Source organism: Aquarana catesbeiana, linkage group LG12 (genome assembly GCF_042186555.1).
Source record: "Aquarana catesbeiana isolate 2022-GZ linkage group LG12, ASM4218655v1, whole genome shotgun sequence".
Taxonomy (NCBI): domain Eukaryota; kingdom Metazoa; phylum Chordata; class Amphibia; order Anura; family Ranidae; genus Aquarana; species Aquarana catesbeiana.
In genome coordinates this window covers 168,183,421-168,255,509 of record NC_133335.1, presented here as the reverse complement: position 1 = coordinate 168,255,509, position 72,089 = coordinate 168,183,421, and the positions used below count along the sequence as shown (strand labels likewise).

Below are 72,089 nucleotides of genomic sequence, written 5' to 3'. Positions count from 1 at the left end.
AAATGGTGATTGAAAAATAGATTAAGCTGCTATCAATCATAAAAGTGGTCAGAAGCCATGCTCATAAGTAAAAATTATATAAAGTTAAAGCGCTCTAATTCTCAATCAATGCACATCTCACTTCATATAAAATGCAAATGGGTGTGAAAAATTGAGAAAGTCACCTGGTCTGTGACGTAACGCATGGGAGGAGCCAGTGACGATTACTGCTGTTTGATACATCTGCTTCACAGCAGCGGCTCTCTGAAAGAGTATCGTTCACAGCGGCTGACTGCAACTTCTATGCCTCTAAGCCTGTACAAACCGGGCGATTGTGAGTGTATCACTGTGCTATTAAAACCATAGTTTTTATTGAGTTAGTTCATTGCGCAATGATATCTTCTCTGCTTATTTTGCATAAATCTACCGCATGATGAGACTACACATTGAACCTAAGCGCAACTCATCATCATTATTATTCATCTGGAAAAGTGTCTTTTGAATTTCAATGACTTAAGCTATGAATAGGATGGCTAATCACCATAGTGTTTAACCCCTCATTTTTAATGACGGATGGATTGCTGGGCTGATTATTTGATTAACTTATCAACCTAATTTTTGATTGATAGTGTTTTTTTTCTTTATTCTACTTAAGGATATTGCTCATTCAAATGTTTCAAATTGATAGTAGCACCTACACATTTGTATTACCTTACCATATGGTTTATTACTGACATTTATATCAGTAATTATTATTGTTTTTTTAATTGCTATATTGGCACGATTTTTATGTTTACTTATTAGCATTATTGCATTAAGTCCACCACAGGGAATCTGTATGCACTTCAAACACTTTGTATTAAACACATTATCTATTTTCACTTTATTATATATATGGAGCAAGCCGTGTATTAACTGATTGGTGGAGTGCATTTATATTTATTGATTTAGTAGTACGTTTTTTATTCACTCTTACATACTGTATGCACTTTTATTGATTACACCATTTATTTTTCACACCCATTTGCATTTTATATGAAGTGAGATGTGCATTGATTGAGAATACATGTGACATACCACATGAAATACAGTATACATAGGTAAGTGGCAGTTCACACAAGGGCAGATAAATAGCAAACAATATATACAGTTTTACCCGTAGTGTACCACCCAAATAAAGAAAGGGAAATACAAAATACTTGTCTTACAGTCATGGCTAAAAATATTGGCACCCCTGCATTTCTGTCAGATAACGCACCACTTCACCCAGAAAATTGATGCAATTACAAATGTTTAGGCATTCTCATGTTTATTTCTTTTGTTTGTATTGGTATGAAGCAAAAAAGTAGAGAAACAAAAAGCCAAATCTGACACATTCCGCGCAAAACTCCAAAAATGGACTTGAATGAATTATTGGCACCTTCTGAAAATTGTAAGAAATAATTGCATTCCAAGTTTGTGACGATCCTGTAATTTGTAATTAAACTCACCTGTATCAATTAACAGGTGCTGACAATATAGTAATCACACTGGCTACCAGTTAAAATGGTGAAAAATGGACTCAACCTTTCTGTTGTGTGTCTCTGTGTGCCACATGGAGCATGGAGAAGAGAAAGAGCAGCAAAGAATTGTCTATGGATTTGAGAACAAAACTTGTGGAAAAGCATGGACAATCTCAAGGTTACAAGTCCATCTCCAAAGATCTTAATGTTCCTGTGTCCACTGTGCGCAACATTGTCAAGAAGTTTACAGCCCATGGCACTGTATCTAATCTCCCTGGGCGAAGACGAATGAGAAAAGATTGTAACAAAGGATTTTTCGAATGGTTGATAAAGAACCTCAATCAACTTCCAGACAAATTCAAGCTGACCTTCAGGAACAGGGTATAACTGTGTCAACTCACACTATACGTCACCATCTGAATGAAAAGGGATACAATGGTAGGAGACCCAGGAGGACCCCACTACTGACACAGAAACATAAAAAAGCCAGACTGAAGTTTGCTAAAACTTACCCGAGGAAGCCAAAATCCTTTTGGGAGAATGTGCTGCGGACAGACATAACAAAAATTACAGCTTTTTGGTAAAGCCCATAATTCTACTGTTTTCAGAAGAAGAAATGAGGCCTTTAAAGAAAAGAGCACAGTCCCTACAGTCAAACATAGTTGAGATTCACTGATGTTTTGGGGTTGCTTTGCTGTTTCAGGCACTGGAAGTCTTGACTGTGTGCATGGCATTATGAAATCTGAAGACTACCAAAGAATTCTGGGGTGCAATGTAGGGCCCAGTGTCAGAAAGTTGGGCCTTCATCAGAGGTTGTGGGTCTTACAGCAGGGCAATGACCCATAGCACATGTCAAAAAGCACCCAGAAATGGTTTAAGACAAAGCGCTGGAGAGTACTGAACTGGCCAGCAATGAGTCCAGCTCTATATTCCGTAGAGCACCTGTTTAGAGGTCTCAAAAGAGCAGTTGGGAAAAGGAGCCCTTCCAATCTGAGAGACCTGGAGCAGTTGGCGAAAGAATAGTGGTCCAAGTAGAGAGTTGTAAGAAACTTTGTTGGTTACTGGAAGTGATTGATTTTAGTTATTTTTTCCAAGGGGTGTGCTACCAAATATTAAATTGAGGGTGCCAATAATGTTGTCCAGTCCATTTTTGGAGTTTTGTGTGGATTGTGTCAGATTTGGCTTGTTGTTTCTCTACTTTTTGTGTCGTACCAATACAAACAAAAAAAATAAACATGAGAATGCTTAAGCATATGAAATTGCAACAATTTTCTGGGCGAAGTGGTGCATTATCTGACAGAAATGCAGGGGTGCCAACATTTTTGGCCATCACTGTATATCCTATCTATCTATGTACACTTAAGAAGAATAGAAAATGTTAGAATTGTTATACAAGCTGGAGTCACTGTCTCTCCTTAGCCAAGGAAGACGCAATGGGTGCAGGAACACCTGAAAGAGAAAATCGACAGCAGAGAAATACATCCTATTCCTACAATAATACAGTGCCATATATACATGAGTGACTGTGGATTAAAGGTTAATTACTCTCAGCCGAGTGCAGCAAAACAATACAAATGCACACTATAGCATATCTTACTTTACATGTATAATAACAATCACTATCTGTAAACATCTGTAGAGATGAAAATGGGCCCCACCCCCTAGAGGGTGCCACCCCTTTTCCATAACAATCCTACAAAATAAACTTACTCTAACAGTTCATATCAAATATTTACATAATGGGAACAAGAGCTCACTCAGGTTGGCACTCTCACGCTACCTGGTGGCCAATATATCCAGCGAACAGTCCTTGTATATATTATATATATATATATATATATATATATATATATATATATATTCTTATATTTTCTTTTTTCCCACTTTGCTTAGTCCATTATCAAGTTCAAGGTGAGAACTTGCCCTTTTTGCCACAGTTTACCCTACCCATCTACCTAACACCCCAGTGTCCTTGGAGCCCCAAAGTCCATCAATCTTTTACTCAGGGTGCAATCACATATCAACATTCCCAGCAGTTTTCCTTCTTCACAGTGATAACTCTGTGGACAAAAACGTGGCTGTAATTAAACAGCAATAGGCCATGTCATTGTGCAAGGGACCGTACTTCCCGAAGGCAACATCCCTCAGCAGTCCCCCTTGCATTTGAAATCTTAGTCTGTCCACACACAGCCGGGGACTGAGAATAGTTTCTTCATTAATAACAAACAGGACATGCTGAAGTCTCTAAGCTACAAATCAGCATGTCACTTTTCAGAGGGAGGCACACTGGCAATTCCAGAACACAGGCCCGGATGACTCAAGTGGGCACTCCTTGCTACTGCCAACAGAACACAGTTCAGCGGTACAGCCAAACAGGAATGTCCCCACGGCAACTTTCTCTTGAAGGTGGAGTAGCTTCCGTTAAAGCATCGTGACTCGTGACTCCACAAAACACACATTTTTAATCCACAGTGATTTCTGTAAATTTACACAGTTCAGTAGTATTCACCAATAATACCTGGGATCTGGTAACTAGGGATGAGCTTCGAATTCGAGTCAAACTCATGTTCGACTCAAACATGGGCTGTTCGCCACTTCGCCGAACAGCGAACAATTTGGGGTGTTCGCGGCAAATTCGAAAGCCGCGGAACATCCTTTAAAAGTCTATGGGAGAAATCAAAAGTGCTCATTTTAAAGGCTAATATGCATGGTATTGTCATAAAAAGTGTTTGGGGACCTGGGTCCTGTCCAGGGGCGGATCCAGAGCCTAGTCTTGGGAGGGGCACTGCCAGAAAATACGTTTTTTTTTGCGGACAATTTATCGGGGAAATGGCTGTTGTTGGTGCTTTAATCATCCCGGCACCAAGGTTGATATGGTGTCAGGATGATTGAAGCGCATTATTTCTATTAATACAGTACATTGTAATATAAAATGAAATCATTCAACTCACCATAATGCAGAATCCATGGGAACCCCGAGCGTGTCACTTGCCACCGTCGCCTGCCACATTTTGTGGATTGTCACTTGCCTGCCACCAGATGCAGATTGACACCTGCCACATGTTGCGGATTGTCACTTGCTACATCAGCTGCCACTAGATGCGGATTGTCACTTGCCACACTTTGTGGATTGTGACTTGCCACGTCACCTGCCACTGGGTGCAGATTGTCACTTGCCATGTCATATGCCACACATTGCGGATTGTCACTTGCCACGTCATCTGCCACTAGATGTGGATTGTCACTTGCCACGTCATCTGCCATTGGATGTGGACTGTCACGTGCCAGGTAAGGTGGTGTTTTGCTTGTCTCTTGTTTCCTTGTCCCAGAGACAGGCAGCAGAGAGATAATGTAATCTCCCTGCTGCCCACGCTACCTGCACAGTGAGGGCAGAAGGTAATGCAGAGATGTGGGGGCGGTGAGAGATGATGTCATCTCTCTGCTCCCCTGCCTGTCGGCTCGCTGATTGGCCAGCCACCCCCACACACACACCTAGCCTCAGTCTCACCCGCCCATCCACACACAGAGCTACCCGGCAGCCCGGCCAATCCGTTCTCTCTCCCGCCTGCCTGCCCGCCCACGGAGCTCCCCGGCACTCCCGCGGAGCCGCCCGCTATCTTATCTGCCCGCGGTGGCTCGCGGAGCCGTCGCTTTTGGAGCCGCCCGCAGAGCTCACCCGCCCGGTCTGGCTGCAACAGATTTCTCGGGGGTGGCAATTGCCCCGTTGCCCCCCCTGGATCTGCCCCTGGTCCTGCCCCAGGGGACATGTATCAATGCAAAAAGAAGTTTTAAAAACGGACGTTTTTTCGGGAGCAGTGATTTTAATAATGCTTAAAGTGAAACGATAAAAGAGTAATATTCCTTTAAATTTCCTACCTGGGGGGTGTCTATAGTATACCTGTAAAGGGGCGCATGTTTCCCGTGTTTAGAACAGTCTGACAGCAAAATGACATTTCAAAGGAAAAAAAGTCATTTAAAACTACTTGCGGCTATTAATGAATTGTCGGTCCGACAATACACATAAAAGTTAATTGATAAAAACGGCATGGGATTTCCCCACAGGGGAACCCCGAACCAAAATTTTTTTAAAAAATGACGTGGGGGTCCCCCTAAATTCCATACCAGGCCCTTCAGGTCTGGTATGGATATTAAGGGGAACCCCGCGCCAACATTTTTTTTAAAAATGGCATGATGGTCCCCCTCAAAATCTATACCAGACCTGAATTTTAAGAGGAACCCCACGCCAAAATTTAAAAAAAATGGTGTGGGGTCCCCCCCAAAAATCCATACCAGACCCTTATCCAAGCACGCAACCTGGTAGGCCGCAGGAAAAGAGGGGGGACAAGATAGCGCCCCTCCTCCTGAACTGTACCAGGCCACATGCCCTCAACATTGGGAGGGTACTTTGAGGTAGCCCCCCAAAGCACCTTGTCCCCATGTTGATGAGGACAAGGGCCTCATCCCCACAACCCTTGGCCGGTGATTGTGGGGGTCTGCGGGCGGGGGGCTTATCGGAATCTGGAAGCCCCCTTTAACAAGGGGACCCCCAGATCCCACCCCCCCGTGTGAAATGGTAATGGAGTACAAAAGTACCCCTACCATTTCACAAAAAAAGTGTCAAAAATGTTAAAAATGAAAAGAGACAGTTTTTGACAATTCTTTTATTTATTAGTCTTCTTCTTTCCATCTTCTTCGGGTCTTCTTCCTTCCTTCTTCCTTTGGTTTCTACCTCCATCTTCTTCTTCCTCTGCTTCTTCCTCCGATCCTCTGCTTCTTGCTCCGGTGTTCTCGTCTGACATCTTCCTCCGCGGCGTCTTCTTCCCCGCTTCATTCTTGGGCCACTCCGCATCCATGGGAGGCTCCCGCTGTGTGACGCTTCTCTTCTTCTGACACTTCTTATATAATGAAGGGTGGGGCCACCCGGTGACCCCGCCCCCCTCTGACACACGGGGACTTGACGGGGACTTCCCTATGGCTTTCCCCGTGACGTCAGAGGGGGCGGGGTCACCCAGGTCCCCAAACACTTTTTATGACAATAACTTGCATATAAGCCTTTAAAATTAACACTTTTGATTATTCATGTTCGAGTCCCATAGACTTTAACGGTGTTCACGTGTTTAAACAAATCTTTTGCCTGTTCGCAGGTTCTGGTGCGAACCGAACAGGGGGGTGTTCGGCTCATCCCTACTGGTAACTGTAGGGTTTCCCCTCTTGCATTAACAGTGATGATATAATGCCGAATGTCTTTCTTATTAGGCCTGCGGATAATTACACAATCTGGATGGATTTGACAACCATAGTCCTAAATTTGTAGAACCAAAATATACCTTTCAGCACATCTTGGTGACAACTTTTTGAAACCCAAATGCAGAGGGATTCTGAGAAACCTCCACATGGCCACATCCACCCACTGTGCTTTCTTTTCCTGAATCTCTTCTCTAACTGAGCTGGTACATACGGATACAAGTAGCCATAATCTTCAGCCACCTTCTTGATGACTATACGCTGTAACGTGGACAGCCTAGGCAGCGTTTTAGGGTCTCCATACCCAGGTAAAACTCATGTATCCGGTGCACGTTGGATCGGGTGTCCAGCAACGACATTAAGTTTGCAACTGGACTTGGTCAATTGAGTTGGCTTAGCTATAACAACTTTAGAGACCCAACTTGCCCAACAATCCTCAAAGGAATTACAAATGTGTAGCTGCACTGGCAGACAGTTCCAGCTGGCACAGGAAGAATTTCATCCTCCTCTAAATCACACAGTTGCTCCTCTTCACCATCAGTCCACTTTCCAGTCTATGATAAAGTGTCTGAGAACAGTTCAGAGATCTGATCAAAGGGGATATTCGAATCAGAGATAGTGGAGCACTCTTCAGCCGGGACCAGGTTGTGCTTTGAGCCGACATCCACGGGCAAAGCGACCTTATCTCCCTTACTGGCCACAGGTATCGCCACCCCCACTGGCACACTACTTTCACCCATTTCAGGCTTACCCGACTCAGGTGTCTTTCCCTTAGGAGGTTCCACCATCAAGGAAAGCAGGTGGGCCCGACCACAGCCTTGAGGGATAGCTGGACCACTGGGCCCTGGAGCAGCCACAGAGATGAGAGAAGCAGCTTCTTGCACAGGCCGGGTGATAGCAGGGGGACTTTCGATGCTGTCCCCAGCTGGGATGGCGACATTCCTGTCCCGATCCCCTTGTAGTGTCCTTGGAAGTTGGGCTGGTAAGACTACTTCGAGCAATGGTTACCCGCAGCGTCCACAGATGATCCAGCAGACTCCTAGACACAATAGGCAGACAGTTATACAGTTCAAATCCTCTAGCCGGATGCAACTTCTATATTGGCAGGACCACTGTCTCGTATGGCAACTAAGCTTTTAATGGTTAACAAAGATCTCCACACATAGCACTTGGCAATACAGTACGGTTCTTCTCTTATCCCACAGTCTCCCACTGTAGGTCTTCACTCACTGAGCTCCCAGTCTCTCACAAGACTTCCAGATCCCAGCCGTTCACTGGATCCCCTGAGCTCTTTCACAGCTAACCCGCTGTAAACTTCCCAAGATGATCCAAGGCTGCAGATGCATGGCCAAGCCGGAACACTTCCTGCAGATCAGTCCCAAAGCTTTATAGCCTCCAGCTGTGTACAAGGCAAAGCTACCCTTAAGTGTGAACTGTACTCCGTTATCAGTCAGAAAGTCCTTAGCCCCGCTCAGACCAGGGCCAACACCTGGAATGCACACCTTCCAATCTGACATGGTATCTCCAAACTGCGCCATCTTCTCTATCCGACAAGCGGATACACGTGGCTGCACTTCCTTATCCTCCCTTGCAGAGCAGTATCTCCTCCCACTGCCAAGGGATTGGTGTATAGACTTTCTGCAAACTCCAGTGCCTGCCTCTGTCTTCCCGCGGCACGCCAAATGTTAATGGAGTCCATTTTAACCCCTGTGGCTCTGTCGTAAAGTGACAAAATACCGGGCTGACACTCTACCATGAGCAATGAGACATATTGGTTCTTCCACACATTGTTGGAATAAACAATAACACAGTCTATACGGAGTAAATATGTTATTTGCCACCTTCCTGTGGAGCCAGACGAGATCCCAATGTAGCTGTTGCCAGTTGCTAGGGACAACCGCTGCTGAAATAACGCCTTTGCCCCACATTGGGCACCAAATGTAGCAGCCTCCTGGACCACTAGAGGCCTGATGGTGACCTCCAGAGTCAGGAAGAGCTGACATCCATCTTCGTTGAGTGGGTTACCAGGCATGGTGAGTGTAATGCAAGATCAAATGATGGGCGCCAGTCACTTTTTGAATGCGAATAAAGAGATTTATTGTCTCTTAACAAGAACTATGGGAGAGGGGGTTAGGGCCAGGACACCCTTCGGTAGATGCAATGGCAATTAGCAGACTACTAGACACAATAGGCAGACAGTTATACAGTTCAAATCCTCTAGCCGGATGCAACTTCTTTATTGGCAGGACCACTGTCTCCTATGGCAACTAAGCTTTTAATGGTTAACAAAGATCTTCACACATAGCACTTGGCAATACAGTACGGTTCTTCTCTTATCCCACAGTCTCCCACTGTAGGTCTTCACTCACTGAGCTCCCAGTCTCTCACAAGACTTCCAGATCCCAGCCACTCACTGGATCCCCTGAGCTCTTTCACAGCTAACCCGCTGTAAACTTCCCAAGCATCATCCCTGCTAACCCGCTGGGTCCCTGGCTTGGCACTTGCTGAACCTTTCCCACTTCTTCACTGTCCCTGTCTGGTGAGAAGACTGCTCTGGTACTTCTTCAGGCTTACTCACAGTAGTCTCTGGTAATAAGGTGGATGGTCCCTTAGTGGTGACTGCTTCCCCTTTACCTCTGACCATGACTAGTTCCCCATACGGCTGAACCTCTCTAACTCAGTTGGACTCTAATCCTGCAGTTCCAACCCTGTGCTGCTTTTTCAGCTCTTGGATAGGCCTTAGGCAGCCTAGCAGCCAGGTGTCCCCAGGCTAGGCCGCAAACTTCTGGCCTAGCAACTCGGGACGATACAACATACGTCCACCCAGACAGCCGTCCGGGTGGCACAGAACCCCGATCATCTGACTCCACCTAAATAAATAGGCTCTCCCAGCAAGCCAAATTACTTAAAGAAACCCCTGCCAATTGGCTGAGACACCCCATCCATTCATAATCTGACCTTGCTAATCCCCTGTCAATCTAATGTCACCAGCAACAGTGCCACCCAGTGACAGAAGAGAAAAGGTGCAGCAACTCCAGAATTAGAGCGGGATCATTGGATCTTCTAACAATTAACCAGAACATTTACTATCTGGCAAACTAAATTTGTGAGCAACCCTGCCTAAACACCAGGGTGCTACACAAACATTGGGGCTCTGCTGTGTGTCAGATGCTGGATTGGCTACTCTGAGTTGTAGAGTGTCCAGAAAATGTGAAAGCCATTTTAACTATGTGCCTGGAAAGTATAAGATTTTTTTATGTGCCTCTATGCTTTTAAGGCTCTTCTAGTGACACCATCAGTTTAATAAGAAATAATAAAGGATTTAAAACTTGTTATAGGTATAGAGCACAGGCACTTAGAGGTGCCTGCAGTGCATGTAACTACAGTGGCATTTATCGCCCCTGCTCTGACTGCTGAAAGCTTGGCAGTTTTGATCAGGCATAGGGGTTGATTTACTAAAGGCAAATAGTCTCTGCACCTCACAAAGTGCAGTTGCACTCTGCAAGGCCAGTTGCTCCAGAGCTTGGTGAATGAGCAGAAGCTCTTCTGACTTCCACCATCCTATCATGGGCAAGCAAAAATGCATTTTTTTTAGATTTCCTTGTATGTGATTGGGTATTCTTTGCAAAGTGAAGCTCTACCTCATTTACTAAGCTCTGAAGCAACTGCACAGTCTATTTGCCTTTAGTAAATCAATCCGATGTCTGTCTCTGCTGAAGAAAAGGATTTGTTTTATGTACTTTAGGTTTTTATATAGCGCTGTCAATTTACGCAGCACTTTTACATATACATTGTTCATTCATATCAATCCCTACCCTTAAGGAGCTTACAACCTAAGGTCCCTAACACACATTCATACATGTACTAGGGCCAATTTAGACAGGATCAGATTAACCTACCAGCATGTCTTTAGAGTGTGGGAGGAAACCCTTACAGGCACAGGGAGAACATGCAAACTCCATGCAGATGGTGTCATTGTCGGGATTAGAACCAGCAACCCTTTTTACTGCTAGGTGAAAGTGCTAACCACTACACCGCTGTGCTGCCTCTGAATCCCCTCTATAGTCTAAAGGCCACGAGACCAGATGCCTAGGCATTATGTTATGTAGGCAGGAAAATTTTCTCCCGAAAAAAATAAGCATTTCAGCACTTCTTACTGCTAGACTGTTAACACTGCTTCATTAGCAAAAAGACACCAGGGACTCTCTTCAGCCTTGCCCTTGAACACAGAGAGGACATGTAGCTATTTCTCTGTTGAGCTCTTCCAGAGCTGACAGATACTGACCAAACCATGGAAACCTTCTTCAAGTATAGGCCTGGAGCTGAAGCGCAGCATAAGAGTAGGGCCTACATGATGGGGTTTTTCCCTATAAGGCTATAGCAAGGTGGGGGTTGGGTAATAAATAGATACATCTTAGAGGAGGGATAGGATTAACAGCACCTCATTGGAGGATAGCAGGGTGTGGCTGGGTGGTCCTAATGGGTTGCTAGGTGGGTGTTTAGTCTTGCAACATCACTTGCTATTGGGGACAGCAACTGACAAGATTCTCTGTGCCCTGTAGTGAACAGATTTTAGGATGGAGAATCTTGAGAATATGTTGGCCACTATTCGCGCAGCGGCGGTTGCCAACGGACCGCAATGGCTGCATGATCAACTTGCGGGACTTTTGCCGGGGTCGGGGCAGGTAATTGCTGCACCTGCCCCTTCTCTTCCACGCACTAGGAGGTCACGGCCTCCTGAGCGTTTGAGCCCTGAATTGACCCCGAGAGGGTGTCGCCACACTGGGAGCCCAGTCATGGACCCTTCAGCTTCCGCGGCCAAGAGAACGCCTTCTCAACAGGCTGGCGGGGCTGGGAGGAATCCCCTTCCCAGGCGTGCCCCTGGGGGGAAAAAGTGGGTCATCTACCCGATCTCACCCCCCCCTCTACAGATGTGCGGGACCGTGTGGCTGGCTCTGCGGTTGCTATGCCCACTGATAGAGCACCCCTGCGTGGGAGAGGAAGATCGCCCAGTGCCAGCCTGATGCCTGGAACGGCCGGGACTGCCAGCAGGAGAAGCAGAGGTACCAGGAGGGGAGCCGGCACCGAGTCTACAGCTCAGCGGGACCAGTGTGCCACTTCTGTCACCACTACAAGGCAGAGAGCGCAGGGGAGGAGGATCATTCGGGAGAACGGAGCAGCAGCCTCCAGTGACGTCATCGGCTGGCGCCTGTCACCGGGAAGAAGTTCGGGCGGGCTGCAGGAAGAGGCTGTACGGTCTGAAGGAGAGCTGACATCATCTGAAGATGGAGAGGTGGGGGCGGATGACAGCTCGGGGAGAGGACCTGATGATCTGCTGCAGGGATCCGGAGCGACGGCTGCGTGGTCTGGGCAGCCTGGTGAGTAAAATCCCTATGTGTCTCCCCTGTCTGCAGTTGTGTTGTCATTGTCTGATGTCAGTACGGGGATGTCTTTACAGGGGCAGTCGCAGGACAGGGGGTGCTCTGTGGCAGGAGGACAGCAATCTCTGGGGGGGTGCTGTGACAGTGATAAGGCAGGGCACTGCTGTGAGGGAGGGAGCTTTGACAGGGGTGCCTCAGGTGGTACCGGGGACAGCAGCTGGGGTGAATAGTGTTGCCGGCTTGCTACAGGCGTTTATGGCCGGTTTCAGTGAGGTGCTGGCTAGGTGCGACATGGGGGCAGGTACGGCTGGGGTCATGGACGGCTGCGCTGACTCCAGTAGTTACATCTGGGGCAGTGGCCAGCCAGGGCTCGCCAGTGGGGTTAGCTCTGGCTGCGGGGGATCTCCTCCACTAGCGAAATGCTTCAAGCAAAACAAAGGTAAGTCTGGTGAAGCTGGCAAGAGGGAGGACGCCGGTAAAGGTGGAAAAACGGGCTCCATTCCTAAGTAGGTATCCTGACCAGGCGGCAGCACGGCTTCTTTTACACTGTTTTTCTGCAGGTTTTGTGATCCCTTGCACTTTATCCTGTGTTCCTCCTGTCCTGATAACTTATTGTCCGCACGGCACCACCAATCGGTGGTGTCGGCAAAATAGGCTAAGGAAGTGGCCTTGGAAAGGATGGCGGGTCCATTTCGATGCGCCCCTGTTAGATGAGCTGGTTGTCTCTCCGTTGGGGGTGGTTCCCAAGAAGGAACCCAATTCATTCCGGTTGATCCACCATCTTTCATATTCGCAAGGTTTGTCGGTTAATGATGCCATTGACCGAGAGTTTTGTTTGGTCTCGTATGCATCTTTTGACAAGGCGGTTAGATGGGTTCGCAAGTTCGGCAAGGGGGCTCTCTTGGTGAAGACGGATATTGAGTCGTCTTTCCGCCTTCTTCCGGTGCATCCTGACACCTTCCGTTTGTTGGGATGCATGTGGGAGGGTCATTATTTTGTCGATCTCTGCCTGCCTATGGGTTGTGCAGTTTCTTGTTCACTTTTCGAAACATTCAGCATTTTTGGAATGGGTGGTGAAGGACGTGTCCGGTTTGCACTCCATAATTCACTACCTGGACGATTTTTTGGTGATTGGCCCTCCGGCAGGCAGGGTGTGCCATATTCTACTGGCCACTTTGCAGTACGTTTTTGAGTTATTCGGCGTCCCTCTGGGGCAAGAAAAAACTGAAGGGCTGGTTACCACGCTAAAATTCCTGGGGATTGTGATTGACACGGTGCTTATAGAATGCCGGCTCCCCCTTGACAAGGTGGAGGACATGCGGGCAGCAGTGTCCTTTGCCCTCTGCAGCAACAAGATTCGCTTGTGTTCACTGCAGTCTTTGTTGGGCAAGTTAAATTTTGCGTGCCGCATTATGCCCATGGGCAGGATTTTCTGCAGGCGTTTGGCTGCAGCCACATCGGGGGTCAAGGCATTGCACCATTTTGTGCGTTTGTCTAAGGCACACAAAGACGACTTACGGGTATGGCAGTTGTTCCTGGAACAGTTTAATGGAAGGTCCTTGAGGATGGATGAGATGGTTTCCGTGGGCGACTTAGGTTACGGAGCAATCTTTGGGGGTCAGTGGAGTGCTGGTAAATGGCCGGACTCGTGGCGCAAGGCGGACTTGCTGGGCAATCTGGTGCTGTTGGAACTATTTCCCATAGTGCTGGCGGTGGAAATTTGGCAGCAGGAATTCAGGAACAAACGGGTTCTTTTTCATTGTGACAATCTGGGGGTCGTGCAGGCTATTAACAAAATTTCTGCATCTTCCCCCTCGGTAGTGCGGTTTCTTAGGCATTTAGTGCTTTTATGTTTATGTCTGAATTGTTACGTTCATGCTGTACATGTGCCGGGTGTGACTAAAAATGTGGCTGATGCATTGTCTCGCTTACAGTGGGACAGATTCAGAGTGTTGGCGCCGGCAGCGGAGCAGCATGGCAGGCCTTGCCCGGACCACTTATGGGACATCGCATTCGAATGGTAACGGGTCTAATTAGGGATTCAGTGTGCACTGCCACGTGGACCGCATATGAGAAGGTATGGGGGGAGTGGCTCGCACTCGAGCAGGAGGTAGGAGGGTGTTCTAGCAAAGGTGACTGTTTGTGCTTGGTGCTAGAATTCATTGGCAGGAACGTGGAATTCGGAGTTTCCACCTCCAAGTTGGGTCAAAAAATGTCTGGCTTAGCTTTTTGGTTTCAATTGTCGGGGGTTGGGGATGTTACCAAGCATGTGTTGGTAAAACAGGTTTTACGGGGCTATAGACGGGGTAAGACCACGCGGGATCCTCGACGCCCGGTCTTCTTCAGCATGCTAGGTGCTATCACAGGTATCATTGGTGAGGTTTGCTCATCGGCTTATGAGGCTGCACTTTTTAGAACGGCATTTATATTGGTGTTTTTTGGGGCGTTCAGAGTTGGAGAATTAGTGTGCAGGTCAAAACGGGGAGGTGGTGGGTTGGACTTGGCTGATGTGGTTCACAAGGGTGAAGTGGTGTCCATTTTCATTAGCAGGTCCAAAACTGACCAAGGTGGAAAAGGTGCATGGGTTACTTTAGGAGCAGTACGGGGCTCGCCAGTGTGCCCTGTTCGGGCGGTTCGGGAATGGTTAGATATCAGGGGCGCGGAACGTGGCCCTTTTCTTCAACATCGAAACGGGTCCGCGTTGTCTAGGTTTCAGTTTGGGGCAGTTTTTAAGAAGTGTCTCCTGGCTGCGGGTTTCTCGACGCAGAACTACTCCTCCCATTCGTTCAGAATTGGAGCGGCCACTGAAGCGGCCCGATGGGGCCTGGAAGATAAGCTGGTGCGACTAATAGGTCGCTGGGAGTCACAACGTTTCAAGCTGTACGTGCGGCCTCACCTATTGTGAGTATTGGGTAGGCTGATGGAAGGCACTTGGAATGTGGCAGGGAAGGGTGGTTAAGTTTTCCGTGTTGTTTATGTTTCTTGTTGTTTTATGTTTGTGGTTGTGGGTGTCATTTGTTGGGTTCGTGTTGTGGTGTTTTGGTGCTGGGGATTTGTGTTGTTTATGTTTTGTGTTGCCTTACAAGTCCGGAATGTTTGGTGTGGATCCTGGGTCATTCTTACGTGTTCTGGGGGGCTAAGAGGGCTGAGGTTAGGCATGAAGGTCGTCAGTTGGGCTTCCCCAGACAACAGGTCAGGATCAGGTGGATCGGGGTCCCGAGCATGTTGTGGTCCAGGGTTCTTCCAGAAGTGCACCATTACGCCAGGCTATACAGGCCTCCTGATGTGCTTCTGCTGCATGTGGGGGGGAAATGATTTGGGGCTTCGGGCAACCAGGGAGTTTTGCAGGGACATTAAATTTGACTTATTAAGATTGCGTACCCTGTTCCCGGACACCATTGTGGTATGGTCGGACATGGTGGCTAGGGCCTCCTGGCGTTTTGCGGTCTTGGTGGAGCGAGTTAATAAAGCCAGGATTAAAATTAATAAAGCGGTAGCAAAGTTCTTTGTCCGCAACGGAGGTTTGGCGATCCGTCACTGGGAGTTGGAGAAGGAACCGTGGCTGTTCTGGAGAGGGGACGGGGCTCATTTGAACGCAGTGGGGATTGATATTTGGTTCTTGGGCTTACAGGACGGTATCCAAAGGGCCCTGTGGGTGTGGTGGGCCGCCCAGGCGTAAGGTTTCACACCAGGCGTCTTGGCAGTGGTCGTAGGGTTTTTGAAGGCGGGATAGTTAATTTCTTTGGAAAAAGAGGGGTTGGGCCCATCTCTGGTATGGGTGTACCTGCCCTATTAAGGGCAGAAGTAATAGTTGGCTGTATCGGCTGGTGAATTCGCCAAAATTTGTTCCAGAGCTGGCGTAAGGCACGGCTGGGGGCCATAATAGGCGAGGTGGTGCCAGATACAGAGATTTGAGCAGTCAAGGGTGCCTTCAAAAATCCTATGCGGTTTTTCATTTCAGTTATATTTTATTAGTAAAGTTTTTTGTTATGGTTTGTTTTTGTGTAATAAAATTGGCTGCTATGGCCATTTTAAACCCAAAACAAGTTTGTCTGGCTTAATTATTGTGATATGGTAAGTAGGTAATTGGGTAGATGGTTATGGCATACAGCCGATACTTGGGCAATACCCCAGGCAAGTATAGGCCTGGAGCTGAAGCGCAGCATAAGAGTAGGGCCTACATGGTGGGGTTTTTCCCTATAAGGGTATAGCAAGGTGGGGGTTGGGTAATAAATAGATACATCTTAGAGGAGGGATAAGAATTAGGAGGGATAGGATTAACAGCACCTCATTGGAGGATAGCAGGGTGTGGCAGGGTGTGGCTGGATGGTCCTAATGGGTTACTAGGTGGGTGTTTAGTCTTGCAACATCACTTGCTATTGGGGACAGCAACTGACATGATTCTCCCACCCTCCCTCCCTAATTTTTGTACAATTAATGGGATGATTGTTCGGTAATTCAATTATGTTAGTGGCATCTGTGACGGGTTTGCACAGTGTCGTAGCAGCTGGCAGTGGTCGTAGGGTTTTTGAAGGCGGGGATAGTTAATTTCTTTGGAAAAAGTGGGGTTGGGCCCATCTCTGGTATGGGTGTACCTGCCCTATTAAGGGCGGAAGTAATAGTTGGCTGTATCGGCTGGTGAATTTGCCAAAATTTGTCCCAGAGCTGGCGTAAGGCACGGCTGGGGGCCGTAATAGGCGAGGTGGTGCCAGATACAGAGATTTGAGCAGTCAAGGGTGCCTTCAAAAATCCTATGCAGTTTTTCATTTCAGTTATTTTTTATTAGCAAAGTTTTTTGTTATGGTTTGTTTTTGTGTAATAAAATTGGCTGCTATGGCCATTTTAAACCCAAAACACGTTTGTCTGGCTTAATTATTGTGATATGTGTGATATGCAGTGGCGGCCCGTCCATAGGGGGCGCCTGGGCGCCGCCCCCCCCTCCAGGCAGCAAAAAAAAAAAAAAAAAAAAAATTTTTTAATACTGGCCCTTTAAAAAAAAAAAAAAGGAAAAAAAAGGTCCTTAAGTGCACTGTGTTCGGACGCCGGATACAGTGCGACGCCGGACACAGTGCACTTATAGGAAGCGCCACGTCTATGCAATCACGAGATTGCAGACGTGGCGCTGCATTTGCGGGCGTTTAGCCTGCCTTGGGGCGTTTTCTGAAGCGCCGAGTAGCTTCCGCTCGGCCATAGCAATACATACTACAGGCGCCGGGCGGAAGCTACTTGGCACTTCAGATTTGATTGACATCTGCCCTGAGGCAGATGTCACTTCCTGGTTCTCTCTCTCATTGCGCCCGAGAGAGGAAGCAGGAAGAATGCTGGTGCCAGTGTGAGGAGGAGGACACCGCAGGAGACTGAAGGTAAGTACCGCTGTGTGGAGAATCGGGGGGACACCCGCTGAGGGGGGGGCTCTGATGGGGACAACTGCTGTGGGGGGCTCTGATGGGGACAACTGCTGTGGGGGGGTTCTGATGGTGACACCCTCCTGTGGGGGGGTTCTGATGGGGACACCTGCTGTTGGGGGACTCTGATGGGGACACCTGCTGTTGGGGGACTCTGATGGGGACACCTGCTGTTGGGGGACTCTGATGGGGGACACCTGCTGTGGGGGACTCTGATGGGGACACCTGCTGTTGGGGGCTCTGATGGGGGACACCTGCTGTTGGGGGCTCTGATGGGGGACACCTGCTGTTGGGGGCTCTGATGGGGGACACCTGCTGTGGGGGGCTCTGATGGGGGACACCTGCTGTGGGGGGACTCTGATGGGGACACCTGCTGTGGGGGGACTCTGATGGGGACACCTGCTGTGGGGGGACTCTGATGGGGACACCTGCTGTGGGGGGACTCTGATGGGGACACCTGCTGTGGGGGGACTCTGATGGGGACACCTGCTGTGGGGGGACTCTGATGGGGACACCTGCTGTGGGGGGACTCTGATGGGGACACCTGCTGTGGGGGGACTCTGATGGGGACACCTGCTGTGGGGGGACTCTGATGGGGACACCTGCTGTGGGGGGACTTTGATGGGGGACACCTGCTGTGGGGGGGACTCTGATGGGGGACACCTGCTGTGGGGGGGACACCTGCTGTGGGGGGGACTCTGATGGGGGACACCTGCTGTGGGGGGCTTTGATAGGGGACACCTGCTGTGGGGGGCTCTGGTGGGGGGCTCTGATGGGGGACACCTGCTGTGGGGGGCTCTGGTGGGGGGCTCTGATGGGGGACACCTGCTGTGGGGGGCTCTGATGGGCGACTCCTGTTTTGGGGGGACTCTGATGGGGACACCTGCTGTGGGGGGACTCTGATTGAGACACCTGCTGTGGGGGGCTCTGATGGGGGACACCTGCTGTGGGGGGACTCTGATGGGGGACACCTGCTGTGGGGGGCTTTGATAGGGGACACCTGCTGTGGGGGGCTCTGATGGGGGACACCTGCTGTGGGGGGACTCTGATGGGGGACACCTGCTGTGGGGGGCTTTGATAGGGGACACCTGCTGTGGGGGGCTCTGATGGGGGACACCTGCTGTGGGGGGCTCTGATGGGGGACACCTGCTGTGAGGGGCTCTGATGGGGGACACCTGCTGTGGGGGGCTTTGATAGGGGACACCTGCTGTGGGGGGCTTTGATAGGGGACACCTGCTGTGGGGGGCTTTGATAGGGGACACCTGCTGTGGGGGGCTTTGATAGGGGACACCTGCTGTGGGGGGCTTTGATAGGGGACACCTGCTGTGGGGGGACTCTGATGGAGACACCTGCTGTGGGGGGGACTCTGATGGGGGACACCTGCTGTGGGGGGGACTCTGATGGGGGACACCTGCTGTGGGGGGCTCTGGTGGGGGGCTCTGATGGGGGACACCTGCTGTGGGGGGCTCTGATGGGCGACTCCTGTTTTGGGGGGACTCTGATGGGGACACCTGCTGTGGGGGGACTCTGATTGAGACACCTGCTGTGGGGGGCTCTGATGGGGGACACCTGCTGTGGGGGGACTCTGATGGGGGACACCTGCTGTGGGGGCTTTGATAGGGGACACCTGCTGTGGGGGGCTCTGATGGGGGACACCTGCTGTGGGGGGCTTTGATGGGGGACACCTGCTGTGGGGGGCTCTGGTGGGGGGCTCTGATGGAGACACCTGCTGTGGGGGGACTCTGATGGGGACACCTGCTGTGGGGGGACTCTGATGGGGACACCTGCTGTGGGGGGACTCTGATGGGGACACCTGCTGTGGGGGGACTCTGATGGGGACACCTGCTGTGGGGGGACTCTGATGGGGACACCCTGCTGTGGGGGACACCTGCTGTGGGGGGCTCTGATGGGGACACATGCTGTGGGGGGACTCTGATGGGGACACCTGCTGTGGGGGGATTCTGATGGAGACACCCTGCTGTGGGGGACACCTGCTGTGGGGGGCTCTGATGGGGACACATGCTGTGGGGGGACACTGATGGCAACTCTGATGTAAGGGGACAGAGGCTGCATTTTGGGGGGGGGGACAGAGGCTGCATTTGATGTGACAGAGGCTGCATTTGATGTGACACAGGCTGCATGTAAGAAGGGACTGCTGGGGACACCTGATGGCATCTGGTGACAGGCGACGTGGCTAGTGACACACTCGGGGCTCCCACTGATTCTGCATTATGGTGAGTTGAACGATTTCATTTTATATTACAATGTAATAATAGTAATAATGAGCTTCAATCATCCTGACACCATAACAACCATGGTGCCGGGATGATTGAAGCGCTAACACCAGGTGTTTGGAGTATCTTTATCTGCTGATTGTTAAACTTTGTAGAATACACATTTCTTTTGTTGTGTAGGATCTAGGCCTGCTGTCCCTCTCTCCCTCGCCCTCTCCCTCCATCCCTCGTTCATCTCAGACGCTAACCACACCACCTTAGAGCCACGCCCACTATTTTGCTGAAACCACGCCCATTTCCATCAAGTGGGAGGGATCAAAAAGGAAGGGCGGGGTCTGGCGCCCCCCCATCCTAAAACTTCACCAGCCGCCACTGGTGATATGGTAAGTAGGTAATTCGGTAGATGGTTATGGCATACAGCTGATACTTGGACAATACCCCAGGCATGGTTTTTGGCATTGTCCTCTTTCTGTTTCTGTTTGGACTGATCCCATGGATTGACAACATAGCACCCATTTCTTACATGCATTACTTTTGGCACAGATGACTAGCATTGCAAGAGAGTCATGAGCATCATCTCTGGTGGTCTCTTTGAGTCCTTGGCTTTGGATTGAATACTGGATTATGATTGGTCCATGACAGCTCAATAGGCAACACGTGAAGTTCAACATTTCATACCAGAAGTGAGATAAAAATATCTGAGACCGTTCTAGGACCTGTCCACATCTCTGGGCCTGCTACTGCATTTATAAGCTGAAGAATGAAATTTATTTGGAAGAGATGAGTCTGAAATCATAGAAGAGGTGCCTCTGAGAAAGAAAGTTGACCTGATACATTTGTCAATTGCAATATATATCCCACACTTTTTAAACATAATTTAATGCAGTACTGCCAGTGATTAAACACCCAAGATTTTACCCTCGTTGGCCAAAGATATTACAGTGCTGTTAGGTATACATCCATCTGACCATCTTTAGGGCCTTAAAGTGGAACTATACTCACCTTCTCTCCAGCACTGCAGTGTCCTGGAGCTCCCCAACAGCCACTGACATCTTCAGCCATTTGGCTCCCTGGTACCAATAGAAATGTTGTGATATGTGCGGAGGAAGTCCATTTATCTCCCCATTGCTGAAATTGTACATTATAGTGGATGTAAACCCCATTCATTAAATCTGACCTGGACACATATATCTGTAGTGTTTATTTATATCTTTCCAAAGCCCTAAGTGCTGTGTTTTTCTGCTGCTCAGTTCCTCTGTTATCATCATGATAACTTCTGATAAGCTCTCCGACACAGGAGATCAAAGCAGCTGGAAATTTGTGTTGGGGAGGTAACTTAGAGACAGATAAGTAGAAAGCTGGTATATTCACAGCACAGCTCTGCAAGTTTCTCCGTTCCTCTGCCTATGAGGAGGGGGGGAGGGGGGGTTGATTGCCTTTCCTCCAATCAGATCACACACAGTGTATGCCCAGACTCCACACCACTGCTGAAACAGGAAGAAACATTTCTAACTTGATGTGAACCTTCTAAAGAGTCTAGAAAGCTGAAGATAGCAGATATGAAAAACTTATGTAGGGAGATTTATTTCATCTCTGTGTATCATCTGAGGCTGTTCAATTCACTGGGTATATGTGAGGCTTTACATCCACTTTAAGCTGCTCATGTGCAACTCAGTATACAGGGTGTACAGACAGGTAAGAAACTTTAATGCAGAAGAGACATAATACTGTATGTCTCTTCTACATTAAAAATCCTGCCTGTTTCCCGTTTATTTTTTTTGTTCCACTTTAAGTTGGCAGAATGCTCTAAAACGTGGTCTCTTCTGAAAGGAGAGGGGGTGGAAACATGATCCTGATACCAGTTTGTCAGCATAAACACAGTAAACAGGACAGGTTTTCTAACCTAACTAATCAACTTCTCCCTGACAGCGGCACCTAGCAGGTTTAGGGGCAACCACACACAGATTGTGCAGAAAAGATACCAGCTTGGAACATCAAACAAATGGCTTGATATATTCATTACTAAAGGTTGGCATTGCCCCTTCCTTCTTTAGTGTTATCAGTAAGCACTTCAGCATTGCACAGATGGTTTCAAAAAGGGACCCTGCATGTTCACAACTCGCTGGAGATGCCTACACCAATGGGTGGCATGCCAGGCAGTTTTCCCATGAGGGGGACTTGGGAACACTTGAAGACCAAAAAAAAAGTAACGGTGCTGATCCTGGAAGTACACATGATCAGCACTGGTCAGCTCACTGCACAATAAAAGCTTATCTAATATTGGATCTCTCTTCAGGTTAGGTTGGTATAATGAAATATTAGGCAGAGAACACTAGACCCTATCTTACTACTATTTCGTTTTTTACTTACTTTTATTAGTATGAATAAATTCACCATTGTTAATAGACAGGTTATATATCCTGTCCTATAAGGAGATTGGTGATCTTTGTTCAAAGTTCCAAATTAATAAGGCTTGTCTGAGCTGTCAGAAAAGGGGGGTGGAGAGCTGAAGCTGCATTCTGCAGAGCTCAGTGAGGAGAGCTCTGAGAGCTGGTTGGAGGGAAGAGACACACCCCCCTTCACATAGCACACAGGAACAGAGCTGAGGCTGTCAATCAGCTGGAGCTCCCTCCCCTCTCACCATTTTTCTCTTGGTGTCAGAAGTGATTCATGCTGAAAGCAGAGGAATGAATCAGCAGACAGAAATTGAGGGGGATGCAGAAAGTCATTAACAGTTGGGTTTTACTGCCACCTACAGGAGGATTGTATTTTAGTGTCATAGAAGGATGGACATCTTTTCTTCATTTTGGCTAAAATTAGTTGTGCCAATTTTTTATGTGTTTTTTCTTTTCAATAAAGATCTTAGGCTGTAACAAGATTTTCTGTTCATATGTTTTCCAAGGTCTACCAAGTGGATGTTCAGGTCTCATTTGATGCCAGCTTTTGGCATAAGGTCCTTAAAATGGCCCTATAAGCTGCAGGAAGTGGCCAGATCCTTTGTTTTAACACTTTGTTTGCTGTGTTGCCCACCCCTTTGTTGGTCTGATTTTGGATGTCCCGACAGTCAATGGCATCCTGTGTTCCTCAAGAATGGAGAAAAAAATTGCACTTTTACAGTCACCATAAAATGCTTTTCTTGGAGTACATTGAGGGACACAGGTCACACTCCTTTGTCTTTATGACCATGCTTTTGGTACATATTTGCTACAAACTGAGATATGCTGTGAATAGGATGAATTAACCTCAGATGGTTTACAATTTTTTGTTTGCCAGTGTCCAATCTGCCGGTAGGCAGGAGTATAAGCCAACAGTAGTAGTAGTAGAAGAACTAGTAGTAGAAGTATTAGGGTTCATTCACACTTGCCTGCAAACTAAACCGTGGAAGTTTAGTGTGCGGGCAGCAGACGTTGTGGGCTGAAGTTCTGTGCGGTAGGTGGTGGTGGCGCCTTGTATCGCATTACACCGCTCCCCTTTTTTTTTTTACTTTCAGTCAAGTGCACAAAGTGACACTTCATTTATGTCACAACACAGCAGCGTGGTGACATGTAGGACCATCCGGAGATGTGGGATATTATGCAAACATTTTGCATGATATTGCTCAGCTCTGGAATGCAGAAAACCTCCCTGTTCTAGTTGGAACATGACACTCAGAAAACTGTCCATGAGTGAAAACGCAGGTAACTTCACATGAAGTGTGAAAAGGGCTCCTAAAATGGACCTTCACTTGCTCTGGCGAATCTGCCTCCCTGGCACCTTCCCCTCCATTGCATTCTGATAAAGTACCACTTTTTGTACTGTTTACACACAAAAGACCCTACACACATATTTGAGTCCTATACTGGGACATCAGGAACCTTCTGGACCTTAACTCTAGTCTTGATACGCATTTATCAGGGATACTTGTTCTGTTCAGTTTTAGAAAGGGTCCAAAATATTTGCACAGTGACCTAAAAGTATAAACTGCATCCCTGTGCAGAAACCTGAAAGCTAAGCCTACTGAGAATAAGAAAGGGCTTTCGTTTTTTTAACAGAGACTGGAATATTTTTCTGTAAGACTCTTGCTGAGCACTGGTGTCTTCAGGCATCTCCATTGGTTTCAGGGGGTGATGTAACTCCTGTGCATGTGCAGGAGGTAGTCATTCCGGCAGGGCCATCTTAACAGCATCATGGGCCCCTGGACAAAGTAATGCACTGGGGCCCCTACAAGCCTGTCCCAATTTTCGTACCTACTCTCAAGAATTAAAGTATAATTCCTCTCTGTGCCAACATTGAAGCCTCACCGTGCCAACATTGCAGCCTCACCGTGCCCAACATTGCAGCCTCACTGTGCCCAACATTGCAGCCTCACCGTGCCCAACATTGCAGCCTCACCGTGCCCAACATTGCAGCCTCACCGTGCCCAACATTGCAGCCTCACCGTGCCCAACATTGCAGCCTCACCGTGCACAACATTGCAGCCTCACCGTGCACAACATTGCAGCCTCACCGTGCACAACATTGCAGCCTCTCTGTTTTTCAACCCCATATCCTTGTGAACAATCCAAGAGTAGTGAAACACATCAAGGAAGGTTGGCTTATGGGTTGGAGATGTCACTATGCAGTCAATTCACTGATTATTAACCACTTGACCAAGGTATGTACATGGACCTACGATGCACCTACAGGCATCATCCCGGTATCGATCTTTTCAGCCGGCAATTCTCTTTTTTGCAGAAGTGATCTGAGTGGCTAATTAGCCACTCAGATCACTTCTGCGGGTGGCGGAAGGGGTTCTCACCCCCCTCCCGCCGCCGCCTCTCCTGGGCTCTCTGGTCCCATTGTGGTGCCCAGGAGCGAAGCAGCCAGCGGCAATGACTGCCCTGTACAAAGAGGGAGGAACTGACGTCATTCCCCTCTCTCTGTAAACCTGGAAACCGGAATGACGAGTAGTTTGGTTCTGCCCCTTTGTTTACCTGGTCAACAGCGGCCAGGAAAGCAGCCGATCAGACCTATCTGTGTCTGATCGGCTGCATGGGAGGCCAGAGGAGAGATTTGGGGTCTAATAGACCCCAAATCTCTCCATAAAGAGGACCTGTCATGGCCCATGCTATCACAAGGGATGTTGTTCATCCCTTGTGATAGCAATAAAGTTAGTACAAAAAAAGTGTTAAATAAAAAAATTTGTATAAAATAAATAAATAAATAATAATAAAAAAATGTAAAGCGCCCCCGTCCCACCGTGCTTATGCACAAATGTAAACGCATACGTTACTCCCGCACGCATATGTAAACAGTGATTGCATGAGGTATTGTGGCGAATGTCTGAGCGAGAGCAATAATTCTAGCGCCAGACCTAAATTGGTAACCTGTAAAGGCGTTTAAGCTGGATACAAGCTGGTGGCGGCCTGCCCATAGGGGGCGCAGGGGCACTATATTATTTTCTGTAGATTTTTTCCTTCAGATTTATGAAAACCATATAATATGAGGTCAAACCTTAAGAGGTTCAATTTGTATGCAATCAAGCAGGCCCTTGCACTACATGGTTCTGGCAAATCTAAAGGAAATCTGACCACAAAAGTTGTATAGTGTGTATACGGTCTTAAAGCGTCTTTTATGGAGAATATTAAGCACCATAGTTTGCCGCCATTCCACGGGCAGACTCAATTTTGACAAGTGTGACATGTTAGATATCTATTTACTCTGCGTAACATCATCTTTCACATTATACAAAAACATTGAGCTAACGTCAGTGTTTTTATTTTTTTTTAATTAATGAAAGTGTTTTTTTTTTCCAAAAAGATTGCGTTTGATATACCGCTGCGCAAATACCATGTGACATAAAAAATTGCAACACCCACCATTTTATTCTATAGGGTCTCTGCTAAAAAAAAACTATATATATACAGTGAGGGAAAAAAGTATTTAATCCCCTGCTGATTTTGTACGTTTGCCCACTGACAAAGAAATGATCAGACTATAATTTTTTTTAACAGTGAGAGACAGAATAAAAACAAAAAAATCCAGAAAAACAAAATATTTGACCCCTTCGCAAAACATGACTTAGTACTTGGTGGCAAAACTCTTGTTGGCAATCACAGAGGTCAGATGTTTCTTGTAGTTGGCCACAGGGTTTTCACACATCTCAGGAGGGATTTTGTCCCACTCCTTTCTCTTTGCAGATTCTATCCAAGTCATTAAGGTTTTGAGGCTGATGTTTGGTTGTTTCAACCTTCAGCTCCCTCCACATATTTTTTATGGGATTGGCTAGGCCACTTCAGGACTTTAACTTGCTTCTTCTTGAGCCACTCCTTTGTTGCCTTGGCCGTGTGTTTTGGGTCGTGTCATGCTGGAATACCTATACACGACGCATTTTCAATGCCCTGGCTGAGGGAAGGAGGTTCTCACCCAAGATTTGACAGTACCTGGCCCCTCCATCGTCCCCTTGATGCAGTGAAGTTGTCCTGTCCCCTTAGCAGAAAAACACCCCCAAAGCATAATGTTTCCACCTCCATGTTCGACAGTGGGGATGGTGTTCTTGGGGTCATAGGAAGCATTCCTCCTCCTCCAAACACGGCAAGTTGAGTTGATACCAAAGAGACCACATGATTGGTCCCATCTGACCACAACACTTTCACCCAGATCACCTCTGAATCATTCAGATGTTTATTAGCAAACTCCAGACGGACCTGGACATGTGCTTTCTTGAGCAGGGGGACCTTGTGGGTGCTGCAAAATTTCAGTCCTTCATAGCGTAGTGTGTTATCAAATGTTTTGTTGGTGACCATGGTCCCAGCTGCCTTGAAATAATTTACATGATTCTCCTGTGTAGTTCTGGGCTGATTCCTCACCGTTCTCATGATCATTGAAAATCCACAAGGTGAGATCTTGCATGGAGCCCCAGACCGAGGGAGATTGACAGTATTTTGTGTTTCTTCCATTTGCAAATAATCGCACCAACTGATGTCACCCTCTTACCAAGCTGCTTGGCGATGGTCTTGTAGCCCATTCAATTTTTGGACAGCTCTTTGGTCTTGGTCATGGTGGAGAGATTGGAATCTAAATGATTGATTGTTTCTGTGCACAGGTGTCTTTTATACAGGCAACAAGCTGAGATTAGGAGCACTCCCTTTAAGGGAGTGCTCCTAATCTCAGCTTGTTACCTGTATAGAAGACACCTGGGAGCCAGAAATCTTGCTGATTGATAGGGGATCAAATACTTATTTCACTCATTAAAATGCAAATCAATTTATAACTTCTTTGAAATGAGTTTTTCTGGACATTTTTGTTGTTATTCTGTCTCTCACTGTTAAAACAAACCTACCATCACAATTATAGACTAATCATTTCTTTGTCAGTGGGCAAACATACGAAATCAACAGGGGATCAAATACTTTTTTCCCTCACTGTATAATGTTTGGGGGTTCTAAGTAATTTTCTAGCAAAAAAAAAGTCGATTTTTACATGTAGGAGCGAAGTGTCAGAAATGGCTGGGATGGCAAGTGGTTAAAAATACTGCAAGAAGAACTAATTGGAGTGCGGCTGTTTTTAATTTTTATTTTCAATTTCAAGTTTCAAGTCAGGGTACAATTGAATAAAACATTTTATGGACAACCACACGATTGTAATTTTCAAATCTCACTGGATGAAACAGAAAATTTGTGTCAATGTTTTTTTTTTAAATTCTTCTTCTGATGTGCCAACATTTGAATTTTAGCCTTTAGCCTGTTTGTTGAACCATAATACAATTTCTAATACTTCATATGCCGTTTCAGGTGAGATCAGGCTCCACACTCCACAATCACATCTCAGGTGCTGGCTCGGCTCATCTCCTCCAAAGCAACCAATTGCACCAGTAACAGGAACGCCGCACACCGAGATGCAAAACATTATGTAAAATAACATGTCATGCCATGTCATGCCATGTCATAACATGCTTTTTTAATAAAGGCAAATTTTTATTTTGTATCTCGATATGTGGCATTCCTGCTGCTGGCATAACACATTAGTTGTATCTTGGATGAAAGCTTTAAATAATAATGACACAGAAAAGCCAAAAAACAAACAAAAATACATATTTATTGTGACAGTGAATTGATAGGGATTTGTACAGTGAAATCGGGAAGGAGGAGAGTGATGTTTTTTTTACAAGAGATACACAGGGGCTTCATTTCCCATCAACAAACTCAACCAATGTAAGTTTCCTTATTAAAGGAAAGAATATGTAAAGCCATAATCAATTTTTTTAGTATGTGTGGCATCATGCCCCCTCTATATACGGTTTTCTTAAGCAAATAGTTCTTTGTGAATCTGCATTACCAGGGCTGTTGCAGGCTGACAACTAATGCCACGTACACACAATCGGAAATGCAGCCAGCAAAACTCAGATGAGAGCTTTTTGTCAGAAAATGCGACCGTGTGCATGCTCCATCGGTCTTTTGCTGGCGGAATTCCAGCCAGCAAAAGATTAGGAGCATGTTCTCTATTTTTCGGTCAGGAAAAGTTCCTGTCCGAAAATGCGTTCGTCTGTATGCAATTCAAACGCGCAAAAAATCACACATGCTCGGAAACAATTCGACGCATGCTCGGAAGCATTGAACTTCATTTTCTCTGCTCGTCATAGTGTTGTACGTCACCGCGTTCTTGACGGTCGAAAGTTCAGAGAACTTTTGTGTGACCGTGTGTATGCAAGGCAAGCTTGAGCGGAATTCCGTCGGAAAAACCATCCAAGTTTTTTCTGACGGTAATTCCTATCATGTGTACGGGGCATAAGACACTGTCTTATATAAGATAAGAAGCCCAACTGCCTAATATAGGAGTGCGCATGGCAGGCTGACAGCACTGCTTCTGATTGCAAGATAGCAGCTTAGCCTTGTTATCCTGCAACATGAAGTCCTGTTAGGGCCCTTTCACAATGGGCGGTTTGCAGGCGCTATTGCGCTAATAATAGCGCCTGCAAACCGACCCGAAAGTGCCGCTGCTGTCTCTCCAGTGTGAAAGCCCTCGGGGCTTTCACATTGGAGCCGTGCACTAGCAGGATGGGAAAAAAAATTCCTGCTAGCAGCATCTTCGGAGCAGTGAAGGAGCAGAATGTATACCACTCCTTCACCGCTCCTGCCCATTGAAATCAATGGGACAGCGCGGCTATACCGCCGGCAAAGCGCCTCTGCGGAGGCGCTTTGCGGTGTTTTTTTAACCCTTTCTCGGCCACTAGTGGGGGGTAAAACTGCCCCGCTATTGGCCGAATACCACCGATAAAGCGCCGCTTACAATAGCGGCGCTTTACCGCCGACGCCGCCCCAGTGTGAAAGGGCCCTTACTAGCAGAATCTTCTGTCAAGAACCTTTGCAACAAATTCACAACAAACGGTATGCTTGAGAAAACTGTGTACAGTGAGGCAATATGCCAAAAATACAAAAAAAAAAAAAAAAATGATTTTGGGTTAACATACCTTATGGCAGTGATGGCGAACCTTGGCACCCCAGATGTTTTGGAACTACTTCCCATGATGCTCAACTACACTGCAGAGTGCATGAGCATCATGGGAAATGTAGTTCCAAAACATCTGGGGTGCCAAGGTTCGCCATCACTGCAGGCTTATGGCCTTAACCTTTTGATGAATGGAACGCTAAGGACAGCCCCTGCAGTGAGTTTATTAATCCCTTTGGTAGCACAGAGGTTGAATCGTATTGCCCTGCAATGTCTCGCAACATTTGATAAGCAAAGGAATTAATAGAGTTAAAGTTTGCAATGAAAAGGGGCTAGCATCCACTATTTCTGCGCATAAAGGCATGACCTCTGACCGGACATTGCATCTCAATAAAAGCCAGCGGGCCGACGGTAATGTCACAGGGCCCCACAGCTTTGAAGCCACATTTGGAGTAGAAGGGAACCAGAAAATCTTCACACATGAGCACGGCCCGCCGTGCAAAAGGCAGACAGCGCAGGTACTGCAGGTAACGCCACAGAAGGATGGAACCCTTGCCTTGTTGCCGGAATGTGCGATGTACAGCAAGGACGTGAATGTGGACAGAAGAGCCATGGGGTTTGTGCAGGGTGAGGGCATCCTGTAGGGAAAAGAGGCAACACGTGTAAATGAAAAATGATTATGGAAACATAACTGAAGAAATATTTTTAAAAGAAATGTCAACTTTTGTTAAAAAGCTAATATAACATATACAATTGCTACAGAGGCAATTTTGTAAATTAAAGGGATCATTTGCCAATGTATGCTTCCAACACATATGAACTATTTAGATTACAAGCAATGATTGGTGCATGAACCATAAACCAAAACCCAGCCATTTTTTTCACTTTACATAAAGTGGGTAAGGCTTAGAACCTATGTCAGGTGTTTGCTGCTTATCTGGGATTTCTCCTCATTGTCAATGGTTTTGACAAGGCTGGAAGTGAGGAAAAATCTACATCAGGGACACAGGCAAGAAAAAAATTTTTTTTATATATATATACACACACACACACACACATTCTTCCTTACATCCTGTCTAGTGAAACCGTTGACACTGTGCCAACTGTATTGGGAAAGATTTGAGCATCCCTACACTGTGTGTATCAATAAAAACACACAGCCCAGTAGCCTAACCCTTCTCTCCTTCTCCCTCCTGCAAGCCAACAGACTGATTCCAGACAAACTTGAGCTCAAAACTTTTTTTTCTGCCTCTAAACTCCCCTCCATGTTAACCTATGTGTCCGTGCACACTATAGGCTTTACAGGAGTTTAGAGGCAGAAAAAAAACATCATTTATTCATTCAAGAGAGGAGCGTTTAGTAGAAAAAAACACCTGATGCACCTAAATGCACAAGAACACTGAGTGCTTTTAGCGCTTGAGTGTCTTTTCATCTCAATGGCCAGAACAAATTAATGTCCTAGCCAATGAAATGAATGAATGCCCAAGCGCTTGACGCATCTAAGCACATTTGAAAAAATGTGACTTAGAAGTGTTTTTCGCAGCTGCTTTTCTCCTGCAAGAGAAAAGTGTTTAGAAAAGACCCAATGTGCATGAGGCCTCATTCCTTCCTCTGAAGACTGGAAGCTCAGGGAAGAAGCACTGAGAGAGAAGAATACAGTAGCGTTAAAAGTTGTAAACAGTAAGTGTTGGGGTGAGAATTTTAACAAATATTTTACTAAAAAAGGTTCCTTTTATTGTGCTTGATGTATTAGGCTAGGACATTAGGCTGGGTTCACACCTCTGATGAATGGGGCTCGCAGCAGGGGTCCGGTGTGTCCCTGCTCTCTGTTTCAGGGATGAATCGGGCCAAATTTTTGCCTTAATTCAGCCCTGAAACAAGGCCAAAGACACACAGCTTTCCTGTGCAAGCAGCTCCACAGCCACAAAGCAGATATGTGAACCGGCTCCATATAGAGCTAGTCACAATCTCCTGTCATGCAAATTGAATGCGGGGAAACTCACATCTAATTCGCATAGGTGTGAACCCAGCCTTAAAGGGGTTGTAAACCCTCGCGTTTTTTCACCTTAATGCATCCTATGCATTAAGGTGAAAAAACACCTGGCAGTGACCGGCCCGCTAGCCCCCCCTGTTTTACTTACCTGAGCCCTGGAATTTCACCAGGCGGAGATGCACTCTTCCTCTGCCCGGGGTTCTCGGCTCTTGATTGGATAGATTGATAGCAGCGCAGCCATTGGCTCCCGCTGCTGTCAACCAAATCCAATGACACAGGTTCCGGGGGCAGGGCTGAGTCCGGCATTCGTGTCTATGGATGCAAATGCTGGACTCGGGAGTGCGCCCGCAAGGTAACCCCCGGGAGAGCTCTTCTCCTAGGGGGTTGTCTGATGCAGGGAGGAGCCATGAGAGACGCTGAGGGACCCCGGAAGAGGATGTTCATGTTCGGGGGCACTCTGTGCAAATCGAGCTGCACAGTGGAGGGAAGTATGATATGTTTGTCATTAAAAAAAAAAACAAAAAAAAAAAACGAGCCTTTACAATCACTTTAAGCTAAACAATGCAGAGGTTTAATAACTACTTTAATGTGTACTTGTCATGGCAGACTTATGGCACTATCATGGCTGATCTTTTTCTGAAGATGCTAGTTGCCTGACCGTTTTTCAGAACGCCTGGCCTCAGTGGAATCTCAGCCACTAGCCTGAAATATGTACAGTAAAACCTTGGATTGTGAGCATAATTCATTCCACAAACATGCTTATAATCCAAAGCACTTGTATATCAAAGCAAATTTCCCCATAAGAAATAATGGAAAGATGATTCGTTCCACAACCATTTATTCATAAATCTTTCAGTTTATAGTTCATATAATAAGATTATAGCACTGTGACAAGGTTGTGTAACCATAAAATGTCCATCCACAAATGGCAGCCTCCACAAGGGGATTAGAAGCAAAATCCAGCAGGAGTTCCAGAGTATAAAAGAGAATAGAGGCGCCTGTAAAGCCCCATACACACTATCAAATTTTCTGCTGATTTTTGTCTTCAGATTTACCAAAACCATGTAGTACAAGGGCCTGCCTGATGATTGCATACAAAGTGAAACTCCTAAGGTTTGACCTCATATTATATGGTTTTGGTAAATCTGAAGACAAAACTCAGCAGAAAATCTGATAGTGTGTATGGAGCTTTTGTGTAGCAATATGGTTACATTTAATGAAGGTAGAACATTTAGCAATTCACATGATTGATGATTAAGAGGCACATCTAAGTATGCAGGCATCTGGGGTAAAGCTGTCCACATAGACCGCCCCCTGCACCGCTGGCTCTCACCGCTGTCAGTCTGCAATTGTGACCGGGAAGACTACCCTGCAGTAGAATGATCTGAAAGCCAGGCTTGAACCGCTCATAAAGTGCAGCGTGGAAGGGATGACATCAATGGTGGTGCGGGGGATTGTCTATGTGGACAGCTTTACCCCGAATGCCTGCATACTTAGATGTGCCTGTTTTAATCATCAACCATGTGACTTGCTAAATCTTGTACCTTCATTAAATGTAACCATATTGCTACACTTAGAGGCGCCTCTCTTCTCTTTTATATTCAGTTGTGACGTGACGCTACTTGTATATCAAGACATCGCTTGTATATCAAGTCAAAATTTATTTTAAAATTTTGCCTGTCTTGCAAAACGCTCTCCAACCAAGTTACTCTCAAACCAAGGTTTTACTGTATATAGATCAGTCAAAAATCGGAATACTTTTTTTTTACAGCTTTATGTATTGAATCAATGTGGCAGCCAGGCAACTAGCATTTTCAGAAGGAGCAGTCAGTAAAGGCAGACTACCTATCAAATGGACTAACACAGACTCCTCCCTCCAGTTTTGTAACTTTGCCCTTCCCTCTGATGTCAATGATATTAAATGCAGATGGCCAAATCTAGAATTAAATTCACAGCAGCCTGTACACTTCTCATTACTATTACCTGGCTGAGCTTGTCCTGATCCCATAAGGACCCGATGATAAATGCCACAAGCCTCCCTTCTTCAAACCATCCCAATGACAACTCCGGGCACAGTGTCAGGAATTGTCTGACTTCATCCAGATGGAGGGGACATTCCCCAGATACAGATATAAAGGCTGGAAGGACAGAAGAAAACATGGACATTTAATTAACATAAAACTAGAAAGACACAGATATAATATCTTTAGAAATAACTGCAAAAACACATTTGTTAGAATAGAAAAATTCCTAATAACTAAATCCCAAATTTTGATCGGACTTCAATGGTACAGATGGGACAGACAGCTCCATAGGTTTAAAAAGTTTATACAAAGTTTATTAAGAATGAAACCACACATATTTAAAAGAAAATAAACACAAGTTTCTTTGGTCCCCTGTGTATCAGCAACATATATGATATACTACTCAAATATTGCTTGAACCCCAAAAACTTTTTGCTTTAACTGCTGGGTTGAAGCAAAAAAAAACTTGCAATGTGTACCAGGCTTAAATAAACATTCACTTTACTAAGGTCGGCCATACACAGAGCGAGTTTCTTTCCTGGGTTGCAGGAAAGAAATTTGCTAATTTCCTCCTGCCGGGCCATTGTCTTCTCCCGAGAGTGTGAGGGAAGCCGTCCCCGCCAGGGAAGACAGTGATTATTGCTAGAGACTATAGCAGCCGCTATTGATAATCGCAGGTAAAACCTTGCATGCTGGTTGTACCCAAGCTAATTGATCAACTTGGTACATTCAGCCTGTCTATACACAGTTCAAATCTCAGCCAAGATTCAAACTGTATACGGCCTGCCTAAGTGAATAATTTATTTTTCTTTAGTAAATCAACTCTATCATTTTGCAAAGTCATAATGTCATCGGCACGGTAAACAATAAATATCTCCTGAACTGTGCACATTTAGAAGATATTTACAGTACTTGGAGGACACAGAGCCGTGATCTCCTGTGTATCCGCTGCTCAGTCTCACACAGTCCCGTCCCCCTGGCCCGGCATTGGACCTCTGTTCTGTCTATCATATGAGCCGGGCGGAACTGTGAGTGACTGAGCGCTGGGTACACAGGAGACCGCAGACCTGTGTAATCCAGCACTGGTGTGGCTGCAATGATCGGTAAAGGTGAGGCTGTAGATGGACACTAAGCAGGCTGCAATGATGGGCATGTTATGCCTCATTTCCACTGAGCGGATCGGTTCGGGTCCGTACAGTTTGAATGGCCTAGAATGGTCCGGTCTATTCTGGTGAGCGTTTCCACTGCAAGTGGGACCACAAGGGGCCATACAGGGTTTAGAAAAAATGCCTCAGCATAGCACAGCAGAGGGTTATCTGTCAGCCAATCAGTGGAATGTATCGTAGCTCCGCCCTAACCGAACCGTTCCATTTTCTATGGCCCCACATCTGAAGCAGGACCCTGAATGGAACGGTATGGTTCGGTTGTATGGGCCGCTTTCATAATGGAAACACCCAAAATAGCGTAACGAACCGATCCGCTCAGTGGAAACGAGGCATTAGAGGATGCAGAAGGGCACTAAACAGGCTGCAATGATAGGAATGTTAGAAGCTGCAGAAGGGCACTAAACAGGCTGCAATGATGGGCATGTTAGAAGCTGCAGAAGGGCAAAACAGGCTGCAATGATGGGCATGTTAGAGGCTGCAGAAGGGCACTAAACAGGCTGCAATGATGGGCATGTTAGAGGCTGCGGAAGGGCACTAAACAGGCTGCAATGATGGGCATGTTAGAGGCTGCAGATTGTATTGGATCAGGCTGCATTGATGGGCACTGGTGAGGCTGCAGATGGGCACTGATAAGGATGCATTGATGGGCACTGACCCTTATTTTGCTTCAAAGTCCTTTATTTAAAATTTAAGTTTTTTTCCTGAAACTTCCCTCTTAAAGTTAAGGTGCATGTTATATGCAGATAGTACATTACTGTATCAAATAATTTCACTTCCCTTTTGTCCCTAGTGCTTTTTCCAGTGCCATGCATGCACTTTTATACTATATTTGTCATTCTTTCTGCCTGGAAACTTGAGACTGTCCATCGCATCCAAAAAGTGTCCCTTTACACCAAAAACGGTTTTGGACCAGCTAGAAAACAGCGATAGTAAATTGGAACACTTGAAGAATCGAGCAATAGTGAATCGTTGGGAAATTAATTTTATTATTATTATATTATTTTTTTTTAATTATTTATAGTTATTTATTATATAATAATTCATGATTTCGTGTTTCAAACTTTATCATACCCGGGATGTCTACTAGACTCTTGTTTGGACAGATTTAAGTGTGTTATTACTAATAATTACAGGCCTACAATATAAAACGCCAAATTTCTATGCAAAACAATTGTACCGCTTTCAACATCAAAAATCTGACATTATCATACCGCCAGAGTGGCTACAAGAGAAGTAAGTATTTTGTTTTTTTTGTTTGTTTTTTAAATCATACTTACCAGTCCGATGCTGCCGGCCGGCTCCCCTGCCGGCTCTGACACTGAGAACTGAGCGATCAAACACTGCTGATCCCTCAGTTCTCAGTGCTCCCTGAGCAGAGGGCTGGTGACTGTCATTCGGTTAAAAAAAATGGCTTTTATCAAACAGTAAATTTTCCACATTTTAATCACTTACCTTCTCTCTCGATTTCAAAAACACTGACTGCGTCTTCTGGAGAAAGGCAACGAAATTCACTGGCAGGCAGTGTGTGTCGTCTCTGCTGGCGAGGTGACCGAATGTGGATAGGTTTCATGAACGGTACTGCATTAAGGACGGACATGGCAGGATATGGTTCTTGCTCGATGGCTCGCTCTCTTTCTCTCTCAGACCCTGTATCAACGAAAAAACCCGTTGGAGATGGGTGAGTACCTCTCTTGAACATGCTTTATAAACAGTGACTCCATGACTCACACTCCAGAGGGCACTAACAGTGTCAGAAGATTCATTTGCCATATCCATTTAAAAATCCATTGTAGCTTATGAATATTCAAATGTATTTCCAACCTATAATTTTAAAGTGTATTTTGTCCTGTTTCATAAGGATTCTAGCAGCATGCATAATGCTATAATATAATGTTTTGGAATATTATATATTTTGAAACCCAGGTGGATACCTTTCCCGTAACAAGTATATTTAGTGAGTTTCTATTTGTGAAAGCAAATGTTATCATTTCAGAGTAGAGGTATGACTTGGATCGATCGATCTATCTATCTATCTATCTATCTATCTATCTATCTATCTATCTATCTATCTATCTATCTATCTATCTATCTATCTATCTATCTATCTACTTCTTCTCTCTGATTGTACAGACAGCTAACATTTTGTAAGGGCCAGTTCACATCACATACAGTCCAGTGCGTTTTTTTTCTTTTTTTCTTCTCAAAAACGCATGGAAAGTAGGTTATATGGTTTTCAATGGCATAGTTCACACCAGTACTTGCAGTTCCAGTGTGTTCCAGTTCTAGAAAATAAAGTAGAACATGCTACATTTTTCCTGCACTGCACTGGACTGTACTGGAATGCTGTAAAATGCATAAAAAATGCACTGGACCACACCAAAAACGTACTGGGATGCACATATCCTTATTAACAACCAGTTCACACCATAGAAACGCAGTCCAGATGCGGTCCAGATGCTTTTCTACATGCGTGTTTTTGGTGCGTTTTTGATGCAGTCCAGTGCATTTCCCCCCCCTCTCTTTTTTCTTAACCTTATATAAGGACATATGTGTTCCGGTGCTTTTTGGTGCATTCCAGTGTGTTTTTGATGCGCTTGACAGCGTTCCAGTGCAGGAAAAATGCAGCATGTTCTACTTTTTTTTTTCTGAAACTGGAACGCACTGGAACTGCAAGAACTGGTGTGAACTATGCCATTGAAAAACCATATAACCTACTTTCCATGCTTTTTTGATGCAGAAAAAAACTGGACTGCATGTGGTGTGAACTGGCCCCTTAAAGTTAAGAAAAAAGATGGGGAAAAACGCACTGGACCGCATCAAAAACGCGCATGCAGAAAAGCATCTGGAACGCATTCGGACTGCGTTTCTATGGTGTGAACTGACCCTTAATGTAGTTTTGTTTGACAGCCTACAAGTGATCTTATAAACCACTGTAAGTTCAGGTATTGGGGTTGATTTGCTAAAGGACTAAGGCTGCATTCACACTACAGTGTTTTAAATCGCCGGCAGATTTGCCACGGATCTGCCGCAATTTGACAGCGCTGAGATGTGAATGACAAAACCCTGGACTCGCATTTGAGATGCCATTCATTTGAATGGCACCTCAAATCGCTGTGCGGATCTGCCGTGATTGTTGCACGATAAAACACACTGCAATCGTGGCAACCCGCATTGTGGGACGCATGTCGCCCCAAAGTAGCTCCTGAACTATTTTGGGACGACATGCGTCCGGCGATGCGTGTTGCCATGATTGGAGCGTGTTTTATCGTGCAACAATCACGGCAGATCTGCACAGCGATTTGAGATGTCATTCAAATGAATGGCATCTCAACTGCGAGTCCCACGTTTTGTCATTCACATCTCAGCGCTGTCAAATCAATTTAAAACGCTGTGTGAATGCAGCCTAAAGGCCATTACCCTAGATGTCAATTATACGGTAACTTTGTAAATTGCATATTTAGAGAGTCTAGTTATAAAGATGTAGCTGTACTGACTTTAATTATCCAGTCATGTGCAGGATTTTTTTTTTTTTGCATTGCACATGATTGGTTAATAAAAACAAACACATCTTCACCTTATTCACCAAGCTCAATGAGCGTGCACAGATAGGATGAGGAGGAGATTGTGACATCACCCCTCCTCTCTGCCTCATCCAATCAGAGAACGTCTTATATTTTTATATTTATTGATTAATAGGGCACTAGAACCTATAAAAAATATAATATTTCACAGCGATAAAAAATCCACATCTGCTCAACCTCCCTGGCGGTATGATTATGTCAGATTTTTGATGTTGAAAGTGGTACAATTATTTTGCATGGAAATTTGGCGTTTTATATTGTAGGCCTGTAATTCTTAGGTAAAACAAGAGTCTAGTAGACATCCCGGACATGATAAAGTTTGAAACATGAAATCATAAATTATAATATAATAAATAACTATAAATAATTATAACAAATAATAATATAATAAAAATTATTCAATAATGTAATCAAATCAAAAACACTGAAATTTGCTCAGTTGCAGAATTGTCGCTGTCATTATTTTCAGTGATTTATGATGGATTTTCCCACAAATCACTATCGCTCAATTCTGCAAGTGATTCTAATTTATTATCGCTGTTTTCTAGCTGGTCTAAAACCGCTTTTGATGTAAAGGGACACTTTTTGGTTGCTATGGACAATCTCCAGTTTCCAGGCAGAAATAACAGTATATATAATATAAAACTGCATGCAGGGCATAGGACAAACCACTAGGACAAAAGGGAGGTGAAATAAATTGATACAGTAATGTAATCTGTAAGATTACAATGTGCTGTATATGTAATGTGTTTTTTACTTTTTGAATTTGGCGCCGTTCTCTGTCCCTGTGCGTCGCAATGCTCACAGGGAACGGAGCTCGGCTCTGTGATAGATCGGGCGGAGGACAGCTCGCACACAGAGCGGGATCCTGGGGACAAGGTAAGTAACACGGGAATACCGTCAGGGAGGTTAATTTCCATAATGTCTAATTACCACATATTAACTGTAGTAAAAAAATCCTTAGACCATGATCATAAAATGGAACGATTAAGTAATATTAAAAATGAAAGACATACATTCTGTCACCACCACCTCAGTGTGAACTGCCTGCTCACCTTCCATAAGTTTTCAGACACAAAAGATCCTTATTAAAATTCAGCCTGTGTGTGTTCCGATCCTGGGACACAGTGCAAGCCGTTTTCCTTAATGTCTCCAAAAGCAATCCAGCCTCTCCAGGATGAGTTGATTTCTCAAAACAATTTAATATATCATCATTGTGCAACATTGCTAATACAGTGATTGCCTCCGGTTAATACAAAATATACACACTCACATTTGCCTTAGTGTATACCGCATATTGAACGATCAGTGTAAAGAACGTAGCTTTCCTCCTCACTGCACATCCAGCGTGTTCAGCAAAAACAAACACTCGGACGTGACGTCACTGACTCCTTCCAACGCGTTGCGTCACAGGTCATGTGACTTTTTCAAGGGAAAAAATCTTAGTCTTATATGTATTGAAAGAGATACAAGACGTTCTCTGAATGGCAGAGCAAGCCAACCCTTGTGTTCAGTATATAGAAAACAAGAAACTTGCGCAGCACCAAGAAGATACCAATGCTGACTGTATGTAGCACAGGCTACTACAGTAAATTTATACATCCCTCGCGATCCCACAGATTCTGGGAACTCTGGGCAAATAAAAAAATTGTCCATTGCACTGGGGCTGTGCAAGGGACAATTGCTTGTTTTGTCCAGTGGAGAGAAGAAACCGTTTTACTTACCTGATCCTCTGCTCCCCCAGCAGGTGACACTGCCCCATGATTCAACGGTGGGCTGTCCCTCGGCATCCTCACATCCAGAGCAGGGCTATGAACTATGATCTGGTCTTGATGTAGTAGGGAACCTAGACCAGTGGAGCGTGGGGGTGCAACTGCTGTAGGGACCAGTCTAGCAGGAGGGGGGGAGCGGAGGATCGGGTAAGTCCGTAGACAAAAAAAGAGCAATTAACCCTTGCAGTGCGGGCACAGCCCCACTGATAGGGATCATTTTTTTTATCTGCCTGCAGTAGGGCTTTAAGGATTAGATGCAACCAAGCTAGACCAATAAAAGTTTAAAAAAAGGATCATTCCTGGAGTTCAGCTCTAAGGTATGCATTTAAAGGGGAGCTCCAGACTTTTTTGTGTTTATTAAAAGTCAGCCAAATGTGGCATAGGACTGAGGGAGGAGTGCTTAAACTGGAACTTACCCTTTGGAGTGGAGCTCCGCTTTAAGGAATTTAAAGAAAAATAGGTGCAAGGAGAGGGAAGGGAATGCTAGTGTGCAGAAGGCTGGAGATTTGCTTTAAAAGCATTGAATTTACATGATATCCAGGAAACTAGTATTTTCAGCCAGGGTGATATAATAGCAACCTCTCTTTAATTGTAAAGATTTCATTTTATTGTGGTCATGGCAATATAAAAGATTGACATTGGATCATTATTTATTTTGACAGAAATGCTATAATTTTTTTTTTTTAATTCTATATTTTTTTTTTTAATTCTGTACATATAGATCGTTAGCATGTTTAATGGTTTTAGTTAGTTTAATTATATGTTTTGCCTGCTCTTGGTTTAAAAAATCCTTATCTCTTCAGAGTAAATCCTACTAACATATCATATTAAGCTAGGAAAGTGAATAGATGGCTGTGTCATCAGGGATTAGCTAACTGACTTAAGAACTACTTTAGCTTTGCTTGTAAGCCACATCTATGATTTTATTTACAAAAGGAAAACGTACGACACTCCTATGTCACTCGTGTGTCACTTTTTCTAAAATTATTTAATGAAGTGATTGTAGCCGTATTAGTGCACTTACAACAAAACCTTACACTTACAACATAACAATGAAAAATACAACTGTTCAGCCACATCAATCCATCAAAAAGTGTCATACACAAGAGGAACCTTTAACCTGGACCTTCCATGGCAAACGGAAGGTCTGCTTTTTCTACAGACCCTTGCCCCAACACAAAGGGCTTTAAAAAGCCATTTGTAAACAAACCATTTGCCCCCCCCCCCCCCAAAAAAAAGGCTGTACTTTTTCAACTTGGTCAGTCCACTGCCTCACACTGCATAATGGCCAAAACGACGTTATGAAATTTCACAGTGACATTTCAATAAAGTTTTTAAACAGTGTAAAGAGGTGTGATCAGTGCAACCGCATTGTGGAGCTCCCACTGCACCGCATCACACACCAGCTGCTGCATTGTAAAGTAGTGGCTGATGTGAATTAAGCTAGGTACACACTAGAAGTTTTACTCAACCCAGCCGGCTGAACAAAAAAAAAGAGAGGTCGCCGTACTAAGTGATGTTAGTGTGGAGATCTCCCCTCCGGCTGTGCTATTATGTTCTGACAAGGGGACTGCCCCTCTGGCAGAACACACTGATCAGCGCTGGCAGCCAATGGTTTTTCAGCATGCCCATTCGACAGAAGCTGGTCGTTAAACTGACTTCTGTTGGATAGGCTGCTGTACACACTGACCGAATGTTGGCCAGTTTCTGTTGAACCGGCCGATACTGAAAAAATGTAAAAAAAAGGATTAATGGACAACTGTGGGACATCGTTTCTCACAACTAGACAACTCCATGCAAGACACAAATGTTTCAGGTTCAAAGGGAAATATCAAATACTTATGAAAGGAAAAAACTTTGAACTAGGAATTATAATTCTTTTTAACACAATAAGTGCCAAATTAAAGTTGTTGTAAACCCACTTTAAAAAAAAAAAAAATAAATAATAACACCTGCAAGACAAAGGCATAATGAGCTAATATGCATAGCATACTAGCTCATTATGTAATACTCACCTGAGATTGAAGCCCTCGCTGCGGTGCCCGTACACAGCACCGGCTGACGACATCACTCCCGGGGGTTACTTCCGGGTATCGCGGCTCCGGCGCTGTGATTGGCCGGAGCCACGATGGCGTCACTCTCGCGCATGCGCGCGGTAACGGCACACTCCCTGAAGCAACGGCACATACGTGCCATTGCTTCAGTTTGTGTCAGTGCGCATGTGCCTATGACATCAGCACATGCAAATACAGGGGACAGTTTAGGAGATATCCGGGGTAGCTACAGGTAATCCTTATTTTAGGCTTACCTGTAGCAAAAGGTGGTCTGTAAGGGTTTTCAACCACTTTAAACGTGGACCTCAACTGTCTAAATTACTATCAAAAATGTTTATGACTATTCTCACCTTTGTGGCTCAGACTAGTTTTCTCACTCCTTTTACCTGCGTGTGTGATATTTTTATAGATTGTTGTCTTTTATAGATTGTTGTCAGATTAGTCCTAACATTTTTCTAAATCTCTCTGCTTGGACCTAGAAGAAAGGTGTAGACCCCCAAAAGCTGGTCCTAAAAAATTAACTATTAGCGCAAATTAAAAATGTATCACGGATCATACTCAACTGTGCTATTTCATTTTATTACAGAGTGATTCTAAACGTAAAATAGAAATCCAGTTTAATAGACCATGCTCACAAAATGGACTCTTGGACTCTTAGAATAATTTTTGATTGTTTAAAGTGTTACATAGTTACATAGTAGGTGAGGTTGAAAAAAGACACAAGTCCAAGTCCAACCTATGTGTGTGATTATGTATCAGTATTACATTGTATATCCCTGTATGTTGCGGTCATTCAGGTGCTTATCTAATAGTTTCCTAAAGCTTTCAATGCTCCCCGCTGAGACCACCGCCTGTGGAAGGGAATTCCACATCCTTGCTGCTCTTACAGTAAAGAAGCCTCTACGTAGTTTAAGGTTATACCTCTTTTCTTCTAATTTTAATGAGTGGCCGCTAGTCTTGTTTAACTCTCTTCTATGAAAAAGTTTTATTTCTATTGTGGGGTCACCAGTACAGTATTTGTATATTGAAATCATATCCCCTCTCAAGCGTCTCTTCTCCAGAGAGAATAAGTTCAGTGCTCGCAACCTTTCCTCATAACTAAGATCCTCCAGACCCTTTATTAGCTTTGTTGCCCTTCTTTGTACTCGCTCCATTTCCAGTACATCCTTCCTGAGGACTGGTGCCCAGAACTGGACAGCATGCTCCAGGTGCAGCCGGACCAGAGTCTTGTAGAGTGGGAGAATTATCGTTTTATCTCTGGAGTTAATCCCCTTTTTAATGCATGCCAATATTCTGTTTGCTTTGTTAGCAGCATCTTGGCATTGCATGCCATTGCTGAGCCTATCATCTACTAGGATCCCCAGGTCCTTTTCCATTCTATATTCCCCCAGAGGTTCTCCCCCCAGTGTATAGATTGCATTCATATTTTTGCCACCCAAATGCATTATTTTACATTTTTCTACATTGAACCTCATTTGCCATGTAATTGCCCACCCCATTCATTTGTTCAGATCTTTTTGCAAGGTTTCCACATCCTGCGGAGAAGTTATTGCCCTGCTTAGCTTAGTATTGTCCGCAAATACAGAGATTGAACTGTTTATCCCATCCTCCAGGTCGTTTATGAACAAATTAAATAGGATTGGTCCCAGCACAGTTTACTTTTACCAAAAACTGCCTATGTAGGTAAGGGGCATCTGTAGATAAAAACAAACTGTGAAGCTCTGACTTAAGTTGGATAGTGCCCTTGTAAGTTATTTATGTACCTGCCAAAGCCTGGCTAGGAAACTCCCACAGATGGCATCAACCCATCCTGCCTTGTTGCTGGGATGCTGCTAAGACACTCCTGGCCATTATTGCTCACCCCCAGTATCACAGGAGGGAGTGCACAAACCCCCACACATGTGTAGTCCACTATCTCCTGCCTCGCAGCATCGCTGAGTTCAGATCTACTGCAACAGGGGAGAGAGAGCATGTGCAAGGGGGTTTGAATTAGTTGGGAGTATCTTAGCAACAACCTAGCAACAAGGCAAGGCAGGATGGGATGATACCGTCTCAGTCAAGCTTCAGGAGCTACATAAATGGCCTACACCTATAGTAAGGACATTATTCAGGTTTAGTCAAAGCTGCACAGTTTGTTTTCATTTACAGGCACCCTTTACCTGCATAGGCAGTTTTTCTATGAGCCTAGGTTCACACTTGTACGACAAACGCTCCGACATTGGGAGTTCATGTCGCATGACGTGTGAAAATCAATGTTTCCCTATGAGAGCCGTCTTAACTGGTCTGACACAAGTTGGTCCGACTTTGAAAATGCTCCCTGCACTTCTTTGGTCCGACTTTGATCCTACTTCAGCCCATTTAATATCATTGAAGTCGGATCAAAGTAGGATCCTTGTCCTAACCATCCGGCTTCTGACATCCAACATGGTGATTACAGCAGCAGTAAAAGGAATTTATGTCACACTGGGATTGTTTTGATTAGTCAAAGGACAAGTCAGACTATCACAAAGTCGGATCAAAGTTTTATTCTATTCATTTAAGTCGGATGGATGTAGGACCGATTTAGGACTGATGTCGCAGAGCAAAGTAGGATGACAGTCGTGTGACTGTCGTGTAGTATCAATGTGAACCCAGCCTAAAGGTAAACTAACCTTTATGATTTTCTTTTACAAAACACAGAAACACATGAGTAAAATAAAAAAAGCAATATGGGCTATGGATGCACAATGTACAACTATGGGAGTCGAAGTATTCCTACCTGACTCTTGGTTGATGTCCTCAGGGCCTGTTCACACTTTTCCGTTCTCCTGCCAGAAAAACATGTAATTAATTGTTTGATATTCCAGTTGAAAACATAATAGTTCCTACATGGCTAGATCTTAATTTAGCTTACTGCATTAAAAAAAAAAAACATGTAGTACTCTTGCACATTTAAAAGCATTAAGCAGACTCAATAAAATTAACAGCAATACCAAAAACTGTATTTCAGTGCTTTTAAATGCATGGCACCAGAAAAGTGAATAGATTAGGACAATCTTCTTAGAAGAAGCAATGACCGTTAAACTAGACTGTATACATATTTGGGTGTCAAATAGTAATAAAGTTTAGAGCTGGGTAATTTCGTTTCTCCAAATTCTGGTTAACCAAAGGTCCCAACATATATTGGCAGTCAGTGACATGCTAGGGCCTGGGGTTCATGTTGGGTTAACAGCACTGTTGGGAGATTATGTATAGAACGGAAGTTTTAAATCCTTTGACACCAGCTTAGTCAATCATTCTTAGCGTAATGTTCAGATATGTTATCATTCAGATTTACCTGTATTAACTCAAAGTCAGTTGAGGACATATAGGAAAGGAATGAAATTCAGACCATAACCTGACTGTTGGGAGCCCTTATATCTGCTCTAGAGTGGGTGCTTATTTAAATATCCCCTGGTTTATCTGTATCGAACTCCTAATGAATCTGTAATGGTGAAATGTGCTGGAAAGTGGAAGTGACATCATCACGTTTAGTGTGTTTTTGAGACCAATAATGCTGATGTACTATCACAAGTGAGTGTCTGTATCTGAAACTTCCAGGTGTGTCGGATGATTGAACCCCCCCCCTTCTGTGCTCTATGGTTCCTCCCACTGACCCCTACATCACTAAAGTAGTGACCTAGGGGCTATTGGAAGGAACCAGAGAATGCAGCGGGGAACAAAAGATCGACACTCCCAGAAGTGTGCAGAATGTTGAAGAACCTCCAGGTAAGGTGGAAAAGGTGAAACAAAGTGCAGGTGCTGGGACAGGTAAGTATTAAGAATCTTCCTTTCCATGCAGCATTTTTTTCCGTGTTTGTTATCTAGTGTGGGTCACTTTAATATGTAGGATGTCATTTTTCTTCATTCATAATCATACAATCAATGTGATTATCTCAACATGTTTTTTTTTTAGCACCAATAACGCAATAGGGTTGATTTTCTAAAACTGGTGAATTCAAAATCTGGTGCATGACAGCCAATCAGCTTATAACTTCAGCTTGTTCAATTAAGCTGATTGGTTTCTATGCAGAGCTGCACCAGCTTATGCACTCTCCAGTTTTCTTAAATCAACCTCAATGAATTTTAGCAGTAAATTGTGCATTTTAATTTCAGAAGTGAAAATGTAATTGTCTTTATTACCATTAATATCGTTGATTTTTCATGACACACATTTGATGGCTAAAATCTTCAGTTACAGTATTACTAGTGATAGGATTGGCTTTTCAATTTGATATTTACTGTGCTATTACCGTCATAGAAAGGATTATGGCTGACCTTGAGATCAGAAATTAGTAAATTTCAGTGACATAAATGTAATGGAGTATTGGTGCTAAAATTCCAGGTGCCAAAATATTTGCCATAAAAAAGCAGTGCTAAGCTTAATAGACTATACAGAAAGCTTTGCCATTCATTACCAGTGGGGATTTAAATCATGCTCTGACCATAATATTTCTGCCTGATAGAAAGAAAAATTTGAACTTGATCTTGTTATGATTCTCAATATATATATATATATATATATATATATATATATATATATATATATATATATATATATATATATATTCATATATATATATATATATATATATATTCATATATATATATATATATATATATATATATATATATATATATATATATATATATATATATATATATATATATATATATATATATATATTCATATATATATTCATATATATATATATATATGAATATATATATATATATATATATATATATATATATACATATATATTCTCTCTGTTTACAAATGAAAAAGGCCATATTGTAGCAGATTTTGTTTTAGACTTAGGCCTGCCATAGACGGTTCGAATCTTGGCCGGTTCAGCGGGAATTAGACTGGTCTAAATTTGCAACTTGCTTAACAAATTACAACTGCTTTACTCACAGTCTCGACCAATCAGACTGACTCTTAGTTTTACAGTGGAAGATTGAATTTGCTTGATTACTATTGGGCAGTTCACACAGCCTTTAATTGACCCGACCTATTATTACAGATATTAACCTTGAAATACAAATGTCTGCCATTTCAGTTTTACAGTGGATGTTTGAATTTGCTTTATTACTATTGGGCAATTCACACAGTTCTTATTTGAGTCAATATTACAGATGTTAACTCTTAAATACAAAATGTCTACCATTGTTCACTGCGGTGTGTTTAATTATGTTTGTTTATATATTTTGTGGCATTGACTTTAACAAATTAATACTCTGCATACCTTTTAGCCTAACCAAACATAAAACCACTCAGTGAAAACCAAGCAAAACGCAAAACTACTGCAAAGCCTATCATAAAGCAAATAGCTAGTGAATGTAATTCCCCCAGTACATTTAGTATTCAGCTAAAATTGTGAATTTCCTATATTGGTCTCATGCATAAAACATTTTCCCGAGATGATTGCAGCTTTTGTTTTAGAATAACATTTGCTACACGGGAAAAAATAAGCACATCGGCAACTGAAGTGATTTCCTGCAACCTATCCTTGGTGCTAATTGTGGCATACAGTTTTTATCCCAAACATACGTCAGAATTGAGATACTGTTATTAATAAAATTGCTATGTAGAGGATTGGTTTATAAGGGAACAATTGTAAAGGAAAAAATGCTTAGCTAAAAATGTATTGCTAAAGCTTTATGGAAAACAAAATAGTTAAAAAGCATGATACATCAAAGCGCAAAAGGATTCCTGTCTTAAGGAATAAATCCCGGATTACCACGTAAAAGTAACATATATTTGAAAACATTTTTGCATCACTTATAAGAAAAAGTGAGAAAAAAAGGATTATGAAAATCACTATTATCTTGCACATACAAAAAGCATTTTGTAGACTTTTGTAAGTCGGTATTTCTTAACACTCTTTCTTATTGCATTACACTCTTAAAGCACTCCTACAATTTGTCAGGGTATTCCAAGTAACTCACAGATGCATAGCTTTACATTACCATCACAAGTATATGATTGAATATCTGTTAAACTTTAAACTGGTTTTCCGAAATGTATTTGTGCCCATTCCAAAAGTTATAAATACACACACAGATACTTGCACTTTAAAATAGTATTTTTTGAGAGAGAGCGGTTCTGATTAATTAACTTTTAATTCATTATTTTTTCACTCAATTTATTTACAACGATCTGCTCTTATTATCATTGTTATTATTATTGTATATTGGGTTTTGTTATTTGCGCAGGTTTGGTGGTGGTTCATTACTTACACACGTACATATTTCTCATTGCAGATATACTGTAGATCAGATTTTTTTTAAAATAAGCAATTTAGCACATTTAGCAAACTATTAAAGTATAAGACACGATTGTATTTTTAAGAATTTTCTGCTGAATAAGAAATATGAAGACATATGTGAGGTACAGATGTTCCCATTTTAATAATATATAAGTACGAAATTATATATGGTTAATATGAGTAATTAAGCTGATGCTGAGGGCATTTTAATTGCATCCAGACATTCAAATAATACTGATTAGATGTTATTAAGATAAGACAAGTTTGTTGTATTAGCAGTAAGGGGTATAGATTGATAAGTGGAGATAAGCTAGAATTTTTTTTTATTATTATTTAGAACTGTTTAGTTGCATTTGTACCTCTTCCCCATAACATTGCTTACCTGGGTTCAGCACTGACCTTGAACGGACAGCTCCTAAGCGGGGCCAGGCAGTCTGGAGCTGACAGTTGAATAGGTGTCCCTTGTGTTCACTGATCTCCTGAGCTGCCTGCTTATGACATCTTCTAAATTAAGATATTTATCACTCACGTGACTCCCATGAAGGGTTTAAGTTTTCACGGGTGACAGGCAGACAGAATAAGGTAGCACATCTCTTCTCTGCCTATGACTTTTTGGATTGGTTTGCAGTTACCTTAGCTTCCCAGTAGCATTTCACTGTGGATTCAGAACTTTTCATTAACTTATTTAATAGTAAGTAATAAATCCTTTTCAATAATCAGTTTTGATAAATTAATGGTATAGATCAGTCTAGATGAAAAGATATTTAGATTTAAATGTTGGTTAAATGCTAAACCTGTTTTTTTTTTTATTTTTTTTTTATAGAGCAAGGAGGTTATAGAAGCTTTGTTGGCTTTTATTGCTGCCTGTATTAGTAAAATTTTTACCAATCACTTCCTTTTTTTTTTTTATAGAGCAAGGAGGTTATAGAAGCTTTACCAGGTTTTATTGCTGCCTGTATTAGTAAAATTTCTACTAATCACTTCCTTTTGTGGCAATGAAGACACATATAGCGACAAAAAAAAACGTTTTTTTCTGTTGGTAGAGTGAGAATGGGATAGAACCCCTGTGAGATTGGTATCTCTATAGTGTCCCTTTCTCCAGGTGTCACCAGGACAGGAAGTGAGTGGAAATCTCCAAACAGAAATTAAACCAAAACAAAAAAAATGGTTTAGGTGGGGTTCCACTTTAGGTATATATAAAAAAAGATTGACATAGTTTTGAAATAATAAAAGTAAAACGATCTTAAAAAATTGTAATATTAAAGTAAAATAATCACTTTACATAATACCAGTAAAAATCAATAAAAGAAAAGAAATATCCTTTTTTGTCCAAACACTCTGAACTCCTCTTTAATTTATCAGCAGCACAGCAGAGTAAAGCCTTCTTAGAACGCAAGGTATTCACATGTCTCATTCCATCCCATATTCCAAAAATAAGAGGATTATTGTTTAAGGAGAAGAGGCTGAATCATGTAAATCATTTCTTTATACCCCAATGGTCAAATGCACATTCAAAACCACTAGTTTATAGTGCTAATATAGAGCCATTTATTATAAACTGCATACAGTTGTTCAAGACTTTTTGGCCATCATCGGTTGCAGTATAAGGAAATAATAACTTCCATGGAGTGAGGCTTGAGAACTAACAAGCAAATATAAAAAATTATAGTTATGGTTAGAAGGGAATAAAGAAGTCAAAATGCCCTCCAAATGAATGTATTTGGCACCTTTAGTCTCTTCTTGCCATAATCTTAATTACTTTATTTGCTCATTAATTCATAAGCCAAATGCAATGGCCAGTAAACCTAAAGTAAAAATGATCGTATATACACATATTTAGTAATTCTTGTACTTAAGGCACCATACCTGTATGAAACACATGAAAAGTCACATTGGCCTTATTCAATTAAGAATTCTTATTGCAAAATAAAGATTTGATATTGTACATGGGATATTCAAAAAAGTTAATTGTGCCTAAACAGCACCATGAAAAATTTACCTTTTTGAAAATATGAATTCCTTCTGAAAAAAAACAGTGCACTTCCAGATTCGTGAGTGTGCCTAGGCACCCCTGTGCCTCCAGCCTCGTAGCTGTATAACTGCAGTGTGAGATCTAAGCCACTGGTGCATGTAACTGCTAGTCTCAGGGGAACTGAAGTGAGGTTTGGGGATGTCACTAGAGTGCTGCTGATTGGAGGCTCTGACATAAAATGGAAAGCCCTGTCTTTACCGAGATGGTCACCTCCACACAAAGACAATCTCAGAAGATGAGAACTGATGATGTCACTATTGTGCTGCTCATAGGTTTTCTTGCTGGAGGCTCTGACATAAGGTTTTAAAAGCTCTGCCTCTATCCATATAGCCAACTCCACATAGAAACACGGTGCAGAACAAGGTAAGTCAGTAATGGGAAAATATCAGCTGTAAAGAAACCACAGGCAATACTGATGACTAGTCCTTTGCCCTCTGTTGGCCTTTTTTGGGTACAGCTTCCAGAGATTTTTATTCCTTTATATGCTAGTTCTCCAATTATTTGACCTACAATCAGATTTTATTTTTTCTTGTCAGACTTCAGCAGAATGAACTCTGATTGCATACTATTGGCTATTGCATTTATGAGTTATCATTTAACCTCCCTAACGGTATTTTCGAGTGTGGCTCAGGGTGAATTTTCACTACCAAAAGCAGTAACCCCGAGCTATACTCAGGATTGCATCGCAGGATCCAGGCAAAGTTACTTACCTTGTCCCCAGGATCATGTGATGTCCCCCTGCTGTGTGTACCAGCTGTGATCTCCGCTCGATCTATCACAGTGCTGTAATCTTATGCCCTGTACACGCGACCGGTTTTGCCATCGGAATAAACTCTGAAGGTTTTTCCGACGGAATTCCGATGGAATTCCGCTCAAGCTGTCTTGCATACACACGGTCACACCAAATTCCGACCGTCAAGAACGCGGTAACGTACAACACGTACCACGGCACTAGAAAAAGGAAGTTCAATAGCCAGTGCGCCACCCTTTGGGCTCCTTCTGCTAATCTCGTCGGAACAGCATACAGACAAGCGTTTTTTCCCGATAGTAATTTGTTCAGTCGGAAAAATATAGAACATGTTCTCTATCTAAGTCATCTGAATTTTCGATGGAAAAAGTCAGTTCCCAAAGCTTCCATCGGGCTTTTTCTAACGGAAATTCCGACCGTGTGTATGCGGCATTACAGATTACATTACTGTATCAAATTATTTCACCTTCCTTTTGTCCCTAGTGGTTTGTCCAGTGCCCTGCATGCAGTTTTATATTATATATACTGTTCTTTCTGCCTGGAAACTTGAGATTGCCCATAGCAATCAAAAGCAGTTTTAGACCAGCTAGAAAACATCGATAATAAATTAGAATCACTTGCAGAATTGAGCGATAGTGAATCGTGGGGAAATTCGTCATCAAACACTGAAAGTAATGACAGCGACAATTCTGCAACTGAGCAAATTTCAGCGTTTTTGATTTGATTACATTATAATATGAATACATTTTATTATTATTATATTATTATTTGTTATCATTATTTAGAGTTATTTCTTATATTATAATTTAGGATTTAGTGTTTCAAACGTTATCATACCCAGGATGTCTACTAGACTCTTGTTTGCACATATTTCAGTGAGTTATTCCTAAGAATTACAGGCCTACAATATAAGATGCCAAATTTCCATGCGAAACATTGTACCACTTTGAGCATCAAAAATTTGACATAATCCTACCGCCAGGGAGGTTAAAGAGTATGTACATAGTTACATAGTTAGTCTGGTTGAAAAAAAGACACAAGTTCATCTAGTTCAACCAGTAAAAATAAAATGTAAACTGTATACATACTATGCCAATGGAATCCTATTGTTATAGCTCTTCCAAATGTGCAAAAAAAACCCTATTGATCCTGCCAGAAATCCATAATTAATTTACTATGGATTGGTGCATGTTTAACTAAAATCTTAACTAGTCCTATCGGCCCCGCACAGTGCACCTCTGTGGACTACAGTACACCTCTTTATGTTATGTACATGAGGAGAGGGGAAGTGTTCTGTAGCCTAAAAGAAGAGTGAGCAAACTAGATCGACAACACTGTTCCTCTATAGACATGTACTGGTAACGTGATCACTATTATAGGACAGGAAATGTGTTTCTGGTAGGATCCCCAGGTAAAAAGAAATGAAAAGGTCAGAAAATGAAAGCAGTCACCAAATCCAGAATTGGTAAGCTGAAATGTTTTTTTTTTTATTCGGTTTAGAAACAATTTGAGAATATGAACAGTTGATTATGGGGCATATGAATGAAAAGTGTGATATTATTTCTTGCTGCCCATAGCAACTAATCATCTTCCAACAGTCATTTTGCAGTGTAGAGGTGGAAATGAAATATGTATTCTGATTGGTTGGTATGGGCAAGTCATCCCTCTTTTCTTTAGCCTCATAGTCCAGCTAAGCAAAGGAGAACACTCTGTTGTTCCATGTTATCAGCAAGGCTGGCTATAGTATCATCTAAATAGATTAGCAACAGGAAGACAGCTTTGTGTTGTAAGATCTCCCTACAGGAACAGCAGGTTTAAAACTTCATCTCAATATGGGCCTGTCACATAAATAAGTGTGTATATATAGTTATTAGACATGTGCAATTTGTTTAGTTCCGAATTCGTTTTTTAAACAAATCTTGACAAATTCTTTAATTTCCAAATTTCCAAACTTTTCAATTTCCGAATTTTCAAGTTTCCGAAATTTCAGAAATTGGAAAATTCTACATTTCAGAAATTCCAAAATTCAAAATTCAGAAATTAGAAAATTCAGAAATTCGGAAATTCGAAAATTCGGAATTCGAAAATTCGAAAATTCAGATGCGGCATTCATTATTTCGGATAATTCGTAACTTAAATTTGTATTCATTACGTTCACAAACAACCAAATTTGAAAGGAAATTGCAATACCTATAATTTAATAGTTAGTTATTATTAGTTAGTTATTATTTCGAATTTTACTGATTTTCTTTCTTTTTTTCAGATTTTTCTAATTTTCGGATTTTCGAATTTCTGAATTTTCGAATTCCGAAGATTTGGAAATTCGGAATTTGAAATTCGGAAATTTGAAAATTAGAAAATTAGAAAATCCGAATTTTTGGATTTCTGAGTTTCCGAATTCCGAATTTTCGAAGTTCCGAATTTCTGAATTTTTGAATTTCCGAATTTCCGAAAAAAGCAAAAAAAATGAAATGAAAACAAACTAATTTTTTGTCAGTGCACATGTCTACTAGTTATCCTTCGATACTAAAGTATAATGTTAAACCTTCCGTCTCTTCTATAATAAACTATACATTCATACCATTATGTATTGAGCCCCATCACTTCAAAAAATTTCAGCATCTGCATCCACTTCTATAGAATGCCTGTGCATAGCTCTAAGACGGATGCAGATGCAGAAGACAGCAGCTCAGCATGCAGGACAGGTGTCAGTGCCCACCTGAATGAGCCCTAAGGGATGTCGAGTGTAGGAAAGAAGGGAAGGGGTTGCATGAAATACATTGTAAAGGATCACATATCTTTAGCAAGAACATAGGCATGAAATTCCGGGCCATAAAAGAACCATTTCAAAATCAAACATAACGATAGCAACCGTACTTCCTGGGATGCAGGATAAGTCACATGAGGGCATGTAAGTGCATGGGATCCTCTAGGCATACATACAGCATGGTAAGGTTTTTTCAGTTATTGGAGAGTTGGGTACCTATATCTACTGGTGCAACATACACTATATTACCAAAAGTATTGGGGCACCTGCCTTTACACGAACGTGAACTTTAATGGCATCCCAGTCTTAGTCTGTAAGGTTCAATATTGAGTTGGCACACCCTTTGCAGCTATAAGAGCTTCAACTCTTCTGGGAAGGCTGTCCACAAGGTTTAGGAGTGCGTCTATGGGAATGTTTGACCATTTTTGCAGAAGCACAATTTTGAGGTCAGGCACTAATGTGGAGAAGGCCTGGCTTGCAGTCTCTGCTCTAATTCTTCCCAAAGATGTTCTTTCAGGCTAGGTCAGGACTCTGTGCAGGCCAGTCATGTTCCTCCACCACAAACGTACGCATCCATTTAAGTTCATGTGCGTGTAAAGGCAGGTGTCCCAATACTTTTGGTAATAAAGTGTATATAAAATATGTAGACAGGGAAAAAGACATGAAAAGCTTCCATGAGTTGGGGTAGTAGAAAAGATTAAAGGAAAGTAGGCAAAAAGGAGAAGGGGGGGGGTCAAGGAAACTGACATTTTAAGGGGGAGGGGGTAGTGGAGGGTGCAAGATACAAGGTATTAGGAAAAAAGAGTGGGTGCTAGGAGCCTCCTCACAACCATTACCACACTCAAACAAAAGATGCATAGATCTAATTCTAAGTGCTTAATAAACAGTAGCAGGATTCCTGGGAATTCTGGAGCATAGTCCAAGTTGCCCACATCTGGGTACAGAAATTCTGTTGATCATTTTTCTGAGTCAGGAAGAGCTCCATGTGAGAGATGAAGTCTAATTCAGTGACCAACTCCCAGAGGTAAGTCACTCTGGGGAGCACCAAGAGATAGTTTTTTTTTAGCAGAGAAAATGCTAAAAAACATTTCCCCTAGCAATATGGTGTAGCACCCTCTAGTGTGTGCTACTAGTAGTGGCAGTGTAGGAAAATTTACTCTGACTCATGCTTAAAGCTGTGAGTCCTATTTGGGTCAGGGTTTACTAGAGTTCAGGGCTGGATGACAAATGTGTGCAAACTAAACCCCTGTTTTAAAAGCAAACTGTTAGACAGGTTAATTTAGTTGGTTGCAGGCTGGCTGACAAGTTGAGCTGGGAATTTTGTTTGGTTTTGTATATGCATCGCACTTTTATGTGCTCCTTGCCGATAAGGCCAGTTATAGGTGGGGGTAGTGGTCATTTGTTTGTACTGTTATAGGAATCCAGCCTGAAGAAGAGCAGCTGATATACCAAGAGGAACTTTCCCTCCCCCTGTTGAATGGACTAGACCGGACTTTACCACCTATCCTTGCCAGAAGGAGGACTGTTGGAGAAGATAGCAGTGGTAAGGCCTAGTGTGCTGTTGTAAAGAGACTGACATTGTGGAGGGGCTCCTCCTATCAGAGACGCTTTGAAGAAAAAAAAAATTTCTCTTTGTTTCTGTCAACAGGCTTATAACCCCCTGCTGACAGAATGTACAGATAGATAGGATGTTAGCATGAGGATTGTGTTTTTTTCCTCTATTGCAGGTATCTCCAAGGACGGCTGTCCCCCTGCTTTACTGAATGGACATTCTTACTTCTGCTTCAAGTTGATGGGAGGGCTTTCCTTTAGGGGGAGAGGCTCCGGCAACCATATCCCTTCTTGAAAATACATGTAAATATGTTGAGTTTGCTAGCTGCAGGGATCTGTAGTTAGGATGTATATATTTGCTGTGTGTATATTTTTGAAACCTAAAACTCTTGTACAGTTATATTTTTGATGCCTAAATTATTTGTATTGTACCCCCTGTCCAAGTTTGTTCCCTTTTTTCCCCTTACATTTTTTTCTTATGGGATGCCCTTTTTGCTCCTTGGCGCAGAAGCCATTGTTTTTCAAAATTTTCCAGCCAATGGGGACATGGCTGAATTTAGAGGGAGGTGGGTGTAGCACCCTCTAGTGTGTGCTACTAGTAGTGGCAGTGTAGGAAAATTTACTCTGCATTCTATGCACTGAGATAAAAAACCTTCAGTGTGCAGCAGCCCCCCTCAGCCCCCCTAGTACTCACCTGAGCTGATCTCGATCCAGCGATGTGCACGAGTGCCTCGGCCGCCCGGGACTCTCCCTCCTAATTGGCTGAGACACAGCAGCACCATTGGCTCCCGCTGCTGTCAAAGTCAGTTAACCAATGGGGAGAGAGGGGGCGGGGCCGAACCCTGGATCCCTGTCTGAATAGACACACAGAGCTGCGGCTTGGCTCGGGCTACCCCTATAGTAAGGGGGGCCAGGAATGCTGGCGAGGGACCCGAGAAGGGGAGGATCCACTGAACAGAGCAGGTAAGTATAACATGTTTGTTTTTAAAAAAAAACTAGACTTTAGTATTAGTATTACTTTAAAGCCTGAAAGTCTTAATTGGGTCAGAGGTTACTATAGTTCAAGGCTGAGTGACCCATCCTGGCAGCTTTCTGCTGCCTCCCCCTGTTGTCTGGAATATTGGAGAATGTTCTAGAACTAGAGGGCGGGGATGAGGAGGAGCTGCCATGAATATTTAAATCCCAGAAGTGGGCTGGCAAGGGGACTGAGAAAACCTCATAAATAGTCAGGGGCCATGCCAACAAGAGGAGTCAGGTGGAAGACGCAGATGGAGTATTGAGGAGAGACTGTCGGTGGCACTTGAGGGACCCCTGCTGGGGAGGGGTTTTACCTCAGGCTTGAGCTCGGGATAGCTCGCCTGGATGGATCCCACCATAGGAGGCAACTGGATGGATTCATTCCGGAAAAGGCAGCGGGAAGGAGTAAGCAGAAACAGTGAGTAATATCAGCACAGTGCAGGGACAACACAAGGGGAGAGACTGTCAGCTGTAGCAGTGCTCTCTGAAGACAGCGTTGTGCTTAAGTCTTTATCCTTGCCCTGGGGAATCTCCATGGAAGTGTGCCAGTCAGGAGGACTGGGGAATGGTGCCAGTGTGTGCCAGTCAGGTGGAGTGGGGAAGCAAGCAGCCAAGTGGGCTGGTATCTTCTACAGCAGTAGAACTGGGCTCAGGGTCTACAGGATGACGATATTCTAAAGGGAAGGATAATTTATATCCATGGCACTACCCTAAAACTCAGCACCAGTCTAGGTTAAAGCATGAACAGAAAGCAAATATGCATATTTGCCATCACTATACCAACTACACAGGAAATTGACCATCAGCAATTGGGCATGGCAGAGTCATTGTTTGTAGATGGGGAATCTATCCATATATCCCAAACTTTATGAAACTTTGTAGCGCAGCCACGAGCTAAATAGGTTGCTTTAAATAATAGTGAGGCTGAACTAACTAGGTGCTTCCAAAAATTCAGTGGGGGGGCTGAGGAAGCCTTCAATTTTAGAACAATTGCTTTATGTGCATTAAAGAGTCGAAGACCCAAAAGACAATCAGAATGAGATCAATCGTCAATGGCACCTCAATAGTAGTGACCAAAAGGATGACAGAAGTTACAGCCATCCAGAAAGTCTGGATTAATGGGCACTGCCAGAAAATATGAATGAAGTCAGCTGAGTCTGATAGACACCTCCAGCAGGTAGTAGGGACTGACGGATAGATTCTATGCATCTTAAACTGGATGAGTCTATCTCTAGCAGGCACTAACTGGGAAAAGCAATATTCCCACATTTCCTCACAGTATTCTTCATCCAGCTCAGGGAGGTCAGAGAGCCACTCAGTCTTAAGGGATTTGAGCCCAATATGAATTGAGGGAAGTAACTCCTTGTAATTAGTGGATAGGGGCTTAGTCATGGACTTGTCCCTAAGTAAATTTTCAAGTGCCAAGGTATATAAAGAAACCTTGCTAGCAGGGCCGGACTGGGAATGAAAACCAGCCCTGGAAAAAATGTCATACCAGCCCCATAGCATTATTATACCAGCCCAACAGCATAACGTCATTATTTTCTTGTTCATAAAATGGAAAACCATGCATTTTAAAGCACATTTAAAGAGTGCATTATATATAGATAAGACACAGTGGTGGCAATTTATGGGTACAGTGGCTGCGTTTGATGGTACAGTGGCTGCGTTTGATGTGCACAGTGGCTGTGTTTAATGGGCACAGTGGTGGCAATTTATTGGTACAGTGGCTGTGTTTGATGGTACAGTGGCTGCATTTGATGGGCACAGTGGCAGCGTTTAATGGGCACAGTGGCTGCGTTTGATGGGCACAGTGGCTGTGTTTAATGGGCACAGTGGTGGCAATTTATGGGCACAGTGGCTGCGTTTGATGGTACAGTGGCTGCATTTGATGGGCACAGTGGCTGCGTTTAATGGGCACAGTGGCTGCGTTTGATGGGCACAGTGGCTGCGTTTGATGGGCACAGTGGCTGCGTTTGATGGGCACAGTGGTAGCGCTTAATGAGCACAGTGGTGGCAATTTATTGGTACAGTGGCTTCGTTTGATGGGCACAGTGGTAGCGCTTAATAAGCACAGTGGCGGCAATTTATGGGTACAGTGGCTGCGTTTGATGGGCACAGTGGCTGTGTTTAATGGGCACAGTGGTGGCAATTTATGGGTACAGTGGCTGCGTTTGATGGTACAGTGGCTGCGTTTGATGGGCACAGTGGCAGCGTTTAATGGGCACAGTGGTGGCAATTTATGGGCACAGTGGCTGCGTTTGATGGGCACAGTGGTGGCAATTTATGGGTACAGTGGCTGCGTTTGATGGTACAGTGGCTGTGTTTGATGGTACAGTGGCAGCGTTTAATGGGCACAGTGGTGGCAATTTATGGGTACAGTGGCTGTGTTTGATGGGCACAGTGGCTGTGTTTGATGGGCACAGTAGTGGCAATTTATGGGTACAGTGGCTGCGTTTGATGGTACAGTGGCTGCGTTTGATGGGCACAGTGGCTGCAATTGATGGGTACAGTGGCTGCGTTTGATGGTACAGTGGCTGCGTTTGATGGTACAGTGGCAGCGTTTAATGGGCACAGTGGTGGCAATTTATGGGTACAGTGGCTGTGTTTGATGGTACAGTGGCTGCATTTGATGGGCACAGTGGCAGCGTTTAATGGGCACAGTGGTGGCAATTTATGGGCACAGTGGCTGTGTTTAATGGGCACAGTGGTGGCAATTTATGGGTACAGAGGCTGCGTTTGATGGTACAGTGGCAGCGTTTAATGGGTACAGTGGCTGCGTTTGATGGTACAGTGGCAGCGTTTAATGGGCACAGTGGTGGCAATTTATGGGCACAGTGGCTGCGTTTGATGGGCACAGTGGCTGTGTTTAATGGGCACAGTGGTGGCAATTTATGGGTACAGTGGCTGCGTTTGATGGTACAGTGGCTGCGTTTGATGGGCACAGTGGCAGCGTTTAATGGGCACAGTGGTGGCAATTTATGGGTACAGTGGCTGCGTTTGATGGTACAGTGGCTGCGTTTGATGGGCACAGTGGCTGCAATTGATGGGTACAGTGGCTGCGTTTGATGGTACAGTGGCAGCGTTTAATGGGCACAGTGGTGGCAATTTATGCGTACAGTGGCTGTGTTTGATGGCACAGTGGCTGCAATTGATGGGTACAGTGGCTGCGTTTGATGGTACAGTGGCTGCGTTTGATGGTACAGTGGCTGCATTTAATGGGCACAGTGGTGGCAATTGATGGGTACAGTGGCTGCGTTTGATGGTACAGTGGCTGCGTTTGATGGGCACAGTGGCAGCGTTTAATGGGCACAGTGGTGGCAATTTATGGGCACAGTGGCTGCCTTTGATGGGCACAGTGGCTGTGTTTAATGGGCACAGTGGTGGCAATTTATGGGTACAGTGGCTATGTTTGATGGCACAGTGGCTGCAATTTATGGGTACAGTGGCTGTGTTTGATGGCACAGTGGCTGCAATTGATGGGTACAGTGGCTGCGTTTAATGGGCACAGTGTTGGCAATTGATGGGTACAGTGGCTGCGTTTGATGGGCAGGGCACAGTGTTGGCAATCTATGGGCACAGTTTTCAAAGTTATCTGGGACTTGAACAAAACGAGAGAGAGAGAGAGAGAGAGAGAGAGAGAGAGAGAGAGAGAGAGAGACCTTGATTCACTGATATTCTCTCCTCGTGCAGATAGTGGGCGGTGCTGGCTGGCGCCGCACGGGACGAGGCAAAATGGAGCAGCACGGCGTTCTCCTGCTCCTCCCCCTCAGGCACACAGAGAGCGAGGCATGATGATGAGTGTGGTGGGCGGCGCGCCGGCCGAACGGAGGAGACAGTGAGTGACAGACACAGGCAGCCATGGCATAGTGCAGCAGCGGCGGCCACCGCTGCTGCTGATCTTTAGGTCAGGACACAGGCAGTGAGTGGCCCCGGAGACACACACAGAGTGTGAGTGAGAGTGACACACAGCTGGCATAGTGCAGCAGCGGCGGCTGCCGCTGCTGCTCTTTAGAGTGCTGATGCTGACACAGGCAGTGAGCGGCCCCAGCGATACTACAGTGCAGCCAGCCTACCGGGATATTTCCCGGTATCCCGGTAGGCCAGTCCGGCCCTGCTTGCTAGTGCTGAACATTTTTCAAGTTGGGCATCCCATAAATTCCCTACCCCATCCACATTTTCAACCCCTAATAAAACAACAAAAAAAAAGCCAAGGACTGTTTTATGTGTTGGCATGCATGAAGGAAATGCTGTGTGCCTAACCGTGTAGCAGTGGGAAATCCTAACTCAGCAGCTCCTACAGGGGGTGTGCTATAATATATTGTTGATTTTGCCAGAAATCTTGTAAGCTGATAAATGCCTGTGCTCTCTGCCTCTGCACAAAGAGAGATTGTGGAGATGAGGATGGAAAGAAGATAAGTAGAGGTCTGTCCCTGGCTGCCTTGGAAGATCCGGCTGCCCTGGGTGCAATGGTTTATTGCAGGGATGGGGGCGCCCTGTGCCAGTTGCTTCTGTTACAAAGCTGACAGGAGTAGTGACAGCAACATCACTGCCAACCCTAACAAAAAGGGGCTTAATGGCCAACTCCAGCTTGGGCAAAGAATTTACATTTTTAGCCCTCATCTTATCTCCATAGCTGTCCTTCCAGCAACCGGGGGGGGGGGGGGGGTTTGGGGTTACGGGAGCAGCTCCACAGCTAGGGAGCATTTTTGTTTTCCCCAGAGTTCAGCCATAAAGTATAACTAAAAGCTAAACTTTTTTTTAGTTTTGGATAGAGTGGCGAGGGATTAGAAAGCCTGTCAGTTTTTATTGCTGTCTGTGCCCCAGTTAAGGAGATTCATCCTCTCTATTTGCCCTGTTTACCATTATCATTGAAAGTAAAAGAAAATCACAAATTTCAGGTTGTCCCCAGAAAAGTAATACAGGGGAAATCTTCCAATGAGGACACAAATTTTGGTGACGTGAGGCTCCCCAAGGAATTCCCTTAATTTGCAGGGATTTCCCCTCACTTCCTGTTTGGCTATTGGACAGGAAGTGAAAAAAAATATGCGCAATGGGACACAGATGGCAAATAAAAAGTCTGACAGGGGTTATAACCATCCCTTACTCTATCCAAAATGAAAAAAAAAAAAAAAACAGAAAATGCTATTCATGGCACAATACCTATGACATGCTCCGCCTTGTCTCCTCCCCCGGGACCAGTGAATATTATAAAAGAAAAGGATTAGTGCACTCCAAGCATTCTATGTAATATAGCATACCAAGGGTGGGATTGTATGCTGCCATGGATAGGCACCAGAAAAAAAAAATTACTGTGAGTATGAAACAATTTTCTGTTTTTCTGGTGCCTCCATGGCAACATACCTGTGACAAATAACTAGCTGAAATGGGTGAGATGATGCATAGTAGAAGATTTATTTGAAAAAGGATTTAAAATAGGCAAATTCCGTCCTGAAAGCCTGTCTGCCAGTTTCTACAAATGAGAAAGCTGCCGGGTCTACTCTGTAATGTCTCGTAAACGCATGTTGGGATGACCATGATGCCCTTTGGATCGTTTTGATGGATACGTCTGCTCTGGCTGTCCAAGAAGAGGAAAACAACCGGGTGGCATACAGCCCAACTCAAGAGGGGGTTCTAGACCCCTAGCCATGTATGCCTTCTTAACCAATTTTATTATACATGAAACTTTTGTACTAGAGCAGGGATCTGCAAACTATGGTTTCCCAGCTGCCGCAGAACCACATGTAACATGAGGTATTTTAAAGCTCTGATATTCACAGACATGACTAGGCATGATGGATACTGCAGTTCCGGAATGGCCGGAGGACCACATTCTGGAGGCCTCTGCCCCAGATGATGCTTCTTTGCCCCTGTTTTTTTTGTTGGGGGTTATTACAAATAGGTTAGATGAAAGTCTGAAGGGAGTTGTTGCTTAAAGATAGTGTCTTAGTACCGAAGTAATATCGTCTTTGTGAAGAAGGTTGAAATTGGATCTGAAAATATTGGCAGGATCCAAGGCTCGGAGATAGTAGCTTGTAGACTTCTATATTGAAGGGGCACTGAAGCAAGAAGTGGTCCATTGTCTCCTCCACCCCACCACATTCCACTCTTGGACAACCACGGTTCTCCGCAGAGCGATGCTTCAGGTTGCCCTTTACATAGAGTCTGACATGAAACGAGCACCAGGCCAAATCCCGAAACTTTAAAGGGATTCTCTCTAGATTGAGCAAATGCAGACCCTTCCTCATAACAGGGCCTGGGCAATCCCTCAAGGCCATTGGCTTGCTAAAGGCAGATTCAACAACCCTCCTCTCCAGGTCCTTGCTAGGAAGAGACTTAATTTCCTCCGCCGTCACTCACCACTGCCGAAGCATTTTCAGGCACGGAGCAACATAAGCTGGGAGCTTAACATGTCAGACCCTCAGTCTTTTCACCGGCCCACCACTCTCCCAGCTTCGCAGAAAAGGCCTAAACCAGGACTGAAAAATGCCAACCCACCCTGGCAGTTCCTCTGCCAGCATGTTAGCAAAATTATGTTTCAAAAACATCAGAGAAAAGAAAACAACCCGGTTGACCATACCTAAGCCACCCATCCGCCTGGGAAGGTAAGTTACAGACCTCTTAACGAGATTCAGTTTGTTCCCCCATAACAGTTGGAAGAAACAGCTGTAGATTCTCGCATAGAGAGACACTGGCAAAACACAGACAAAGCTGACATACAGAAAAACTGGGATCAGGTAAGTTTTAATCAGGTCAATCCTTTCCCTGTAAGAGAGTTTCCAGTCCTTCCAGGTGGCAACCTTGGCATCGGCATCTTGTAGCCTGCTTTCCCAATTTGCGAGGCCATAATCGCCGGGACCAAATTTGACACCTAAAACTTGAATTTCCTGTCGGGGCTCTGGGAAGTCATCCGGAAGCTCGAAGCCGTCGCCTTCCTCACCTATCCAAAAAACTTCACTTTTATCCTGATTAATCTGTGAGCCAGATCCCTCAGCATACTGAGGGAAGTGTAAGTTCCAAAGGGGAGACTCTGGAATTGTAAATGGACCTGGTCGGCCGAAAATCTCAGATACTTCTGTAACAGTTGTAGTATGGGTGCGCGCAAGTAAGCATCCCTGAATCCCCGGGTACGTCTAATTCTGCTGTTCTAGGGAATCAAGTCTGACTTTCCTCCTGTGACGCGGCAAATGGCTTTCTGTAACCTTTCTTCAAAGAGTGATTTACCATCAAAAAAACTGTAGCTATACTAATTTTGTTTTGACACAGTGTCAGCTGCCTGTAGTTCTGACCACAATACCCATATGGCCATCACAAGTAGTGACATTGATCTTGCGAAGTATCGAATCGTGTCCATCGCTGTCTCACCGGTGAAGTCTGCTGAGATAATAATATTCGTCCAAAGCATTGACTATATTTTCCCTAGGGACATTTTGATGAATCACTGTTTCCATGTTTTCGGTCCATGCCCGCAGGGCTTTGGATACAAATGATAAGGCAATTGCTGACTTCCAGGCATTTACCCGCCATTTGGATAGCTCCTTTAAAGCGGAAGTCCCGAAAAAAAAATTTTTTTAAAAGTCAGCAGCTACAAATACTGCAGCTGCTAACTTTTAAAATAAGGACACTTGCCTGTCCAGGGCGCACGAGATGTTGGCACCTGAGGCCGAACCATCCCTCGGTCCTCAGATGCTGCTGCCGCCATCTTCGGTAAGGGAATCAGGAAATGAAGTCTTGCGGCTTCACTTCCCTACTGTGCATGCGCGAGTCGCGCTGTGCAATCCGAATGGTCCCTGCTGTCTGGGACTCGTGTGTGTCCCAGCAGACAGCGCAGGGGGGACGGGAAGAGGCGTAGACTCCCACGGGAGTCTATGCCCGGAAGTGGGTGCAAATACCTGTCTTATGCCCCGTACACACGGTCGGACATTGATCGGACATTCCGACAACAAAATCCATGGATTTTTTCCGACGGATGTTGGCTGAAACTTGTCTTGCATACAAACGGTCACCCAAAGTTGTCGGAAAATCCGATCATTCTGAACACGGTGACGTAAAACACGTACATCGGGACTATAAACAGGGCAGTAGCCAATAGCTTTTCTTTCTCAATTTATTCTGAGCATGCGTGGCACTTTGTGCTTTGGATTTGTGTACACACGATCGGAATTTCCAACAACGGATTTTGTTGTCAGAAAATTTTATAGCAAGCTCTCAAACTTTGTGTGTAGGAAATTCCTATGGAAAATGTGTGATGGAGCCCACACACGGTCGGAATTTCCGACAACAAGGTCCTATCACACATTTTCCATCTGAAAATCCTATCGTGTGTACAGGGCATTAGACAGGTATCTGCAACCCCCTCCCCTGAAAGGTGCCAAATGTGACACCGGAGGGGGGGGAGGGTTCCGAAAAGCGGAGGTTCAATTTTTGTGTGAACCTCCGCTTTAAGCTGGGGACTATTCGTCTGTCTAAAGGATCGTCAATTGAGGATGAATCATCGATTGGTGAGATTAAGTTCTTTGTTATACGAACCTCCGGTGGACCGTCTGGCATTGCAGAATCTTGTTCCGACAGTGGATAAAGTTTTCCTAGGCAATTGAGAGGGAAAAAAAAAAAATAAATAAAATAAATATATATATATATAAATATATATATATATATATATATATATATATATATATATATATATATATATATTTATTTTATTTATTTTATTTTTTTTATAAATTATATATAATTTATTGATTTATTTGATTTATTTATTTTTTCTTCAACAATGTCTGACATCATCCATTAGAGTAAGCATATGTTTCCACTATAGCCAGCTAAAAGTCGCGCAATTTTTTGCCACAATTTTGATCCGACTTGAAACAATGCCTGTGTATCCTTGAGGTCTATGGACCTCAAGTCGCATCAAAGTGGGACCAAAGTAGTGCAGTGACTACTTTGATGTCGCTGCGACTTGAAGTCGCACAGATATGAATTGAACTCATTGGAAATCTTGGGTATGACCTGTCATGTGACTTTGCAGTCCCAAGTCGCACTAGTGTAAAGAGAGCCGAAAGAAGGAAACCTGCTTCTTTAGAAATGGGAAGTACATCTTTGACTTCTCAGCTGTAGTGTCGGCTTTCTTCCAGCCAATAGCTGGCTTTACAGCCTGGACATAGGGCTGAACTAGGAAAAGGTTGAAGTCCGAGGCCCGAGCTCTTCTGAGGTATCCTCAGATGTCCCACTATCATCCAGATGTCTAGGAGGGATACATGTTGCGTGGTGAAAGGATTCTCTCGAGGATGGGCCAGGAAGAGTTAACTTCTCTAAAGGAGGTTGAGCTAATTGCGGCAATGGAAGTGCTGTTGCTCATTCCGCTATGTAATCCCTGCCCATCTTTTGAGTAGGATAGCTTAACTGTTAACCCTCTGACTCTCTGTCTGCTGCATAGACTCTAAAACAGCTTTTGCAGACCAATTGGCTGGTAATGGGATGACTCTGCATGCTCCGCATTTAGGAATTTGAGAGTTGGTGAATGTGAAGAACTATGTCTTTTCAAGGATGAACCCTCGCCGCTTGCATGGTGTCCTGATCTGCATGGTGTGCCCTGGTTGGGGCCTTCATAGGTTACATAGTTACATAGTTACATAGTAGGTGAGGTTGAAAAAAGACACAAGTCCATCAAGTCCAACCTATGTGTGTGATCATAAGTCAGTATTACATTGTATATCCCTGTATGTTGTGGTCCTTGAGGTGCTTATCTAATAGTTTCTTGAAACTTTCAATGCCCTCCTGCTGAGACCACCGCCTGTGGAAGGGAATTCCACATCCTTGTTGCTATTACAGTATAGAACCCTCTACATAGTTTAAGGTTAAACCTCTTTTCTTCTAATTTTAATGAGTGGCCACGAGTCTTGTTAAATTCCCTTCTGTGAAAAAGTTTTATCCCTATTGTGGGGTCACCAGTACGGTATTTGTATATTGAAATCATATCCCCTCTCAAGCGTCTCTTCTCCAGAGGGAATAAGTTCAGTGCTCGCAACCTTTCCTCATAACTAATATCCTCCAGACCCTTTATTAGCTTTGTTGCCCTTCTTTGTACTCGCTCCATTTCCAGTACATCCTTCCTGAGGACTGGTGCCCAGAACTGGACAGCATACTCTAGGTGCGGCCAGACCAGAGTCTTGTAGAGCGGGAGAATTATTGTTTTATCCCCCCCGACTTAGCCCGGCTCACCAAGCCGACTCCTGACGTCCGCGCATGCGCAGAGTGAGCAGGAAGACGCTGAGGGACTCAGGAAAGCAGGCCGAGGTGCACGCCGCCCACTATAGCAACCAGGAACTAAGGTACAATATCACAAGGAGGGGAAGGTGGTGGGGGAGGAAGAAAGCGAAAAGGAGGGAGAGGAACGCAAGGAAAGGAAATTGAGAGAGAATAGATGACAGGAGGGAGAAATGGAAGGATAAGGCTAAGTGAAAAATAGATGTAGCTGCTTTCTCTGCTGCAGGCTTGAGCAAATGCCAGTATATAAATGCAGATAGTAGCTCTTAGTTACAGTGGGGACGGAAAGTATTCAGACCCCCTTACATTTTTCACTCTTTGTTATGTTGCAGCCATTTGTTCATTTTTTTCCTCATTAATGCACACACTGCACCCCATATTGACAGAAAAACACAGAATTGTTGACATTTTTGCAGATTTATTAAAAAAGAAAAACTGAAATATCACATGGTCCTAAGTATTCAGACCCTTTGCTCAGTATTTAGTAGAAGCACCCTTTTGATCTAATACAGCCATGAGTCTTTTTGGGAAAGATGCAACAAGTTTTTCACACCCGGATTTGGGGATCCTCTGCCATTCCTCCTTGCAGATCCTCTCCGGTTCTGTCAGGTTGGATGGTAAACGTTGGTGGACAGCCATTTTTAGGTCTCTCCAGAGATGCTCAATTGGGTTTAAGTCAGGGCTCTGGCAGGGCCATTCAAGAACAGTCATGGAATTGATGTGAAGCCACCCCTTCGTTATTTTAGCTGTCTACTTAGGGTCATTGTCTTGTTGGAAGGTAAATCTTCGGCCCAGTCTGAGGTCCTGAGCACTCTGGAGAAGGTTTTTCATCCAGGATATCCCTGTACTTGGCTGCATTCATCTTTCCCTCGATTGCAACCAGTCGTCCTGTCCCTGCAGCTGAAAAACACCCCCACAACATGATGCTGCTACCACCATGCTTCACTGTTGGAACTGTATTGGACAGGTGATGAGCAGTGCCTGGTTTTCTCCACACATACCGCTTAGAATTAAGGCCAAAAAGTTCTATCTTGGTCTCATCAGACCAAAGAATCTTATTTCTCACCATCTTGGAGTCCTTCAGGTGTTTTTTTTAGCAAACTCCATGCAGGCTTTCATGTGTCTTGCACTGAGGAGAGGCTTCTGTCGGGCCACTCTGCCATAAAGCCCCGACTGGTGGAGGGCTGCAATGATGGTTGACTTTCTAAAACTTTCTCCCATCTCCCGACTGAATCTCTGGAGCTCAGCCACAGTGATCTTTGGGTTCTTCTTTACCTCTCACCAAGGCTCTTCTCCCCCGATAGCTCAGTTTGGCTGGACAGCCAGCTCTAGGTAGGGTTCTAGTTGTCCCAAATGTCTTCCATTTAAGGATTATGGAGGCCACTGTGCTCTTAGGAACCTTAAGTGTAGCAGAAATTTTTTTGTAACCTTGGCCAGATCTGTGCCTTGTCACAATTCTGTCTCTGAGCTCTTCAGTTCCTTTGACCTCATGATTCTCATTTGCTCTGACATGCACTGTGAGCTGTAAGGTCTTATATAGACAGGTGTGTGGCTTTCCTAATCAAGTCCAATCAGTATAATCAAACACAGCTGGACTCAAATGAAGTTGTAGAACCATCTCAATGATGATCAGAAGAAATGGACAGCACCTGAGTTAAATATATGAGTGTCACAGCAAAGCGTCTGAATACTTAGGACCATGTGATATTTTAGTTTTTCTTTTTTAATAAATCTGCAAAAATGTCAACAATTCTGTGTTTCTCTGTCAATATGGGGCGCTGTGTGTACATTAGCCACTTGCTTACTGGGCACTTAAACCCCCCTCCTGTCCAGACTAATTTTCAGCTTTCAGTGCTCTCACACTTTGAATGACAATTACTCAGTCATGCAACAAAAATTAGAAGATAGAGGCGGGACTTTGTGTGAGGCATGTCGGTGCATGTGTAAGCTCAGTGGTACATGATGTAATATAATGTCTAGGGTAAGTCCTTTACATTGGTGTATGTACAAAGGATTTGCAAGATAATGATGGTAAAAAAGTTTAATAGCGTAGACCCTAGAGCCTAGTACAGTCATAAATAAGAGCATCATGAGGCACAGTTGAACATATATAGACAGTGTATTAAAAAGCGTAATTCAAACAAAAATTGTACATTTACAAAAGGGAATACATTGTACAATAAATTGATATGTGCATCCATAGTTGGTAACTCAACGCGTTTCTTGGCTTTCAACCAATCATCAGGAGTCTGATGCAATTTCGCTACATTTAGGACAATGAAACATCTATTAGTATACAGGCAGGTATGTAGAGAGAGGGTACAAAGAGAATCTGAATTTCAATAGTACTCACAAGCAGTGCATTGGTCAGTGACAACCAATGTACTGAGATGCAGCAGTGGTCTGGGCCAGCAAAGTCTCCCCCGGGGTTGAGGCAGAGAGCACGCCCCAAAACCCATCGGCCACAGCCGCCAAGTTGACCAGAGCACCCTAAAGGACCGCCAGGTAGGCGGCCACGATTGGATATCGTGGTTTGGCTTCCCTCCCTCCTGTGACGTCATCACGCCCTCACATGACGTTGGCGTGAGCACGCCCCCGGCCCGCGGTATTTAGCAGCGGCCTTTGACCAGCTACTCTGATGTCTCGCTATGGCCACAGGGCATCTGGCCTTGCCCGGCATTCACACAACACAGGTAATCATTTTGCATTATCTCACTCTGGTTATGGTTACGAGGATTGGTCTCTCAGCTGCACACACACTCTATTTCATTCACAATTCTGACACTTTCTATCACTTTTCATGTAAATAATAACATTTCCTTCGCGCTGGTAGATGTGGGAGAAATTAATAATAACTAAATGGTGTAGAATAATGATGTAAATATTGCAGCAAAATAAAAGTGCTCACACAACCACTTGATAGAATAATATTTAAAATAGATTTCGCGCAATATTAGCAATGGTGATGTGAAATATAGTAGGATAGGGACAAAAGACTTTATAGATAGTGATATCTGTAATAGTAGTGGTTAGGATCTACAATCTCTGTGTTAAAACATATGTTTATTACCACTATTTAACAGTAAAGTGATGGAGCTGTATTAAAGTGAAAACGTGCAAGTGTCTAAAATACAAAAAAAAAAAATCGATCATAAAGTGCAAGCAAGCTAGAATGCCATAAATGAATTATCGTAAATAAATACTGGTAAATACAAAATACTTATTTGAAAATACTTATATAACGTGAATAATTAGAGTGCAACCCATCAAAAGGATGAATACATTATACGCAGACAAATGCCTAAAGTGAACTATAAAATAGTGCAATCACAATTTAGCTAGATGTGCCTAAAAGTAAGGTGACAGCATTGCAGGATTTAAAAATGAAAATTTCATAAATTCATAGATAGGTGGCGCTGTTGTAGAGGTAAAAATAATCCTTTTATTCAGATCTGTGTGTATCTTGTGTGCTGGATAGATTATTCCTATAGTGGTGCCTTCTAGTTCTGTCTCACAGAACTCTCACCTTAAAATAGTAGAAATCAAGCTGTGGTAGTATAATCCTTGAAGTGTGGAAGCACTGTCTGGAAACTTCTCCTCCTTAATACTTAACTCTCCATATTTTCTCCTTGGTGCCTCCGCTCTGGTGCAGCTCAAAGCAGGGGGGGGGGGGGGGGGGATAAAAATAGGGGAGGGGAGAGAAGACAGGCTCCACTAGTGTATTATTGTTTTAAAACAAAGGGGGGGGGGTGTTTATTTGACTTATGCTCTTACATTTAATAATATACAAACAGGCAGAGTAAAACGGATGAGAAGTCTGGCGTTCTCAGCGCCCTCTCACTTGTATTAACAGCTGTGTGCCGCTCCAGCCAATCCCTACGCGTTACGACACGTCACGTGTCTTCATCTGGGGATCCTGGGGTCCTGTAGGGGACACAAGTTTTCCACCTTCCTGGGGGCCTGTCCTGGTAGTCTTCCCTGCGAAAATCCCTCTGTTCTTCATATTCTCTCCCATACGAAGGATGGGAGTAGTATGATTGGTCATCCTGGACAAGAAAGACTACCAGGAGGAAATGGAAAATTTATTAAAGGTGGAGAATACCTATCAGAAACTAAGGGGTAACCCCAAGAAAAAGTATCAAAAGAAATTGAAAACCTTTATTGAGAAGGAAGAAAATGGGGATACTGAATCCAAAAGAGGCTGAATACCTGTTCTCAAAGTCCACAAAGACTCCAGTCATGTATTACACACCAAAAATACATAAAAGATTGCATAAACCACCAGGCAGGCCCATAATAAGTGGGATTAATTCCATATTTTCGAGACTAGGAGAGTACCTGGACAAATACCTTAAACCGATAGTCCAAAAAGGGAAATCCTATTTGCCGGTTTAGATTTTTTCACTTATGTAATTTTGGACACACTTGTGGATCAATTTAGCATCTAGGCATGGGATAATATCAGCTGCATATGCTGACTAATGCTATCTGGAAAGTGGATTACACATTGGTTTTCAAAAAAGGGGGGATTCCTATCGGATTGATTCCCTTCCATGTCACAGACTGTGGTGCTTATTGAATTGAGTTAATGTCATTTTTTACCGTTATGTTGTCACTTATTATTCATTATTTGTTGGTCAACTACACGTTATACACTTTTATGCATGACATGTGACTGGCATGTTAGCGAGGTCCACTACTTAGGAGTTGCCCACTCACACTCATTCCCCTTTGTATTTTGAGTGAATGAGGTTTTGCACTTATGAGTATTTTATACTTTATTTCTGGGACTCATATTTAACATTTTATAAGGTACCCTGTTAAAGGTAGCGCCACCCACCCCTAATTAACATTTCTCTTATCATTAAACTCACCCCTTTATGGGGTAAGTGCAAGGGGAGGCTGCAAACCTTCTGGTCCGTGAGCGCGGAAACCCGCCCCTCAGTTTATTCATTTTGGAAAGCTAACACCCCAACATATAATCCATGAGGCATAATGAGTCTTTTGAACGGTTCATTTTTTTCCAGAAGTTTTTGGAAAATGTGGAAAAAAATGAAAACGCATTTTTTTTTACACAAAGTTGTCCGTTTATAAGATACCTCCAACACATAGCATTTAGATAGCAAAATGACACCCCAAAATACATTCTGCTACTCCTCCTGAGTATGGCGATACCACATGTGTCAGACTTCTACACAGCCTGACCACATACAGAGATCCAACATGCAAGGAACACCGTCAGGTGTTCCAGGGACACATAGCATGCACATACCAAGAATTGCACCCCAAAATACATTATGCTGAGCAAAGCGTAAACAAAAGATTACCTGTGGTTTTAGTAGCCCAGTTGTACACAGGGGGATAGCACTGGTCCAGGCAGCAGGCAGGGACTTGGTCAGCAACGGCAAACACAATTGTCCAGGCAGCAGGCAGGGATACTGTCCATATACAGTCCAGGGTTAGTGCAGGCAGAGATATTGTCAGAAGTGCCATAAATTTTGGTCCTGGTTTTAGGCAGGAACGTGTGGTGTGGTCAGTGCAACAGGCAGGGACATAATAGCAGTAAGTCCTACAGGCAGCAGGCAGAAGTAGGGCCTCGTTCAGGATAGAATGGGGACAGGGGTAGAGGCTTCTCCCACCCAAATCTCTTTGAAGCCTCCGAGTCTCCAGATCCTAAT

The 72,089-nt window shown here is 44.0% G+C and overlaps 1 protein-coding gene across 5 annotated transcripts; it reads right to left on the bottom strand.

Moving 5' to 3' along the window:
• Positions 1-27,780: 27,780 nt before the first annotated feature.
• On the bottom strand, positions 27,781-50,085 carry AANAT (aralkylamine N-acetyltransferase). 5 transcript variants are annotated; one of them, XR_012236745.1, is made up of 6 exons: positions 48,413-48,596; positions 44,499-44,547; positions 35,786-35,980; positions 33,127-33,281; positions 29,332-29,788; positions 27,781-29,193 (listed from the first exon to the last, which is right to left on the bottom strand). XR_012236745.1 is itself a non-coding variant. In XM_073606200.1 (5 exons), the coding sequence occupies exons 3-5, from the start codon at positions 35,928-35,930 to the stop codon at positions 29,483-29,485; spliced, it is 606 nt and encodes a 201-aa protein (XP_073462301.1). In that variant the 5' UTR covers positions 35,931-35,980; positions 44,499-44,547; positions 50,030-50,085; the 3' UTR covers positions 29,264-29,482. The 5 variants fall into 5 exon arrangements, 4 of the variants coding, with proteins under 4 accessions (XP_073462301.1, XP_073462298.1, XP_073462299.1 ...); XM_073606200.1 differs by lacking the exons at positions 27,781-29,193; positions 48,413-48,596 and adding an exon at positions 50,030-50,085 and having other exon boundaries at positions 29,264-29,788; XM_073606197.1 differs by lacking the exon at positions 27,781-29,193 and having other exon boundaries at positions 29,264-29,788.
• Between the last annotated feature and the right edge of the window lie 22,004 nt (positions 50,086-72,089).

Bases quoted from the DNA above. Each gene is read 5' to 3' on its own strand.
- AANAT (XM_073606200.1), bottom strand. From the start codon at position 35,930: ATGTCCGTCCTTAATGCAGTACCGTTCATGAAACCTATCCACATTCGG. The intron at 33,282-35,785 runs GTAAGTGATTAA...CTGTCCTTCCAG, and splicing joins TTTTGAAATCGAGAGAGAAG to CCTTTATATCTGTATCTGGG. The intron at 29,789-33,126 runs GTAATAGTAATG...TTTTCCCTACAG, and splicing joins ATCAGGACAAGCTCAGCCAG to GATGCCCTCACCCTGCACAA.